The sequence below is a fragment of the Carassius gibelio genome, chromosome B7 (genome assembly GCF_023724105.1).
Source record: "Carassius gibelio isolate Cgi1373 ecotype wild population from Czech Republic chromosome B7, carGib1.2-hapl.c, whole genome shotgun sequence".
Taxonomy (NCBI): domain Eukaryota; kingdom Metazoa; phylum Chordata; class Actinopteri; order Cypriniformes; family Cyprinidae; genus Carassius; species Carassius gibelio.
In genome coordinates, this window is record NC_068402.1 from 36205740 (window position 1) to 36277828 (window position 72089).

Genomic DNA, 72089 nt, shown 5'->3' on the forward strand with positions numbered 1-72089 from the left:
GGTCATGGAGAATCAGCCAGTCTTGAAATAATACCAGAGACTGACCCAGCGGTGAACAGGTGAAGACTGACCAGCAGAACAATGACGGAGCAGGCTGTTAATGTCATGAACACACGGGGCTTCTAGGATTTATCCGTCATACTGCTAAAATCCATGTTAGAAAATACATGATACAAGAGATCTGAAGGTTATTTAAGGATTATTTATTTCTTTGAATTTTTTTTTTTATAATAATAATTGATAAAAAATAAAATACAAACTAATTTAGAAGACGTGTTAACATATTTACTTACTGTATTATATTATATTAATGACATGAGATTTTTGAGATGGTTAAAAAAATTGTATAAATACCTATTATTACAAAATAATACAAAATAAAAATCTCAAAACATCTCATGTCATAATAATCTACAATAATAAATAAATAATAATAAATAATATCTATCTATCTATCTATCTATCTATCTATCTATCTATCTATCTATCTATCTAGCTATCTAGCTATCTATCTAGCTTTAGCTGTTTTGAATACAGACAGAAAATAAAAGTACAAAATAATATAGTGCATGGCTGTTGTGTTTGATTCAATATTGATAATAGTTTATTTTTATGAAAGAGAAGATATCTATTCATCTTCAGAGCTCAGAAGTGGAGGCTTTTATGTGACTTTCACTTTTAATACAATATGAGTATTTATTTATTTTTCAGAGCACAAAGGCGAAAGTGGCCAAGAAAGCTGCACTCAGTGTAACAGCAGCGGTGTGTGAATCCCAGAGTTGTTGGTCTGCTCTCTCTCGTACGGTGAGTGTGTTCTCTGGTGTGATGTCCAGAGACTCCACTTCATGCACAGTTAATGTCTCTGCTGTCTGGATGATTAACGTGGGCCGTTTCACTCTCCCGTATGGGCCCCAAAAACGTGGTCCCACCTCACCTCACCTGCTCTGCCGCTGCACTCGTGGCCTCGGTAAAAATAGACCCGTCCGATATGAGCTGCCTTTTATTCTGCCCTGAACATTCGGCCTGTTCTTATAGACTGCTGGATATACAGTCATGATGGACCTGACCATATGTGACCCTGGACCATAAAACCAGTCAGAAGTAGAACAGCTATGTTTGTAGCAATAGCTAAAAATACATTGTATGGGTGAAAATTATAAAAATTTATTTTATGCCAAAAATCAAAAGGATATTAAGTAAAGATCATGTTCCATGAAGATATTTTGTAAATGTCCTACTCTAAATATATTTAAACGTAACTTTTGATCAGTAATGTGCATTGTTATGAACTTAATCCTTGTGCATTGTTCAGATTCACTACCCTTTTGTTATTTTCGGGAAGAAAACATCCACTCAATTAAACTGCTTTAAAAATGTATCAGACTCATACGTGTATATATATATATATATATATATATATATATATATATATATATATATATATATATATATATATATATATATATATATATATATATTTTTTTTTTTTTTTCAACTTCAACTTCAGTCCTGATCAAAACTACCAAATGTTAAATGTTGTCACACACACACACACATACACACACACACACACACACACACACACACACACACACACACACACACACACACACACACACACACACACACACACTATAATTTGCTGTTATACTCCATATAACTCCATATACAAGCCAGAAACTAAGCCTTTTTTTGCACAGGCCTATCTAAAGGGTTAATGGTCCCACCTAGTGATCAAATGTAAAAAAAAAAAAAAATTTTTACCTCTTCCCTAAAGGTAAAACCACAAACAATCAAGAATGCATGATTATATGGTGTCATGGCTTTGCAATAAAAAAAAAAATGTCGTTATAATGGAAGTCAATGGGGCAAAAACTGCCACCAACAACAAATGAGGGAGAAAAATGTAAAATCTAATGCTGCAGAAAAACTAAAAATGCATCAAAGCCAATGTTGCTACTAATCTTTGACATGCCCAAGACTGTGATAAAAGGTAAACAAAAAAAATGTCAAGTATGTAATTTTGTGTGTTTTTTTTCTATCTATCTATCTATCTATCTATCTATCTATCTATCTATCTATCTATCTATCTATCTATCTATCTATCTATCTATCTATCTATCTATCTATCTATCTATCTATCTATCATGTGACACTGAATCACTGAACTGAACTGGAACTGAACTGGAATAAATTTCATACAGAAAACTGTTCACACAATTTTTACTGTATTTTTGCAGTAAAATAAATGCAGCCTTGGTGAGCATAAGAGACTTAAAAACATCACAAATTCTTAATAATCCAGGATTTTTGACAGGCATCGTGTGATAAACAATTTTGGCTCTTTTTAGTCACAACACTGATGCCCAATATAATGGTTTTATAATATCCTGTCATATAATCATATCTACAGACGAACTGCTCAGAAAAGTCTCAAAAAGACACTCCTGTATTCTTGTCTGTCAATACTGATTAGTAACACACTCACTTTTGCAGTCCACGGTGTCGATCTGACATGTCAATAGCAAGTCCCAAGCTGTAGCATTAATAAAACTCTTTACTGAATCGAGCCACAGACCTGTGGGTGTGATAAAAGTGGTTTGAGGACAATTAATTTCCCTGATAGCGCAGAAACAGCGAGGCCTGAGCCTGCTGCGGCTCCGTCCTTCACACTGTCTGATCTGCTCGCCAACCGCATTCAAGTCTGATGCTAATTTGAATGACACCGATGGAAATCTTGGCTTGCTTTCAGGGGACTAGATTTGGGCTGGTCCAACGACCTTCTCCACAAGAACATGGAAAACGTCTTTGCTCAATATGTCACAGCGGCGGTAATAGAGGAAGACAAGAACGACGCCGGGATCATTTTAAAACTGCAGCAGGACAGTTTGGAAAAGCTACAGAAAGTGTGAGATGATACAGCGTACACGTGACAGATGTAAGATGAGATATAAAAGTATGGGTTACACATCAGTGTACGGTGTCTTTGTACATTTGTGTATTTGTCCACTTGAGTACTGAGAAATATTAATTAACTGCATGTACTTATAGAGTTCGTTTTTGGTTTAGGGTTACTCTAATAATAATTAAGCCATATTTGTTTTATAAGCAAAAAAATCTGGCCAAATTTTTCATCCCTACAAACAAGCAATGCAAGCCTAAAAAAAAAAAAAAAAAAAAAAAAAATCACAATTTCTATTAGGGAAAAAAAACATATATATATATATATATATATATATATATATATATATATATATATATATATATATATATATATATATAAACTGCAGAAAAAATGTTTTTAAAACTGTAAAATATAGCAGATACTTTATGATATACAGGGAACAATGTAAATTGTTTAACATTGCATTGTTTGTAATTTTACTGTAAAACACTATCAAATTTATGTTTTGCATGTCAAATCGTTTTTTTTTTTTTACTTCCTGTAAAAAATAAAAAAGGGGAAAAGGGAAAAGAAAATAATTATTTATACAGAAGTGCCTTCGTCGCATACACTATATTTTATTTAAAAACTTTTCTTTCTTCTCATTTTTCACTAATCAATACATTTTAAAGGTAAAAAGCAGATTTCGTAGATTTGTAACTGTAAATTTAACACAATGTCATCACATTGAAGTATTAGCATAAAGCATAAAGCATAAAGCATTTTCCTTTGTTTATGTATAGTTTTGATTAATTCACGATCCATTATGATGATTTGGAGGTTTTCATTTTGGTTTTAATTAAGGTTTTAATTTGGTATATAATACAAAGTCATCCTGTAATATACACATTTTACCATCCGGTATATAAGAAAACAAAGCAAATCAGTCTGCTAAAGACATAAACATCCTATGCTTGTGTACTTAGAGACCAAATTATTTTCAAATCTTAATTACATTTAGCATGAGTTAAATCTGAAGCAAATTAGCTTTCTAAACACAGTTGAAACAAAAGTCTTAAAACGGGGTTAATTGAATTTCAAGCCTTGTCACAGAAGATTACGAAGTCCATGAAACACCACTTTAATTATGCCATTAGCATGTGGATTAAGGTCAACAATATTTTAAACAAGGAATTATTATGCATTCACAGCAGTTTATCTATGGCTTTCTGGCTGCTGTTTTTCCATGCTAAACATTTAACATAATGTAAAAAAAAAAAGATCTGATATCTTTCCAAAACTAATATGAAATAACACCTCATTGATGAGATGCATTTACAAGTGTCCAGTGAAGCGGCTGAAACCTCATGTGCAGGCAGCGAGGGTGATATTTTCTCTCGTCTTTGCATGTCAAATTATATTGACAGAAAGCTAAGGACATTACCATGTCAAAGAATTATTCATGTCAAACTGTACAAGTTATGACAGCCTGGAAATATTCACAGTTTTTGAAAGATCTGCAGCATGTTGTTGTGTTTGTGGATGGATGGATCCTCTTGGTCTGAAGCCAACTTTGAAGTCATTTGGCCTGTCATTGCAAGCAGCGCGACACTCAGCTATTACATTAATGAGTATTGATGATGCTCGATAATTACAAAATTAAACCAAATTACTGATGATATGGAAAATAATTGTACATCATTACATTTGCATGTTTTATTCAACAGGAGTGGATCTGGCACAAGCATAAAGTGTTACGTTCTCCTAGAGCTGCACGATTAATCAAAATAAAACAATAATAATCATATGGTTTATTGCGATTATAAAATTGCAAAGGTTATGATTTCATCAAATAAATATGTGCATTGTGTGTTTCAGGGTGAAGTGCAGCACTGTGTTCTTTTTACACATGAGCAGCTCATAATCTGACTGTTTTTAGCAGCACGATTCACAGCTAATAATAGCAAATGATGAGGATGATAATAATAATAATGAGGTTTTTTTGTTGTTGTTTTCAGATTTACAGAGAATGTTTCCTAGTATTGCTGATGGTTTAATGTTTTAAAATGAAGAAATAAATATTTGTTTTGTAAATTCACTGTTGTAATGTCAAACAAAAATTGTTTTTTTCTTAAATTATATATATATATATATATATATATATATATATATATATATATATATATATATATGACAATACGACAGCCATACATATTAGAATTGTTATTTAGAGTTGTAAAGTATTGTTGTTGTTGTTGTTGTTGTTATTGATGGTTTACTTGGTGTTGTTGATGGTTAAATGTTTGAAAATAAAGAAATAACAAAAGACAATGTTTTTTTATTTTGAGTTTTCCATCAAAATAAAAGTTTAAAAATCAAGGAATTAAGACAGTTATATATATATAGTATTAAATGTCAATAATTATAACATTTTATAATATTATTATTATTTTTTTATTTATTTTATGTTTTGTTTTTTTTTTTTTTTTTTTTTTTGTAGAACAAAGCCAGCATACGTATATGGTGTTACAATAACTATATACAAGGTAGGGTTTGCATTAAAGGAGAGAGAGAAAGAAAAAAACAAAACTCTAGGGTTGACAAGCCACATTTACACAGCTGGAATACATACTACTTATCTTTCACTATGTTTAATCTTTTATTATATTATGTCATCTTGATTTCCATGGTTATTCTTTGTTGTACGTGATGCCATTTTTGTCGTGATGTTCTTAACTAAAGCAATAAGCCCCAATATATTACAAAATGGTCTTTCCATATACATAGTAAGGTTTCACAGAATAAAACAGAGCAAAAAAAAGTGTAATGATATAAATAAAAAGCGTATTCTTCCACCAAACAATGTAGTTCCTCAGAAACAGTTGTGGTTCCATTGCGTTGTGTTTTTTAAAGTGATTTATCTGTATTTGTTCAGTTTAAAGCTGAGAAACTGCCAAATGCTTTAGGAGCATGAATAGACATGTCCCATTAACACGCCACCATGTTGGATCCCTCTTATTTCATAGCCATAATGATATATAATCATGCATTTCGAGTCAAAATATGCATTTTGAAGTAAAAAGGTCCCAAAAAACAAACACGGCAAACCTGGATTGTTTTAAATCACAACCACAATGCAATTCGATTTTTTTCCCAAATCGTGCAGCACTAGACAGCTCTGTTCTGAGTTCCTTGTCTTTCCCCTCCACCATTGTGTCAATCTATCCCCCCATCCCATCCGTCCCATCGCCCCCCAAGGTACAGCACTGACAGGAGAACAGCCCATCCACCTCTCGCTGTGCTAACCCGCTCTGTCAGCGCCGCTCCCCTCGGTCCGTGACTTTCTGCTGATGTCCCGGAGAATCTGAAAGGCCTACGTTTGCCTCAGGGCATGATGGGACCTCCCTCAGAAGAGCCCTCAAACCCCACCAGAGTCCCGCATGCCAACGCATTGCTAAAACCCTTTTATTTTCACTTTTAATTAATAAAGGCATCTTAAGCGCACTCGAGGTAATTAGCGATGTGTTGTGTCTGCGCTGCAGACCAGATGCTGATTGACAAAAAAAGGCAAGTTGCTCAATCAGCCGCCATTTGTCTGCTGTCATTAATTATCAAGCCAAGTTTACGTTTGGTCCCCAAAGTTGATAGTTGGGAGAAGAGGAATACGTCCCTTCTGTCGCTCATTACTCTTTAAAGCGTGCGGTGGCAGCGTGTGGATGGAGATGGAGGACGGCTGGTGTTGAGCAGCTGGCAGAAAGAGACAGAAATCTCACACTCAGCTTTTTGCTCATTACTTGCCTAATTGTTTGGTTTTGCATATCACTTTATCAGCTTATTTAACACACTTAGTAAAATATTTGATGGAGATTTAAACTAAACACGGCAGTTTTTATTTTCATTTTAGTTAGTTTTAGTCAAGCGTTGTCATTTTCTTATTTTTTATTTTTTTCCAGTTTAATAAATTTAACTACTATTATAGTATATACTATTGTATACTATATTGTTTTTGGTAATACTTTAGAATAGGGAACATTTATTCACTATTAACTACGACTTTTCCCTCATTAAATTCCTAATTTGCAGTTAATTAATAGTTAGTAAGGTAGTTGTTAAAATTAGGTATTAGGTAGGATTAGGGATGTAGAATATTGTCGCGTAGAATAAGGCATTAATATATGCAAAAATTACTACTAAAAAATAAATAATAATAATAATATTCTAGTAATAGCATGCTAATAAGCAACTAGTAAAGAGACCCTAAAATAACATTTTATTATATTTTTTTATGTTTTAGTAAAGGTTTTCTCATTTTCACAATTAAAGTAATAATAATAATAATAATAATAATAATAATAATAATAATAATATTTCTATTAAGCTTTTTTTTATTTCAGTTTTAGTAATTTCGATACGTTTGTCATGTACTGCTATATTTTTCCATATGTTGAACTTTATGGTATTTATATCTAATTTACATTTACATTCTAGTCAAGCTTTTATATTTCTATGTAGTTTAAATGCATTTTATTTTATTTTAGACATTTTAGTACTTTTATGGTATTTATTGTATGTTTGTCATTTCTTATAAAAAAAAATAGCTGTAATATATTTCAGTGTTCATTTTAGTAATTTTATTACTTCAACTTACCTTCTTTATTTATTTCCTATTTTTATTTAATTTCTAATTTCAGTGTAAGTTTTCAACAAATTTTTCTGTTTTTAGCTTCATTTAGCTTTATTTAGCTTACATTTATTTTTAGTTTGAATAATTTTTGTACTTCAACTTACCAATTTAATGTATTTTTTTTAATTATTATTTTACATAATTTTTATTTTACTTTTTACGTTTTTTTTTTATCCAGTTTTTATTTCATTTATTTCAATTTCATTTACGTCAATGAAAATAATTTTTAAGAGTTATATTTTTTTGTTGTTGTAATTTTTAGTTAACAACTCTATGTCAAAGAACATTTCTTTACAAATTAATTGTACTGTCTGTGTTGAGCACCTAGTTAACTAAATGAATTATGCAAATCAGGTGGAAGTTCTAGAACACTGACCTTTAATCTCACAAGTTTGCCGTCTACAGACACAACCACTTTTTATTACTTTAAAACTTTGCAAGCTTTAGCTTCAAACATAGTAAACAACTATTTTACTGTTTTTCCGCTCCATATCAAACCCTTATAAAAACACTGACCTTAATCTGTCCTTTTACTGTGGCGTATACGGTATCCTATGCATTAGACCAAATAACATCATATTTGCTGCCCTCGGTGACATTTCAAAGTTTTCAAAGTTAATATTGTGTAAACATCTGACATGTTCCTCATATACTCATTTCTACAGGTGGTGATTGGCTGAATGTCTGGGGACTTTGGCAGCTGTTGTCCTACATGAGAAAGTAAATCTGATAGACCTCCAGACAATGGAATTGTGTGGCGCTCATAAAGCTCTCTAAAAATAACCGGAGAGAAGAAGATGGAGCATGAGGCTGACGCCTCACATACCACACCGGTGAGCTCAGTGATCCTCAGTATCAGCTCACTGCTCCTTTGATGTTATTTCATCATCACCAATAACAGCTTCTGAACTCCATTCTAATAAATCTCACGGTGAGTTCAGCTTCACTCCTGCTGCCGTCATCTGTTTTCAGTGCAGCTGAAACTAGAATATGTATTTTCAAGAGAACAATTAAATAAATAAAATAGCTGGAAAACATGAAATAAACTTGAACTAAAACAACCTGAAGTACTAAAATGACTAAATCATATATATATATATATATATATATATATATATATATATATATATATATATATATATATATATGTGTGTGTGTGTGTGTGTGTGTGTGTGTGTGTGCGCATGCGTGTGTGTGTGTGCGTGTTGTGTGTGTGTGTGTGTTTTGTCAAACCATTAATTGAGATTAATCGCATCCAAAAAAAACGTTTTTAGTTTGCATAATATATGTGTGTGTTCTGTATATATATATATATATATATATATATATATATATATATATATATATATATATATATATATATATATATATATATATATATATATATATATATATATATATAAATGTATTTACATGTCTATATAGATTGTGATGGAAAAATATAACTGAGATTCTAAACATCGAAGAATCTACAAAACAGCATTGATCATAGTAAGAAATATTTTTTTAAACAGCAAATAAAAAAATGACAAAAGTATATATAAAATTAGTAAAACTAAAAGAATAAGAAAACCAAATATTCATAAAAAATAGCTATAAAATAAATAATAAAATAAATAATACTAAAATAAACTGACTTTTTAGTTATCAAAGAATCTATATAAATAATAAATGTTTAGTGAATATAGTTGTATATATAGTTGTGAAAACACTATCATTACTGATTTTTTTTCATACTGCAATACAAGACTGGTGCAATTTCAGTTTCGACTGAATTTGAATTGGTCAGTGACTACGATTCAGATATTTGACTGTTACTGTATAAATACACCATATTTCAAGTAGAGTCACATATTTAAGGATAGCAGGCAGAAATAGACGCTGAAAAACTGCAGACACGGGCATTTTCAGCTCTGGCTGTGTGAAATGAAAGATAAGGACGGATTGCAGGAGTAAGTACCTGCATCACACAAAACAACAGAGGTGAAGTGAAGCTCTTGAGCTCCCAGCTTCATTGTGTGGAGAAGGGCAGACGCCGAGAGACCTCCTACCTGCGCGATTGTGACCGCAAAATGAAAGCTCTGAGGCTAAACCCAAGCATTCATGAAAAACATAAATAAATAAATAAAATCCACAATTGGATCCTCGTTTTTAAAAAATTAATGTCCACTCCAGCCACATCTCTCACAGATGAGAAGAGGTTATTCACCTCCTCTTCCACTTCACAAGCTGAATAACAATGATACAGTATTACATTTCAGCTGGACAGATGTGTCATCAAACCTTCTCGGCCACTTTACAGGCACGGATGCGCTTGCAAAAGCCGTCAGAAGAGTTTATGGGAATTAAGAAACAAGCTCCAGTGGATTATCATCACTCATTTTCCAGGTTCGTGCGGAGCAGGCGAAAACACAAAAATAACTGAGTCTGCAAGTGAGTCATCCAAAACAATGTGCTGTGATGATCCTCACAAAACAGCAGGGCTCGCGTGATGTTCACATGCAAGCTTTAACCTCACAACGCAGTGCTGCTCAAAAACATTATCATTTTTTAAATGTTTAATGCAGTTTCTTCTGCTCACCAAGGCTGCATTTATTTGATCACAAATACGGTAGAAACTAGCTGTTTTCTATTTGAATATATTTTAAAATACGATTTCTGAAGAATCATGTGGCACTGAAGACTGGAGTAATGATGCCGAAAATTCAGCTTGGAATCATAGGAATAAATTATATTTTAAAATATATTACAACAAAACCCAGTTATCTTAAATTACAATAATATTGTGCAATTTTACTGATTTTACTGAATTTTTAAATGCATAAATGCAGCCTGGTTGAGCATAATCACACAGTAAAATCATACTGTAGCTGCACCACTCATTTGAGTGACTACTGCTAATTGTATTCGATTTTTAGATGCGCAAGAAAATAGAGGGAAAGAATAAATTAGACACAAATTCCTTTATTGGCATGGTGAGGCTGATGAAAACTACACATAAAAAAAAGAAAATTCACAACAAAGATTGTACAATACGTACAACTACAAAGGCATTGGTTAGGACTCAGCAGAAGGCAACATGGATAGGAGACAAATAGCAGATAACAGCCAAACACAGTCCCCTTGACCCCCAGAACACACACACTCTATCAAATCCACACACAAAACCACACACAGCCTCATTTAGATAGATCTGCTTCTTCATGGAAACACCCAAAAAAATGAAATAAAATAAAAATAAAATACTTCCAAAGCGGTGGCAAATCCTTCGGTAGTTTTTACTATGGTAAAAAGTCCGCCACTCCAAAAGATACACCCCATCAGGTGTTGTAACATATTGCTACAGCAATTTACAAAGCAGATTTGCAACAGACATGTTGCAATGATTAAAGCCACACATATCGAACGAGACATGACGTCATACCCAAGCTCTGTGCAGAAAATAATGCTCTTTCAATGCCTCTTTCAGTGCAGTAACACTGTCATTCTTTCAATGTGGGCTTCTCATTCAAACAACAAAACCTGTCCTTAATTGACAAAGAAAGGTTACTTTGAGTGTCAGTGACAAGGGACTGATGTGTTTGGGCCATTTTAAATTATTTACAGTTCCTCTGAGGTACCTTCAAACCACAGCATCGACAAAAATAGCTCTCACTTTGGAAAGAGACTCGATTTCACAGATGCAATTTTGGGCTTTTTAACCATTTAAGTCATTGCTTGTATTAAATTCTTCTCTCACTCTCACACACACATGAGCTGCATTCACAATCTATTTCTCTTTCCAGCGGCGGCGATCTTACCATCTGTATCGAGGCACTGGGATGAACAGAGTCTGGGTAATATGTCATGTCTAAAACCATACAACAACACGAGCTAAAATACAGCTTTGAAAAATAATTTATTGCTTTTTTATTTTATTTTATTTTTTAATTCACATTTTCATATGCATTATTACTTTTCATTATTTAGAGTTATTGTGAGTAATGACAATAATATATATATATATTATTTTTTACATCAAATACATCTTTTTTTTTTTCTTCTTTTTAAAAAATTAAGGAAAGAAAAAATTGTAAACTTTAGTTTGTCATTTACATAATCAAAAGTGTGGAGTAAAGATATTTTTCTGTGGTACAACAAAATTCCTGCAAAATCATTTTATTGCTTCATGTAATAAAAAAACAGATGAAAAAGAGGGATGAAAGTGGTTCAGAGTTAGAAAAACGAATGAGTTTGGAGCAGCAAAGTTCATCATGAGCCTAAAATGTGATTATACAATATGTTTTTGTTCTTTCGCTGAAGGCATATATAAAAACAGTATTTCTGAGAACTTTTAAATTTACATCCTTTCCAGTGATTGCTGAATAACAAATAATATAAATAGCAAAATTTGTAAGGCGCATCATGTGAGATGGCTGCCATAAATATTTTGATTAAAATACTGAGATAAATACATAAATAAGCATGATAATTCTGTGTTAGAAGAGTAATCATCTCTGTGAAAGTTTATAATCAAACAGGAACAATAACAATGATTTGTGTGCACAGGGAAATCAAATAAAAGCTTTCGATTCTTTCAAGACATAAAGGATAAAAAAATATCTCAGGGCTTTTCTTTCAATTTTTGTTTTTTTTACAATAGTGAACATAGACGCTATCTTACACACTGCATGTATATACGGAAAACACCGAGTTGTTAAACTTCAAAATTGGATGAAACTGGAGTTTTAAAATAAAATGAACCAAAAGAAGAAAAACCAAAAGAAAACTGAAAAATAAACTGTTGCATGCTCCCCCAAAACAAGAGCGATAAATCTCCCTCCATATTTTTACAATCAAATCACGTCATCTAAACGCCATGTAGGTTATACATCACCGTAATGACTACAGATAAACATTCTCGATTAAGAAAATTTCATCTTAAAAAGGCTGCATTTTACAGTGCATAGCTGTAACAAACAAAGAAATCTGATATGCACATCAAATAAAAATATTCATTTTGTAAATAGGCGATTACAACACCCCCCCCACCTCTCGATAAATGTAGACAATGTTACCTTAAACATCCGAGAGATTTTCCCCAAACCCTTGTCAACAGTGTAACACCACGTCCAAACACCAGATTAAATAAAAAAGGAACAGAAAAAGCCCACAAAAATAAACTCCAAACAATAAAAACAGACTGAACGAGCTGCACTCTTCACCTCTCGAAAGTGCCGAGGTTGATGCGGCGTGTGGAGCGAACTCTGATGAAGATTCGTGTCTCTTCCAAAGTCTCTCGCAGCACACGGATCTGTGTAGTCCACTAAAGTAGTGTCCGCTACTTCACTGGCTATTCCCACAGGTAAAGTCTCTCCCCAGCGTTGCAGCAGCTAGGTTCGTGTAAACTTTGCTTGCAGATATACATATATATATATATCCCTTTATATACCTGGAGCTTTTTCATCCACATATACTCTTTCCACTTTGATAAAGTGTAAAACGTCTTGTAGTCTTGTATTCAAAGAACAGAAACAACAGTGAGGTATTGCGAATCCCTCTCTTTGCAGCCAGCCGGTGCAGCGGTGCAGCTCATTACCTTCTCAGGCTATACTGGGCCTCCTGCAACAAGCTGTCGAAATCCATGGAGTCGTACTTGCTTTTAGTGGAGGCTGGATCAAAGTCCTCAGAATGGGAATCTGGAGGAAGAGAATGGCAAATTTGAACATCTGTGGAAATCAGAGACGCTGGCCTCATTTTAAAAGGTGCTTCTGTGTGTTACTCGCTTTGCAAGAGCTGCTTCATCTGGAACCCTTGTTTCTGCCACGTGCGTGAAAAACATGCTTTGGTAAATCAATTATGTAACAAAATGTCAGAATTATGAGATAATGTCTTAATGTCACAGTTACGCATTATCTCATAATTTAGCTTTTTATAAATCTTGACTTTTTATCTCATTTAATTAATGTCAATCAACAATATTTGTCATAATTGTCATCTCAGAATTTTGACTTTTAATTGCAATTTATCTTTCGGTATGTCATAATCTTGATTTATAGCATAACTGACATTTTGTCAATTTAGACTTTTGGTCTCATAATTTACTTGTCAGATTCAATTGATTTTTATCTCATAATTTACACCTTTTTATGCCAGAATTAAATTAATTAATTATTTTTTACTTTGTAATGTTTATTTTTTTCTTAATATTTTGACTGCCATCATTTAAACTTTTCATCTCATAATTATTATTTTGTATTTCATAATCTCAAATCATCTCATAATTATGAGATTTTATCAATTTAGACATTACATTTTGAATTTATCAATTTAGACTGTCATAACTTTTTATCTCATATTTATGATTTAGTATCTCATAATCTTGATTTATCTCATAATCATGAAATTTTGTCAATTTAGTCTATCTAATGATTTTTTTTTTAAATATTGACTTTCTATCTCATAATTTGTCAGAATCTTGAATTTTTTATCTCATGATTGACAATGTCAGTTTCAACATTTTCTTTAAGAATTTTGACCTAGTATCTCATAGTTTTTCTATCATGATTTACCAAAGCAGATTTTATTTATATAAAAAAGTGAATTTGATGATGATGTGTACACTCACATGAATCGCAAGACTTAAACATTTCTAGAAAACGGTATACAACTTGTTCAAAACCAACAAGAACACAAAGAGCACATCTCTAAAAAATTTGGCACGTGTTTCAAACCAGATTTTCATCACTGTGGGTCAGTATTATACAATATTATATTTTATACACTGAAATGCAGAGGTTGTTTAAAACTCAACAAATCAGTCTTCTAGGCCTCCGTCTCAACCTCTGCTGTAATATACTTCTTCACTGTCTTGAACCACCTACTTTAATAATTAAACAGTCAGGAGCAAGTTCCCGATGATGAGAACCCAACGACCATACACATACAGTTTGATTCACATCCAGGATAACAAATACGTCTGTCTTATCTCTAGTGGCAGACAGCTTCACAAATGGTGGCCCACATGCACAGTGGCACAGTCGGAGCACGTGAGAAATGGGGATGACTGTGGCGTGCAGGAGATGCCAGTCGTGATCTAATACTATGGCTAAGGGGAGAGCGGTGTCATGCTGTGCACCTTGAAAGATGACAAATGCCCCTGCGCTCTACTCAGAACTAATGGACAGTATCCCGGAAAACAAGGAGGAAGAGGAAGAGAAAGGCAGAAGATTGAGAGGAAGGTTCTGAGGCCGCATTATTCTAGTCACATGCCTCTTTTCCCTGCCATCCCATCTTCATCTGAACCTGTCGCTGTGCTTCAGTCTACACTCACCGCAAAACCCAGCGTCTAGTTAAAAGCCTCAAGAAAATGAAGGTCAAGCCATCCATCTGCCTCGAGGCGGGGATAGATTCCCAAAGACAATGACTCTGTTATATGGCCCTTAACCAAAGCTTCCGCGCTCACCTTTGGAGAGCGTATTATGTCCACAACCTGAATACCTTTGGCCTTAGTCTGAGGCTTTGAAATAAATGCTAATGTCCTCATTATTTGAGTGAAAGTGCTCTTGTTCCTTTCCATTGGTCTGCAGCACCATCAATGCCACTGAGACGGATCATCCCGGCGTTCCGAGCATTACACGTCCCTGACCTCACATTTTGCAGAAGCAGAGCACTGACTAAATATTGAAGTGCACGCCATTCCCCAGCATCTGTTATAACAGGGAAATGGGATCCCCGTTTTTCTGCATCTCCCCCTTCACCAACATGTAAAGGCGCCGCCCTCAGGCTTCAATTCCCTCGCCTCTTATCTCGTCCCTTCCCCCAAAACACACTTTTACCCTTTAGGTTGGGAAGATGATTGCCTATTACTGCCACAATGCTATCACAGGCATCTTGGGCAGAAAAAAGCCCCATAACATTTTACAGAGGAATTTGTCACTCAAAGATACATCAATCTGATCCAGATTTTCACCTTGTTAATCCTGGACAGAGGGCTTGGTGCATATGAAATGAAAGCATGGGGGTCTAAAAGCCTATGGGGAAGAGGGTAATCTATCTATCTATCTATCTATCTATCTATCTATCTATCTATCTATCTATCTATCTATCTATCTATCTATCTATCTATCTATCTATCTATCTATCTATCTATCTATCTATCTATCTATCTATCTATCTATCTATCTTCTCCAAGAATATCTATGTTGGTCCAAAACTGCTGATCAAGTGGCATGGCTTAGAACTGGACTGAATATGGACTTGACCGAAAGGATGAAGATGAATCTGTTTATGAATCAGTCAATTGATGCTCTTCAGCATCCCAGAGCAAGCAAAAGGAAGCCCGTTTTAGAAGAGGAACGTGCTCTCCTACCTATCCTAATTGTTTTTTACAACTCATATAAACCATCCAGAGCACCAATGCATGTACATGGATTAAGCAGAAGTACTATATAGAGAATTCCCACAATGCATCAACAATGCAACTTGATCTACGATACTAGCAGTTTTTCATTCTGTATTGAGGTGTTGGTTTTTATCTGTTGTGTCTCTAGTCAGTGTAGAAATGCAGCCCGGACTGTGTACTTACCTAAGTCTGTATAATTCGATTTACTGTACTGCTTTTGTCCACCAAGGCAGAGCTCAAAGTGAGGCTCGTTTGACCTGCACAAGGTGTGTCCATTCTCAAGGGCAGCGAGCGCATCACAAGTGTAGCGGTAGGTGATGAAGCCAAAGTTATCCCTGGGTTGACAAATAGAAAATGAAGAGAGTATAGGAACAATGTGTGATTCTATCAGCTGCCATTTCAATATATAAATGCAAAATTGGAATCAATCAGGGCCAGATTTACTAAACAGGACAAATTAGTGTTATATTGTAGTCACATAAAAACATTGATGGGATTGGAAAGTCTTCCAGGTGATCTACTCATCTACTGACAATCTGCATATTATCTTACGCTTCTCATGTGGTCGTCAAAAAGTCTTTTTTTTTTTTTTTTCAAATGAAATGAATGTACTATATTTGAGACTATTTCTTTCTTTTTCATTTTGTATATTTAAACATGTATTTTGTAAATGTAATTATATTTATAGAATAGTTATACATTTTTCATCTTCCAGCTTAAACTGTCATAAATATTGAATTCTTTGGAGTTTGGTCTCTTTTCAATAAAGAAGGCACTTCTGTCGGCAGATTACTGCTGAAGTGAAAAAAAAATAAGAAAAGAAAAGTATAGTTTATTACTGAAGTTTATTATTATGAAAAATGGATAAAAAATGCACACATTTAAAGTTATGTTCCAAATTTGAGATTGAAAGAAGATATTTCATAAAATAAAAATGTCATCATTTTCGACCACAAAGAGTACAAGGACAATTTAATCCTTTCTAATCATGTCCATGATTATTATTAATAGTTTTATACATAGAATGTGCCAAAACCCTTACCAAGTTTCATAACATTCTGATCAAAGGGTTTTGCACTGGCGCAGACTGTTAGTAAATTTGGCCCTAAATATGTGACTTCTCGCTTTCTCTTATAACATAATTCTATTTGTATTCCAACACGCACTTGCACGTCCAATGAGAAGCAGTGAAGTCTGCTTTACTAATCACCATCCAATAGCCACAAGTACATCATTAACTAGATTTAGACGATTCCTTTTATGCTGAAGGAAAATACTGACTCCCTTTAACCATTTGACACAGGAACACACACACACACACACACACACACACACACACACACAATACACTCAGATTCAGGCTCACGGTCTTACCCGTCATGTCTCAAGTCGACTGTGCACTCCTCAATCTCGCCGAAGACTTCAAAGCGGCGTTTGAGCTCTGTGCGTGTGCTGTCGGTACGAAGACGTCCCACATACACCACTCGCATCTCCTCCTGGTCATAAAGAGAACGAGAGAGAAGAGATTAGTCTTACACAGTGCTTCTGCTTTCTTTTTTCCCACTTCCCCCTCTCCTTGACTTCTCTCAACCTCACCCCATGACTGTAATTAACATCCAGCACTGTGGGAAAGCCAAGAACAGTCTGGAGGAAATGGCAGGAGGACTCTCCTTTATCTTTTGCACTCTGTTTTGAATGTGTGTGTGTGTGGGGGGGCATGTTTTTGTGACATATCAGGACACAATTCACAACATAACCCATGTCCCCATTTTTCAAAATGCTTATAAATCATACAGAATGAGTTTTTGAGAAAGTAAAAATGCACAAAGTTTCATGTGAGGGTTAGGGTTAGGGGTAGGGTTGGTGTAGGGCCATAGAATATACAGTTTGTACAGAATAAAAACCATTACACATATGGGATGTACCCACTTTTCACAAAAACAAACATGGGAACAACATTTCATCTAATTATTTCATTTTAAATATAAATACATATTTTTTTATTATTTAAAATATCTAAAACTAATTAATAGTGACCATTTGTCCTTACAATAAATAAAAAAAAAATATATATAGTAAAAATAATAATCAGTTTTTTTTTTTTTTTACTAAATAATATTGTTCATACTTCTAAATGGAGAGCGTTTACGCAAAGCATTAAAACAGAAATTAATTGACATGCAGTCACAGGTGTGCGTTGATCATCCATTTTAGCCACAGGCTATCATCACTTTGTTCCATTATTCAACGAAACACAAGACAGAACACATAGATTGAGAAAACGTAAAGACCCCACCAGGCTGAATACATAAAATGGAGGTATTTAATTTAGTTTGCTAATCTTGAGACAAAACACAAGCCTCAGGCCTTATAACATGGCATTATTTATTCATATGCTCATGTACCTGCCATTATGTGTGACAAAATATACTTATGATCCTCAACAATAACCAGAGGTCTCTTGTAAGTCATACATTAAATTATGATACAAATCTGTTGGCCCTCAACAGAGTCATAATTCACCCGTGTACATGTCACCGTGTCACAACAACAACAAAAACAAAAACCTACAAATTAGCCAAAACACCTGGGAGGGCTGTTTCTTTTTTGCATTTCCTCTGAAGCTCCCCTCGCGCTTCCATCATGTACAATAGGAGACAAAAGTGTTTGCTGAATTGGTGGTTTTGTTGCTGACAGCTGATAAATGCGGTGAGGTTTTAAAGATGACACCCTGAGACTAGCGCTTCATATGAAGCTCTCACATCCTTTGCCCCCCCGAAACCTCTTCTGACAGCTCAGCCGCCGCTGCTGGTAATTGTCTCGCTGCCGCAGAACACGGAGAAAAGAGAAAAAAATGGAGGAAAAAACGTACGCTGGGGCCGAGTCATGCGTGCATTATTTGACGTGTGCATTTATCAGTGAACTGAGTTGGAAAGCCGTCTCATTTCACAGTCTGGTCAGGCACAGCGAGAGAGAACAAAACTGATATTTCATCTCAGAGAACTGCATTTCAAATATGTAAGTGTTTGAAATGAAACTGCTCATTTTGAGTCCAAGTATTAACATACCTTTGAATTTGGGGGGGTTCTTATTTCAACTTTTCCCTTGTCTGTTCAAAAGTATTTAGCCCATGGTGTGATTAATGTTATCCGGAAAATGCCACGGAGATGTTAAAAATACACAATTGGGAGATAAAGAGGAAACGCGTGTAGCCTGAAAGATTCAGAGCGCTGTCTTTGCATGAGTTCACTTTTTGAGCGAGAGAGAGAGAGAGAGAGAGAGAGAGAAAGAGAGCACTGGGATGGCTGTGTGCTTCAAGCTTTCTGTAGGCAAACACAGTGATGGAGGCAGAGAAAGCCTGAGAGAAGGATAACGTCTGTGCTAATCTACGATTCCTGCCAGCAGGAGAGAGACCACAACTGAAAAACACCTCCAAGCGTAATAGGGCTTTCTTTAAGCATGGGCATGTTTGGTCCTGTGGACTTTTAGAAAATCAACAGCTTTAAAACACACTCTCATTAGTTTGCTAAATTTTCTACTAATAATGTTCAAAAGTGGGCAGACTTCTGTAAAAATGTAAAATAAATAATAATAATAATAATAATAATAATAATAATAATAATAATATTTAAAATATTTTAATATTTTATCTTGAAAATGCACAAAATAATTATTTTTATTAGTTATTTAACTGCTGTTCAGATTACCTTGTTTTAATTTAAAAAATAAATACATATTATCAATGTTTTTAAATATATATTTGACAATACTTTAGATTAGGGAGCACTTTTCTTGATTAATTAGTTGCTTATTAGCATGTATTTTTACTAGCATATTTATTAGTACTTAATCTTTATTAGTACTTAATGCCTTATTCTGCAAAACAATATTCGGCAGCACTTTATTTTACAGTCCTGTTCCCCATGTACATACTATGTACTACTTATAGTAATTACAATAACTATGTAATAACTAGGTTGCCCTGAACCTACCCCTAAACCTAACCCATGTAGTTACCTTGTATTACCAAAACTTAACCCTACACTGAAAGTAAACTATAAGTACATGTAAGTACACGTACTGTAAAATAAAGTGCAACCCAATATTCTAAGGGACAGTTTTACTAACTGCTTGCGCCCACATAAACTGTCTTTTTGTGTTAAAATTGTACTGTCAGGATTTACTAAAGACGGAGTGTAAAATTAGCACTGATAAGATGTGGACACAGTTATTTTTGCACCTGACCTTACTGAATATAAATTTCTAGGCGTTTCCCTTTCAGACTAAAATGTTTTAGAATGAGAATATTCAAATGAATCATGCAATGTGTTTTATTAATGTTTGCGCTCATCAGATTACTTGCATTTGCACCATTATTTAATGCCCAAAAAGGCTGAAATTATTGTTGCTAGGAAGAGGCACTACAGACAACAGTGAACTAGTGGTAGAAGGGAGAGGAATTTTTCCACATGCATTAATTTATTTGGAATGACAGAAGAACACATTATCTGAACATATAATTTGCTAAGTTATTTTTAATTTGCTTCAGGAAATAAAAGATGATTTGGAACCTTCAACTAGGAGTCATGCAATACCAGGTATATCAAAACTTCTAGCAAACCTTAATTTTTTTGGCTGCCAGTATTGATTTGGTTGGTCGATATGCAAATGAGACGTTGCGTCTGTGTTCTTTAATTTGTGCATTGTTATTAAATCACCTGCAGAAATTTCCCCTCCCATCTGCGCTGTTCTAGAATTGCGATATTGCGCTAATTTGACCTGTTTAGAAAACTGGCCTATTAGCCCTAAAGGGATAGTTCACCCAAAATGAACATTCTGTCATCATTGACTTTCCCTCAACTTGTTCCAAATCTGTATAAATGTTCTACTGAACACAAATAAAGATATTTCAAAGAATGCTGTCAATGTAACAAATTAGGACTATTTGTTACCACCATTCTTTTAAATAGAAACTCAAAATGTCCATTTATGCATGAACTATTCATTTGTCCCTACCCTATACCTAAATGTAACAACTATTTTATTATCAATACACAGCCAATTCAGAGTTTATTGAGGGACAACTCTTAGCTGATAGTAAATATGTGTTCCCTTATCTAAAGTGTTACCAAACATTTTTTTTAGATAGAAAATCTGAGTTTTATATGCCCTTTATATAACAAACCAGTGGCTCTTTTCATAGTTTAAGCCTGCAAGCTTTAATAAAAAAAACAGCCCCAGGGATAAAAATGTGTCCATTGTTGAAGAAACATTCAATAACTAAACCAAGTATAGGTGAGTGAACTTACTATTGCTTTTTGGCGTTGTCTCTCCCTCTGTTCAGCCCTCTCACATTCCCGTTTCTCATAGTCACGTCGGTACTCTTCCCGTTTCAGACGCTCGTGCTGGTATTCCTCATAGCTGTCATACCTGCAGTTGAAAAGAAAAAAAAATCATGTCAAGTAATTTCTAAACACAGAACTACTAGAAAAAAGAAAAGAAAAAAAAAAAAAAACACTGATTATCTGTAGTATCTAAATTGTTTCTCCAAGATGAGATTAGAGAGCAGATGGAGATACTTGTTTAGGTCTCCTGCTTCTCAGATATTTTTTTTTCTGAGGAAAAAGTCCCAATTAATATTAAGTGTCTCCTATAGAGTTTCTGAAAATATCTTAAAAATGTCACAGACACCAATTCTGCTAATAAAAGTGATTCAGTGGGAAATCTTTCACAACCTAAATAATCTCAGCTACGAGTTCCAAAAAGGTCTTCGGTTTTTATTTTTTCCAAAGGAACTGTAAAAGAAACGTAATTGAAACATAACTGAGAACTCCATTAAGTCTTCTGAGCTGTGAAAGAGCAACCACTGAGCAATAAAACTTTTCACACATAGATGTATTGTTTGCTGTTTTGCTCAATTGGCCTTGGGAATCAGCTCGCTCAGAGCAGACTGCTTTCCATTCTTCTTAGCGTGGAAGACAAACAAACACATTAATAAGATGTCTCATTACATCGCAAAAGGTTACAGCTCCCAATGGCGGGACTCTTAAGGGAATATGGCAGAAATTTGGCAGCTGTGTCTGTCAGCACAACTTCACATGCCATTACTTTTTGCTTAGTTTGAACTTAACATCCAAAAAGTGCAACTTTTTCTAAAGCCATTTGCAAAAGAGGCAACATGGTGTAAAAGCACAATATGAGCGGACTAAAGCACAATCAGGGAAAAGGTGTAGGTGGGAGGTAGCGGGTCCCTAATGCAAGCTGCTCTTGCCAACGAAAGCTTCATTATAAAAGTTTGAAAACTTAAAGCGTTGAAATGATGTATCATCATAACTCATCATATCAATTAGACAGAGTCAGCAAGTGACTTGCCTCCTATGCATAAGGACAGAAGTATTGCAGACACAGTATATAATCTTGCAGCACTTCTTTAAGTCTGTCTCATGGACAGGTCTATAATATCAACATATATGAATTTTTCTAGCGCAAGTGTCACATAATACATGCACAGTATATTAAAGAAGAGTAACAAATGGAAAACTATTTGCCATGTGCAAACACTCACCTGGGTCTCCGGGCAAAAATACAATGAGCCTGGGACTGAGGGCTTCTATAAATCCTGGGAATAAAAGTGCTATCGCCCAAATTGTGAGGAGACCTACGTACAAGCAGAAAGACAACAACATTCTTAGAAAAATGCAAAGCCAAGCCTGAACACTGAACATAGTCTTTAATTCTAAAGAATCACAGGCAATTAAAATGCATGTAATATTTAAAAATACAGACATAAGCTAAAAAATGGAAATGAAGAATAAAACATGGAATAAAAAGGGGGAAAATTATGCTGATGTGGATATCAAACAGGGGTATAAAATTTGAGAAATAATCTATATTTTGTTTTTAGAGTCTCCTTCATCAGTACAATCGTTATGTATCTCAAAAGGAGGCACAGTAAAGGTTGTCTTTCTGGCATGCTGTCTGGATGTAACCCACTTTAAATTGTCCACGACTTTACTCACTGGGCATTTCTTTCATCTCGCGGGGATGGAGCGGGCAATGCTGTCGAGCAAAACAACAGCTGCTACTAAAAACAACAGAGCCCCATCAAAGAGCACTGGTGAGATATTAATCTAAAATTCAAGCTAAAAGAATGAAGGTCCGTTGAGGAAACAATGTGAGACTTCCATAAGTCTCTCAAGTTTCTCAAGTGGCAAAAGCTTGTTTGCCCAAGAAATTACTCTGCTGGCCTCTATTTGTCATCCGCGCTGTTTGCAAATGATGAGAGATGAAAAACTTCAAAATTAAACTAAAAAATTTATCTGAATATGTTTCTGCGTTTTATAAAAAGTACCACTATAATAGAGGGTGAATGTCTGAAGTTTGGAATGGCTCATTTGGTGTAACAGCAAGTATGTAGATGAGCAATTTTACATCTAAGATATTGTTTATCTTTCAAGCTCATTTTATCTTATGTCTCTCAAAACCAATGCTTACTGTCTGTTGAATGTAATTTTTCTCTGGTTGTGCAAAATAAGCCATAACAACTTCAGTGGACATGCTGTGAGACCCAGACTTGTGTTTCATCGCAATGGCAGCCACAGAAAGATGTTTACCTTTTATACAGCCCCTCCTGCTGAGACACGTGGATTCATGTCCAAAAAGATAGCTGGATAAATGTGTTTCTGAGACAGGTGGAAGGCTCACGCCAGAACTTACCAAGAGGGAGAACGGGTGTCGGGAGACTCGGAGCGGGAGTATGGAGACCTGGAGCGGGATCTGCGTCTGTGGTGAGATGAGGAATGGGAACGGGAGATGGAGCGTGGCCAGCGGTGGTGCTGTGGGGAGAGTTGAGTGGAAGGAGGTGAGACGGAGCTCCATGAGAATGAACTGCTGGAAGGGGAGCTGGAGGGCGACCCTTCGAGGAGCAGCTCGAGTGGAGAACCTTCTCCCAAGTAGAGCAGGCGCTCCCGGCCTACCTCCAGGTCATCAAAGTCAGGCAGACCCGGGTGTATGTAGTCATCGAGAAGACCAGGGTACTCGTCCCCAGAGTCACTTTCCTCGAGAGACCGGATGCCCCTCTGCTCTCCCACTACCCCGCTATAGAAGGCTTGTTGAGGCTTTCCAAAGTGCTTGTTGAGTTCTTTGCGGATTTCCTGGTCCCTAAGTAGTTTCCTGCCAGCAGAACTGTCATCTGTTGATGTTTTGGAGCCCAAAGTGGAGTCGCGGTCCTGTCTGTGAGCATCCGTGTCCGGACAAGCCTCCTGAGATTTGGAGGAAAGGCCCTGAAGCTGCCTGGCCAGGGAGAAAGAAGAAGGGGAGGCGGAAGACAATGAAGATGTAGAAATAGAGGAGGTCGGCATGTTTGAGTCTTTACATTCCACATGCCGGCCGTCCATTGGCCCAGTTACCGCTGCAGCTATGGTGGTACTGTCTCGTTTTGTGCTTGTAGACTGGCAATAGTCGTGATCGCCAAAGACGCGGGGCATGGGCCGCTTGCCCCGACGCTCCTCCAAAACCCCTGGGCGCATTGTAGAGGAGGCCTTGCTCAACTGGGCATACAGCTCAGTCTGCTCTGGGCCCTTCCGAATAGAGCCACTGGTTGGCTGAGGGCAAGAGCCCCCATTGCTCAGCCTGGGCCTTTTGCTTGTCAGGGCCGAGGGAGAGCATGAAGACAGCTTGTTTTTGAGTGATACTTTGAAAGGGATCTCTTGACTGGCTTTGTGAGGAGGCGTGGTAGGTGGTGTCAGACCTGGAGGGAAGAAGAGACAACAGATTTACCAAACAAGATCGCTCTCGTTCCTTAACAGTGATCGGTCTGTCTCTAAGTGATTGAACGAGCACACTCTTGAGTCTGATTAACATATTCCCTTTCACTTAGACCTAATCCTTATCTGCATTTTATTGCAACCCTGACAGATTTATGCAAACTCAGATTGCACCATGATACAGACAGAGCTACTCAATTAAACTTCCTCCAGTCCTAATTCATTAGAAAGTTACCAGTCAGATCTTATAATAGTACTGGTGCTTCAGACAGATGCAGGAATGCTGTACTCTTTGGACTATGATGAAAGCACAGTGATGTGCGAGCTGTTATCATTCTCTTCATCTTTGCCACCTTTTCTCCTCATGTACCCCCAGCCATCTTGACAGATTTATGTGCCCACAGATGGCATTTATATGGGAAGTCTTGAGATGTGCTGCTTTATGGCATGGTTAATGCACTTGCACAAACAACCGGAGGTAGTTCCTCTTCATTTTCCTCTACTTCTCCCTCTCTCTTTCTATTTCGACATCTCTCAGATTTCTGCTTTCCTGATCCAGTCACACATTACGACACATTACCTGTCGATAATTATTTTTATTTTAAAATTACAGTCATTTTTGGAATATCTTTCAGGACCACTTCCTTTTACAACCATACCCTGAAACTGATATATATCCTGATATATGTATGTATATACACACTTTTTGATAGAATGCTCCCCTTAAAAAGTATCTCTCTTTTTCTTTATTAATCTGCCTCAATCACTAAATTAAATGGATACAGTACTGCAGCGGGCACACGCCTGATTCGGCATACAAAACAACTGTGGCCATGACTAAATTTATCATTATGCCAATGCAATGAGCTATGAAAAGAAAGCATGCACTGCCAAAGGAACTTCTGCTGCACCAATCAAACACCATCTGGGCATAAAATGCACACAGGGTCATAAACCAAGGACCATTATTGCCTTTACATTACATTACATAAATTACATTACATAGCATTACATAAATATGCTCTGTTTAGTCAAAGGCAGGCATGATGAATACACACGGATACAAACACAAATCATACTGAATACCGGTGGGTTCTCTCATCTGTTTCTGGCAGGGTGTGAATTACACAGGTACCTCTGAACGAATTATTATTTAAAGCTTACAGAACTGATCCCCATGGTAATCTTAAAACGCCATGCAAGGAGTGTAACACAGACTGACCTAGGTGTCATATGATACCATAATTAAAGGAACCCCCGCTCAAGTTAATCTATTAGAGGGATGGGGATTAGGGAATGGTATTAAATCTGGCACTTTCATAGTGCTGGCTATTCCGAAGGTGTCAAGGTGTTTTGCTCTGCAGTGAAATGTCTGGGCATTTTCTAATTCAACAGCACGATAAAAATGGCTTCTCGCACTACTGTCATGATGGCACAAACCCCAATGGAAATTTATTTTATGACTTCAGAGTTCCATCTGGCTTTACAGTTACCTGCAATTAGTTAATCTAGTATGATCGTCGGTAAAGACTGACGAAGAAAGGGAATCAAGAAACTGAATAGCTTGTAGAAGTCATAAAATTCCTTCAAACGTGTAGCTTCACTAAACTGCTATAATATATTCAACATTTGAGTAAAAACACCAAACATGGAGTTCCACTGTACCCTCGGGCTAGGTCAAATCTGTATACTGAGGGCCATTACCTTGTAGTAAGTGAATACCAAATGGCCCATTCACCAAGACACATTGTGAGAGGGAAAGGGCAGCCATTTTGTTTTTATTGACCTGGAATGATTAATCTCTGCAAGGGGGATTCAGAAATAATTACCTGCATGATTTATGCTGAGAGAAAGAAAGCGAGAAAGGGGAGAACTGCTGAAGAGCTGTGTTTCAGCCCCAGCTGACATCTACTTCGTCTGGATATAATTACTTTAGGCCAACACCAATGTGTTAAAATCTATCTATCTATCTATCTATCTATCTATCTATCTATCTATCTATCTATCTATCTATCTATCTATCTATCTATCTATCTATCTATCTATCTATCTATTATCTATCTATCTATCTATCTTAGTGAAAAATAAATAATAAACTTAAATAATAAATAATAAACTAAATAAACTTAATTGACTATATATATATATATATATATATATATATATATATATATATATATATATATATATATATATATATATATATATATATATATATATATATATATAATGATAAGTGTACTAAAAATAGATTGACACTCTAAACTAAAACTAAATATACACTCTAAATGTAGTTGTTTCATGCTTTCATCTAGCAGATAATTCTATACATTTTACATTGTGTTTAAATGTTTACATTTGGGGAAGAATGATATATATATATATATATATATATATATATATATATATATATATATATATATATATATATATATATATATATATATATATATATATATATATATATATATATATATATATATATATATATATATACACATACATAAAATGCTTTGGCTCAATTTCACAAATGAGCCCTTGTCATAAATAGCAGAATAAACATAGGAAATTACCTTAATGTCTCTAATCAAATTGCCAGACAGTCTGAAAAACAAGGATCCAGATAATATCGGCAAAACCAAATTGCATGGCGAAGCCAATTAAAACAATAATAATGCCACAACAATTTATCTCTGATGTATTGAAGCAGCGAGCTGCCCAGTCAAAAAGCATTAGAGTCTAAATTAGAAAGTGAGAATATCAACTCTTCAAAGGGGAAGAGAGAAACTTTGCAATAAATCAGCCAAAGAATGAAAAAAGTAATCAATGAATGATCCATGTTCCATCAGTTTACTTTGAACATTTCACTTTAAATAAACTATCAAAGTAGGTTTGTAGGAGACTTTTACCTTTGCTAAAGAACTGTTATCTCTACTAGTGAAGCATAAAAAAAATAAATAAAAAAAATAAAAAAAAAAAACACCCAGCAAGATATTTCAGACTAACAACCAGACTATTGGAGGAAAGGGGGGGCTTTTTGTATTTATTTGTATTTTTTATTCCCTATTGTGTTTTTTGTTCTGTTGATGTCATTATGCTTCTGTCACGAAAACAAATTCCTCGTATGTGTGAACATACCTGGCAATAAAGCTCATTCTGATTCTGATTCTGATTCTGATTCTTTTGCACTATTCATCTGTCTGTTTTAGGTAAAAAAATATTTTATTTTCTTGGTTATGAGCAAAAACTCTGTGTTTGTTTACCTGGGGTTCCACAGATCTCCACACTCAATGTGCGTTCAATGGTTTTGTTCTCAAACGAAGATCCCTTGTGGTCACTGTAACACAAGAGAAAAAAAAATTATAATAATAAAAAAAAATGTATATATATATTTATATATATGAGAACATGGATGGAGTGCTAGAAGAGTTTGTGTGAGCTTTCAAATGGAAATGAAATTAACAAAATGCCTCATTACTGTTGTTGTTGTTTTTTTAGTTCAGGTTTTTTTCTGCTCTACTAAAGTTGTGTAAAAACTCTCTCACTTACTTTGGAGACTCTGGGGTCAAAGGAAGTGGCAAGATGGTTGGTTTGGCTGCAGAACACAAAGGAGCATGGGTAATTAATTTACCAGTTCACACTGTACCCAAGATATTTCAGGTCCACATCTACATCTAATATCTTAGACTTAATCAGTGACAGCAATGATGTTGCAAATCCAACCCTGCGCTGAAAGGCCAGATGAGTCTCCAGCCAGCCAGAAATTTTGGCTAAAACCAATATTTGGACTAACTTGACCCCATAGTTTTTGTCTTTATCTGTCTGTACTTTGTGAGGCAGGATGGAGTGATGGCATGTGTTCAGTTTCGCAGCCCATCATACAAGGTCCACCACATTCCAACAGTCAGAATGAGTAGAAAACGTAAAAAATACAGACTATGACATGAAAAAAGAATGGCACATGTTGCATACTGCTACTAAAATTAACAAGAAGATGTTTTGCATGCAATTGAAAGCAAAGCAGAGGAAGAAAGAAGAGTCAAGGAAGCATGTGCAGTTGCCTGAGGCTGCGACCATCTCCAACTGTAGCTAGGGAGTATCTCTCAGTTAGATAGCTATATTACGGCAGCCTGAGAAATAAGCTTTTCAGCACAGATCTAAGTTTCAAATTGGCCGACGTGATAGTTTAAAGTGTTGAAGGCGTTCCCCGTTTTACATTTATAATTAATCTACAGACAAAGGTTTCAGAGGTTTACGCTTTGGAGCCGCATCAGTTTTTGCTTCATAGTGAATGTTAGGTTTGTGTTAGCGTTGTGGTTAGTGTGTGGTCAAACTGGGAAGCGGTTAAAGGAGGAGAGGCAAAGGAGAGAGGGCAGGGATGCAGCAATGATTACCTAACATTGGTGGGACTTGGTCATCGAGGTGCCTGCGGAGTGCCTGTTTTTGTGAGTCGGAGGGCGTGAGCTCTGGAACTAAAGAGTCGGGGAACAATGGGCTTGGCAAGCCCTGTGAGAATGACATGGGGCTGCCTATGACATCATCAAAAACATCCTCCCCGGCTTGGCCCACCGGATCATGCAAGCTGTCTCCTATCACCTGTTCTGGCATGTTTAACCAGCTCTCTAGGTCTAATTTAATCTCTGACGAACACTTAAGATTGCGCTGGTCTCTAAGGCGCTCACGACTAGCTCGCTCTAAGTTTTTGTGGCTCTTTTGGACTCTAGAAGCCATGTCTGGTAGGTCTCGCCTTTTATTCTGGGGCAACTGCAGGTGAGCCCGGTAACGGGCCGGCCTGGGCCTGGAGGTGAGCAGCTGACTGAGCATGGGGTGCTCTAGCTCTTGCCTCCTTTTCCTAATGGTCACCGTAACGTGCCTATTAGGACGGCCAGCCTCAGCCAAGCCGCCCGCCTCAAGGCAATGACCACAGCTGCCTGCATGACCCGTCTCTCTAGGCGGGAGAGAGTAAGAGTGCATGTACCTAATAAAGCGGGCAGCGGCCAAGCTGCCTGGGTCAACAACTGGCTGCAGGCCTGGCGGCCTTCCCTCTTCGCCGGAGCAGGCATGGCCACAGCCGCTTCCATGGGACAGCGCAACGGGAGCGGAGTGCCCCCCTTGAGTACACCGCCGCCACTTCCCCGCCCCCTCACCAGCCACACTACACGTGCCGGCTGCCTGGCTCTCACCTCGCTGGGCCTGCACTGCCAGCTGCTGCTGCTGCTGCTGTTGTGATGAAGGGGAGGCAGAGGATGTCTTCTTTTTGGAGGCGGTGGAAGAGGAGCAGGAAGACAAGGAGGAGAAAGAGGAGGTGGACGAGGACGATGGAGAGGAAGAAGATGAGCAGGAGGACGTGCAAGCCCCTCCCCTGTCCTTGCCGCAACCTGTCCAGGCGCTCTTGGCTTCCCTGGCTTTGGTCTGGAAGGCCTCGTCGCTAGAGGTGAGGTACTTGAGCAGCTCAGTGCACGGACGTCTCATGGACCGGTTGGGACAGGACCCTCGTGGTTTGCTGTTCCAGGGGTTTTCTGTCTAAAGAACAGAAATCAGAGAGAGAGAGAGAGAGCAGAATGAACATGGATTGTAACAGGGTAACGTAGGGGGATCGAGAACGGAGGGTTAGCGCAGAGGTGGTTTAACCTCCCAAAAGACAACGTAAGTGTACTTTGCCCATCATCTTAATTACAAGGTCTTGGGATGGCTCCAGGAAGATCTGAACGGAGGCAGCAGGAGGAGACAGCAGTGTCCTCTGGGACCCTGCCATGTGCAGAGATCCAGAAACAGACTAGTCAAAGTTATTATGGAAAATTAGCTTGTGCATGTGCGCGTGTTTGTGTGGAGGGGAGAGAATTATGTGTGATGTTCACGTCAAATAACTACTAATTTTTCTTCTAGTTTGCAAACATGAATGGGCCTGGGGTAATAAATCATTGTTTTTGTGACAAGACCGACAGTGTTAATTCTACGAAGACATCTCAGCGTTTTCTTTTTCATGGAAATTAGATGGTGCCATTCAGAAGTCCTGAACGTCATCAAGGGTAATGTAACTTCAGATGAGACACCTCCATCACACACACAACTCAATCAAGCTTTAGCTCCCTGGACGGAGCAGACTATTTGTATAATTTTACAGATAGGAAAAATTACATGGAACTAGCAAATGAGCTCACACACCAGGCCTTTGATGCAAGAAGTGCAGTGAGCAGCTACCTTGGCAACAGCAGGTGTTGGTCTGATCCGTTGGTTGCTGGCTGCATGGTTCTGTGCCTTGCCACCTGGGTATTGATTATAGCTGAGCTGGGAGTTAGCAGGCGCCAGGAGGAGCTTCTTCAGCTACAAACAGAGCAGAGAAAAAGATCACAATATACTGCAATACTTTTGCATTTACATTGCACTTATGCATTTGGCAGATGCTTTATTCAGAGCAACTTACTTTGTAACCAAGGTATACAGCTTATCAGTGTATGCATTTCCTGGGAATCAAACCCATGACCTTGCCGTTATTAGCATACTCTGTTGTTTCTGTACACGGTCTCTTGCAAGCTCAATTTTGCATGCAAAAAATTCTCTCTCTAAGCATCTTCAACGTTGACAAACTCATTTATTGATGACAGCAGAATCATGTGCATGTTTTGAAAAACATTTATGCAATATATGACTGAATATGTGAGCTGCAACATTAAACTTTAATTATTTAATTTTGCAGGCTATGAATCAGATAAATCAGAGTAATGCTGTGGCAGCATGTCAAACAGAGCAGGTGCAATGATTTTTCTGAGCTGCTAAGACTGTAATTGATGATGGAAATTAAATTTTCGCTGTTTATACTATTGAGAAAATGCAGATTGAAATAGTCACTTTCAAATTCAGTTCTTTTGGCATGTCTGTCGTTGCTTCGGCTTGACAGTGTTGTGCATTTGCCTTTTTGCAGTAATGAACAATGCAATTAGCAGCTCAGGAACACTTTGTCTACTTTGTTTTGCTGTTTCAACAGCACCGTGAATATGTTCTCTGTGCAGACATCAATAGGAGACTGCTGTCTGGTGAGTCTGTACCCATTTTTGGTGACAGGCCTGCAGCATCTCCTTATCTGGTGCTAGTGAAGACCAGACAGAGGGAGCACAGTGAAACACATTGGGACCGAAAAAAAGAGCGAGGGAAGGAAACAAAATGAGAGGGCCATGCTTCATGGCAAAATAGGATTTGCCACAGGGGAAGCACGGGTGGGGCGATTCTCTTACCAAGGAAGGCTCCTCTGGCTCTGGGGTGCGTGGCGAGCCGTCTGGGGTGGAAGGACAGCTCTGATCACTGGCATTGGTCACGTCCCCATCTGCCAGGGCCTCGAACGAAGGCAACCCGTCTTCATCCACTGGGATACTGTCCAGTGTTTCTGTGAGCACTGCCAGCAAGTTGGCCTCATTTTCCTCATCTATCTTCTTAAGGGGACAAAAAGAAAAAGGGAAAGAACAGTGAAAGAAAATAAGACATTTTAGTTTAGGGTAGTTGCAGATTTTGTCTGTTTTCAAGCTGGGTGGAGCCACACTCAATAATCGCTAATAGAGGATGGTATTTTTTTTTTTTTTTGCTGCATCCATTTTTATTTATTTCTTTACTACAAAATGTCTTTCAACTGCAAATTGCCTAAGCCACGTGAGACGGCACTGTCAGTCATACATTAAACATGCAGCTTACTGGACCAAAATAATATCTCCTCTAAGAAAGCCATTAACTGAGCTGACACACATCAACTTCTCAGGGAAGTAGAGAGAAAGAGGTGAGAAACAATTCGAGGGAAGTTAAGTTCCTCCAATCCCCAACTCAGACATCTCAACTTGGCTTATCAACCAAATTCAAGCTGGCAATCCATAGATATGAAGCCTTGTTGTGACTTGAAATAGATGCAATTTTTTTTGAGCATATGAAGTGTGATTATAGAATCAAATGCTAAATGCTAAACTCTTTGAAGTTCCCGTCTCTGTCTCTTACGCAGATGGTAACACAGGAGGGGCAGTATCCATGGAGCGGAGGCTGTGGAAAAGTCACAGGCACTGGAAGTTCCATCACCAAAACCCACGGGACTTAGCAATTGCAGAAGATAAACACCAAAATTGCTGGGGGACGTGGCGTATGCAGGCCAACAAGAACAAATCCTTTTATGCACACCACAGGATTAGTATCGCTTGCTGATAGCATTCGGGCATGATGGTGGTGGCTGCAGGGGGACTGTCCTCTTTAGATAGAAGTTTTGCGTTGCTTAGCCTCCAGTCCCATGTGCAACGATCACCCAGTTTGATCCCTTTTCTATTAATAGTTTCCCACGATTACACACCAACATGTTCATATGCTCATGGGAGCTGCTTTTGAGACATCAAAACAAGGCCATTTTACTTATCTCACTCCATTTAAGAGATTTCGGTACTGATAGCGCTAACGTTTGATTAGCCACTGACAGGGAGGAAAATGAGTTCACAACGCTCTCCTTGGGACATATTTTCTAAATCTGAGTTTGAATTGATAACAGATAAAAGATTTGCAGGGGCACCTGAGTGAAGAAATCACAGGCTGTGACTTAGCCTGCTGTTTAATGGTTGGCTAACAATGTCCTTTCAATGAGCTTTGCCTTTGCTGTCTCCCCGCAATTTGTCTTCTGCAACTTCATAAAAACCCAGGCAGCCACTAAAACAGAGGGCAATAACAATAAGCATTTCCTTCAAGCTAATAATAATCCTGGTTATTTAGAATGACTTCCCATAGATGCTCATCGTTTGATTTACAGAAGAAAGCTTTTATTCATTTGGGGATTCTACTTTCTGAAACAACTTCCATACAATCCGCATGCACCCAAATAAGGACTTGAAGCTAGTGAAACTAAAGTGGGAATTGGTAAGACTTTATCTAGCATGACAGAAGGTACTCAAAAACCGTTCTCATCTTACAGCATTGGTTATCTCTCATTATGCTATGTAACAGGCCAATAACCTTTGTCCTCCATTCAGGCACATAATTCAAAGTGTAACCAACACTAGCAAAGTACATTCAACCTTGTGCCAGAGTGGCCAGATTTTCCAGGCAACCTCGGGAGCCGTTTCAGCAGCCATCGATTGCCTCTAAAGAGAAACAGTCTGAGTAAGAAGGGAAGAAAAATAGATAGGACCTTTCCCATTCCGCTTAATGGACCCCACTGAATTAAACAGATCTTAACAATCGTGGGCTAATTGTGGGATCACAATATATTAACCTGCTCTAATTCTAAAGGGTGCCATTCATGGCTGTTTTACCACAAATGCTTCAATTAGCCATAAAACACTCTGGCAAGCGCTCGGCAGTCACACTCCATCTAGCTCCCTTCCCTCCCCCAGTACTTCAGAGGCGCGCCAGTGCTCAACAGTCATTCATTATCAGGTACGTTCTTTTGTTATCAGACAGGCTGTCTTTGAAATTGTCCTTGCTTTAACTCTTTTATTGAGTTCCACCTAAGCCATTGTATTCCTGAGATATAACTTATGCCACTGATAACATGTAGCATGGTCCTTTTCTTTTGCTCCAACTTCACGGCTGGAATCAAATTGATCCGATATCATTTGAGCATCTGAGCGAATACCCAAAGGTAAAAAAAATGTATATAAAAAAAAAAAAAATGTGAGGTTCATATTTTGATCGCGTCTGCGGCCTTGCATCTCCACCGTAACAGAGGGGGAAAACTCTGCAGGTAATAAAACCTAGAAAGTCAATTACTCACAGTGCATTTTACAACCAAAGGTGTGCACCATCACAAGGAAGACATTACATGACCTAGAATGTGTGGAAAAAGGTTAAAGTGAAAATAGATGTAATTTTCTTTCTCTTTTTGTTCTCTCTGAAACCAAAATAGAGTTTGTTTCCATTTGAAAGAGTATCGTTCAAAGCTCTAAGATAGATTTGCATTATTCAATATTTGTCTATAATTTTACCTTTTCTAGCTGTGGCCCAAACACAGTTTGTACACCGTTCTGAACTGAACAGAGAATGTCTTTGAAATTTCAATACATCTTCTGAATTTGAAATGATTTTGGATAGCAGTATTGGAATTATATGGAATTGGAATTACTACACTTGGAATTAAGAAAATACATACAGAGAATACATGTCAACAAAGATAGTTTCCAGAACTCCAATAAAAAACAATAAAACACCTCAAACTTATTATAAGTCACACATAATATCGTCCCTCACATTATCAAAAACATTCCAATTTAAGCCTCTCTCAATAAGCCTAACCAGATCAAGTCACAGTATATGTACATGGCACATCATTCATGTCATACTCAAAAATAGGATTCTGCCAGTGGAATCACCAGCACTATTTCAAACCTCATTTCCCCCGCAAATGATCCTGCACACTGGGCACTGAGGCATGCCTGCTCCAGAGGCAATGATCACAGAGAGACAGAGTATGGCAAAGATTAACTTTTCATAACCCAAACCAACATTACCACCCCCCTAGTCTCAGCCTCAGACGTCATTCCCACGCACCGTTGGCTATACATCTGATGCATACGGCACACAAAAGTGGAAAACCTTCAGGAGTTTCGAAGTCATGGTCGGATTGGTTGAATAATACAGTATTTCTGGTATACGTGTTTGTCGCGTTCTTTCAACTTCAGCCTGAAAACAAAGATGCCGTGACGCCAAACCCCCTCACGAAAGAACAAAGCGTCGTGTTTACAGCTGTGACGACGAGCGCTTATCAGTATCCACTAAACACTGGAGTTTCAAAAGTATGTGAAATATTTAAAGTTCGCGACATATAATCTTTCAAATACGTCCGAAAGTTTTGCACACCAGTCTGTTATTGTGGCGACATTTCCATGCCCTGAAACATGAAGAAGAATGAAACAAACTGTTATTGTTTGTTTGGCATGTTGGTCAAATGGCCTCATGGGTGGGCCTTGGCCAATGAAAGCTGCCATGCATTTCAGACCTTCAGCCAATTGTCGAGACTAACACCCCCTGACTCTGTCTGGACCAGGAGCTCGAACAGGTAGCAATCAAACTCACCAGCAACAAGTTATTTTAGCGTGCACACAATCAGAATAATGCATAAGTGAAGAGGGAAATCAAAATATAATATTGCTAAATTAAAATGTGCTTGCAAGTGCCCACAAACAGAGCCGCAAACAAACAATTTTACCTAGAAATAATTGCTCTCTTGCACAAAGTGAAAGAGTTGAAAGTAAAAAATAAAAGGCTTGCAACAAACTGACATGATCGAAATGGATGCACTGATGATAAAGAAAGAAAGAGGAGTTTGCATACTGTTTTTTTTTTTTTTTTAGCTGTGGTGCAACAGATGGCACACAGCTCTGTTTCTAATGCAATTAGAATAAACATAGTTTTCGGTGCTCAGACATATTGATGCACTGCTTATTTTAGAAACTCACCAGATAATGCTGACACTAGGGTGCTCGGATTCCTAAAGAGCTGGAGTCTAAATATGTTAATGCAGCGGTGAAAAGAAAAACACACATCTTTCCTTTCTGAAATGTGCATGCAAAGAGAACTTTGCTTAAGTCTGAGGTGGCAAACCTGCATAGGTAAGCAATCTTTTGTGAGAATAAACATATACAGGATGGTGATCATGCTAAGATGTGCTAGAAAAGTAAGCAGGAAGGGTAGGATGAAAGGAAACTGAGTTCTGTTTCGTTCCAATGCAGCAGGTACTCCTATACGTGTCAAAACAAGAAAATGTGGACATATAAAGCCAGTATTTAAGCGTGTAAAGTCACCCTTTTCTCTTGTTAAAAGTGCTTTGTTATCCTCCAGATCCCCCTCTGACCTTTCGGCTGCTGGCAGACTTATGAGCAGCACACCGGTGGAGCGGCCCGTCATTTGTCACCCTGATATCAGCCACGGGGCACATCATCACCGGCATTGCACCAAACATGCAGAGGAGCGAAAACAATGGAGAAAGATGAAACTACAGAACTCGTTCTATAATAAAGCATGTTTTAACTCCACAAGGGTCAATTGGTGGTTTACATTTGTACTGTATGAAAGCAGAGGGCAAAAAATATAAATAAAAAATGCTTACAGACTGCATGTCTGTGTGTTTCCTCACTAACACCTGCTCTCAGACGAGTATCGGTGAGGAACGAGTGAGGTTACAGACTCCAGTATCAAAAAATGTATGGTAATTGAAACCATCAAATGTGTGTGGAAATGCAGTCAATTTAATTCGGCTGCAAAAGGTCATGCTATTCAATTTACACTCAATTCTGAGTACAGTTGCCAGCAAAACACCTGAAAGCAAATGATCCTATCAGACCCCACTGCAATGCTGTCACCCCACTGGATAAAAGCTATTTGCTGATTACTAAGTAAATGCATTATCTTTTACCTTGACTTCCATCTCCAGTAGGTGAGGGAAGATCTACCAGACCTTGACTTTCTGAAGCGATTATTCCCATTATGTTTCAAATGCACATTAAGCTTTTTTCTTCTCCTTTTTCAGTCTTTTTTTATCTATGCATGTTAAGTCTGGAAACATGCAGACATTGTTTTTTTTAAAAAAATAGCAAGATGGTTTATGACTGCAACACATACTCTATTTATTTATAAATAATTTCAAAACCTCTCTGCTGGCTCTGTTAGTTATAAATTAAATTATATCATTGAACTATGTTTTGCAAGAAAGCTCTGATTTAGTATTGCTAATTTAGGCTTTTAGCTAATTTCAGTTTTTATTCAAAGTGTTACTTGTGAAATTCAATAGCTATTAGTCTCTATACACAGACAGACACACACACACACACACACACACACTCAGTATGAGATTAATTAATCAGTAAAGATATAAGGAGTGATGACCCAATAATAAAAAAAAAAAAAAAAAAAAAAAAAAATCACTGTTGCCAAAGGGGCTTGCCTGATAGTTATGTGTATATTGCCATAATTATGTAATCAAAAAACACAAAAGTAAATATTAATAATAATAAAATATATTGATGGTTTTGTAAAGTAATTGCAAATTACTGTGATGCATAAACACCAAAGAAATGATAATGATTTATGCACACACTGGAGGCACTGTGTTTATGCACGCATGTAGGCCTAAATCTTTACAAGGTCTGGCTTGGTCTGGGCCACAAATTAAAACACCAACCAAAACTAAAACTAAATTTGCTTTTGCAACAAACTGGCGCTCTTGAAGTAGATTTTTTACAGCACTTAACTACATCTTTTTCCCACTGAAACACAAAGAGTGACAAGGATATATCACACTCAACATATGTTCACACTTTTTTATTCATGATAAATACCATTGAAATATTGTGGGATGAACTACAGATGGAAGGAGAAATGAGACTGTCTGCAACTGAAAAACTGATCCTCAATCAAAACTTTGGGAATATATGTGTTACATCCTTTCATTTCACCTGGCAGACAGAACTATTAAAAGTGCTCATGCAAATCTGAGCATGTATCAAATGTATCTTCTGCAATGAAACCAATCGACTCATTCCCCATTGCAAAAATGTAGCATTTTGTTTGTTAATTTACCCCCCTCTGTAAAATCGTGCAGTGTGACGCCACTAAGCTACGTCCGAAACACTCTGTACCCTGCAGTGCATAAGCCCTAAAACAACCAGCGTTCCTGGAATTCAGAGATCCAAACTCCCCCTCCCTGCCATGATGAAGTATTAAATAATCCAGGAATCGCCTGTACCGGGACTCACTTTCTCTCTCGGCCTAGAGTTGAGCCAGACGCCTGGGGCTTATTGGCTTAGCATTTCCGGCCAGGTTAGAAAGAGACAGGTCCTGAATGGCTCTTAGAAGAGATTACGTCCCAAACTAAAAATAGCCCACAATGGTTATCCCGCACTTGGTGGTGACACGTTACAAAACGGGAATATTACTGAACTAACTGCGTGCATGTGTGTGTGTGTTTGGATGCTCGAACACATCCATGCAGTCAATAATGCAAAGCTCATGAACACTGTTATTAAATTATTATCAAAGCTCATTAAATCCTCGAGAAGTACTGGTTGTACTGTCCATGCAGGATATTTATCACGACCCAGATGAAATTTGGCACCAGATCAGTGCGACTTCCAGCACAAGCCGTCTGAGCCAGACTCATAAAACATGATTTAAGAGGATGTCCACTATGTCCAAGGAAAACCCCATGTGTAACTTGCCCTCAGACATGGAAAAACGGTCACATGTGTGACCACCTGTGGTGCTTCAGTTCTGGGTAGTGGCTGTCAGCTGACACTGAACTGGCAGAACACACTGTGTCCCAGAGCAAAGGAAGCTAAACCTTGCTGCAGCCATTTGAACAGTACCAGCATGCCACACAACCATAAACACACACACACACACACACGGGAGATATGTGTTAAGATCCAAGCTTAAGGTAATTCACACCGGTGGCTTGAAGGAATTAGATAAGATCTGTAAGCAGATATAAAGTCTTGGTAGAGAATTATCTACAACATAAAGATGACAGCCAGAATTATTGTGGCTGCAGTACAGCATCAGATAATACCAAGATATTTACATGGTACTTCAGAGAATATCATGGCATCGAGAAATGCATGTGACCACGATGTGTTTGTAGTGTAAATGCTAATTTGTCCTCATGTGCTGCAGGCAACAGTAAAAGGCCGCCTACTCAGCTGTCAATCAAGCATTGTGCTGAAACAAGGTTCATTTCATACTCGACTAAAATAACTGAGCAAGTCTGTGGCGAGATATTTTCCGAGAGGGAGTGATTGCTGAATTGTCTGTGCTTTTTTGCACGTTATCAACATACATTTGCAACATATAGGAGATGCAGAAAGTGATGTATGCAGAGAAATTTCCGGAACCAAAAGTATAGACAAAACTGCCAAACATTTGATTTTAGGTTTTGCACTAGATTTTAAGACTGTGACTGTCAGCATCTATTTTGTGGAAAACACAGACAAGCTACAAGACGTGAACATTTTAGTAGTATGTACACACTTGTCCATGAAAGTGATTTTTTTTTTTTTTTTAAAGGTCCAGCCTTAACCGAAAATTTCATTTTTGCTCAATCATTTTGGGTTGTTGAAATTTCAATGCATGCAATGCTAATATTAAGGAACCATGTATTTAATGTCAATAAATATCAATAACAGGCACACAGTGTAATAAAACAGACTTCGAATACCCTTGGTAACAGATTCCCCCCATTCTCTCTCCCCCGCAGGGGTGTGTGGGGTGTTGAATTGGTTCTGTGATGAGCATCAGGTGGCTAAGAATCAAGATCAGCTGAAGCTACGGGCCCCTGAAGAAAGACCTCGCATACAACTACCACTTTAGACAGTAAGGGATAGGAAAGCAAGCATGAAAGAATAAAACACTGCCTTTTTGCACAGAGGAAGATGACAGAAGCATGGAAATGAATACAGGACAGGAAACCAGAGCCTGAGAAAGAAGCAGAATGCAAGAGTACGCAAGCAAGCCGAGCAACAGCTTTATGTTAACTTGTGCCTCTCCAAACATGCCTCGCGGGGACTATTTTCCAGCTGCAAGTGATGTTACCCTCACTCTTCTTTCCCTCCTTCTCGCGCTCCTTTGCTTTTTTTCCCCTCCCTTCATTGCAAAGTGAATATATTTGCTCATGCCCGCTGGATTTCAGACTCTCTCTACAGTTGTTTGACAAGCTTCACTGCCAAAACTTCAGAGGCTCCTTATTGATGAGAGGGCTCTGTCACATTTCCAGACTATTGCAGCTCAGAATTCACCCTGGTATGGCTACGAAATTGCCCAACTCTTTTTGATGCACTTTATATGAGAAACATACTTCAAATGTGTGACGAAACAACCCTAACCCATTACCTGCACTGACCAATGGTGGCACCAATGCCACTACTGAAAATACCACCTAATTTCAGCCTAGGTGTCCAGTCCTGTTCCTGGAGGACATCCATCCTGCGGCGCTCAGCTCCAACCCTAACTAACACACCGTAACTAGCTAATCAAGGTCGTCAGGATTACTGTAACCCTCCAGGCAGATGTGTTGGAGGAGGTTGGAGCTAAACTCTGCAGGAAAGAGGTCCTCTGGGACCAGGATGGAGTCGTGACATACAGCTAAATATACCTGCAGCTCATGCAACATGAGAGATACAACCAAGGAAATTCACTTAAGCATTCAGATTCAATCTGAAGTAACAGGATAGCTAATTAATTTAGAAAAAAAAAAAAAAAAAAAAAACAGTGTTGTTAACTACAAAAAAGCTGCAATGAAATAAAAATATGAATAATGAAAACACCTGCACCTAAAGCTAAATGAGAGATATAACCACGGGAATCCGTTAAACCGTTCAGGTTCACTCAGAATAGCTAAATAATTTAGTTGTCAGGTGAGTAAACATAATACAACAACAATTAATAATAAAAACAGGTAATACTTTACTTAGAGCCTTTATGTATAATGCATTATAAGAGTAGTTGTAATGCATTAATTATGACTTGTAATGTACCTTATAATGCATTGTACAATCTCATGAATAACTTTAACCACATTTAATACATTATAACACTCATCAATTCATTGGTACACTATGCATTTTAAATTATTTACAGCAAGATATAATGTATTACAATGCACATTATGAATAATTATAATGCCCTCTAATAACCCATTATAATGCATTATACATAAAAGCGAAACTGAAAAACATTAATGGATGTTGTTATTCTTATTATTATGTTAACTAATTCTAAAACTATTACATCATTTTTGATAACTGAAGTAGAGCTGAAAATAAAATACAGTATTTACAGAGAAAGAACCTGCAGTTTTTAGTATTTTTTTAGTAATTTTTTTTTTTAATAAAGTAAAATGTTATATTTATAATGATTGTACCTTCAGATAATGCAAAATGAGAGATATAACAAATTAAATGCATAAATCCATTTAGATTCACTGCAAAACAACTAAATATATAAATCATTTAGATTTTAGGTGACTTAACACCATTAAAACCATAAACAAATGGCAAAACCAGTGTTGTGTGTGTGTAAATGTGTAAATATATATATATATATATATATATATATATATATATATATATATATATATATATATATATATATATATATATATATATATATATATATATATATATATATATATATATATATAACAAAAAATAAAAGGGGTTAAACTACGTTTTTTTTTTTTTTTTTTTTTTTTTTTTTGTACTTGAAAGTTAAATTAAAATAAAATAAAACTATTAAAATATAATAATGTTTAATGCACTTTGTTATTGTTCTAGTTATTCACCTAGCAGGTAATGATACAAAAATAAATTAAATAAAATGTTGCCTTGACAGCTAATGGAAATAAATAGATCTTAGTTTTAAAACTACTAAAACAGAAAAAAAAAATTAAAGTTAAAAAGAATAATAAAAAATGAAAAATGCACATGACAAAATTACAAAAATTAAAACTAAAAATATCTAAATAAAGGGTTATTCAAAGAAATTAATGAATACTATAATAGTGATAAATAACACTTGTCAAAAAAATGACAGCAGCAGCTTTAGTGATGCTTTTGACGCCTGACAACATTCAAACCGTCTGTGCTTCGAGAGGCACGGCCAGAGGATAAGTCAAAGTGTCGAGTGTGTGTGTGTGTGTGTGTGTGTGTGTGTGTGTGTGTGTGTGTGTGTGTGAGTGCGTGAGGAAATCACATTATACAGCACAAAATGATAATATGCTTGGCCCAGCTGAACTTGTGCAGCTAAACTGATGGTGTGTTTTCAAATGTCAGCATATATTTGCAAATTAAAAATGCGAAGCCATCAGCAGTCACCGTTAACACCATGTGCGCGTGTCTCAGTGTAGATGTGCTCGAGAGCATTTTTCTGTCTTCTGAGAGACGTAGGCCTACAGTAGATTTGGACGATTTGATCTGGGTTTCTGTTTGTAGATTTGGAAATTACTAGACGAGCAAGAAGCAAACAGAGCCTGTTTACATGGATGTGTTTATGAATGTGTGCGCTTGGGTGTGTGTCTGATTTATTTGAGCAATTAATCTCGCTTTCACACTCCGACATCCGAGCCTCCAAACACACACACCTACAAATACACACTCTGGCTCATCTCCAATAGCTAGGTCAGAGTCTGGTCAAAGTTTTAACCGGTCATCGGTAACTGCACTCACCTTACAAAGCACAGCCAGTGCTTTCACTCCACGAACAAGTTATAATTCCAAACACTCGCTGGCAACATAGTTTTGTTTTTGGATATAAACATCACACGAACCGACCGAACAGCCTTGGATGACCTAATACAGTGCAGTCTTTAACAGGGAGTTATTTTGACTAGGTGTCAAGTGCTCTTAAAATAAAAGGCTGCGGCAATCTCTTGGAGTCAGGGAGTGTTCCATTCCACACATTGTCCATGCAGCGATGAGAACAGCAAGAACTCTAGCCTGGATTCAGAGCTAAATGCCATCCAAAAAGACAGCATGTTACATTCCAGTCACCTGTTCATCAAATGAGAGAGCTATCGGGACTACATCTAGGACTAGACCTCTGCTTAAAACATGCCCTTTAACAGGTTTTAGTTACAGGATTGCTGGAGTTTTGGGCAGAATTAAAGTGAACAAATTGCTAAGAATTGATCAGTTCTTATGTAAACAACTACACATTTTTTACAGGCTGTCTTTATTTACCAACACCATTTTGCTTGCTAATCAAGCCAACGTATGCCTATTTGCAAATTATTGGTTTTCTCTTTAATATAGCTACTTTTGCTTATTTACTATTCTGCACTTACAAAAAACTACAATGCTTTATTACCATTTTTTTGTTCTATTTGTTTATTTGTTCTATTATCAGTAATGGAAACAGCATAGGCTTGTTCAATCAACACTAGTTAGCAGTAAAACACCAACAACTTCCTTTTTTACACAATTGATGATTACTGTTCATGTCAGATCATTGATTAAAAATATTTATTTTCCTGCAATTTCTTGCACAATATAATGATATGACCTCAAAACAATTCCAGCATGTTTGCATGAACGTGAATGCATGATATGTCAACTAATGCATTTTGAGTTTTGCATTTGGGACGTAGTAAACTTGCTCGGTTGCTCACCTGGTACAGCCTTTCACTGCATTGCACCTGTGAAACACAAGCTTAATTCAAGTCAAAGACGAGTCGCGAGTGTCACAAAACAAGCAACCTAATATCACTTTGCAGAAAAGGTGCAACAGGCACATTTTTCCAATGAGCCAGAGTTAAATAAATATAATGCATAGGAACGTTTATTTGTACATCTGTCAATCATCATTGAAATACATTGTAGTCTATATGTTTTAAAACTGCAGATCATTGATCACAAAGCTAAGCATTTAAATATCATCTCACCAAGACATATTATCAGGAGAGACAGAGTGACAACTGAGATTTATATGCATTTTATGTAAGTAGTCTGCTATGCTGTTATAAAAATCTTACAGATTCACAAGCTATCAGAATTTCATCACTTTTCAGCCATATAAATGTCAACATCTTCACTAAATTGCATATTTTTTCACTCAGTTTGGACCTCTGAATAAAATGTTGTTCTTTTTTTTCTCCTCATGTGTGAACTCTGTATTCTCTCTCTCTTTAACATAACGATCTGCTACCATCACTGTTTCACCACAGTACTTTTTTTGCAAGCACAACAGCTACAATATTTGTCACAGCAGCCTGATACCAAAGCATCTCCCAGGGATTGTCTTTTTAATAGTCTGTAAATATCCTATAAAGTGCTACCTAACTTGATATTGCTTTTAAATTTCTTGAAGAAAAAAAAAAAAAAAGACAAAACTTGTGTGCAGCACTTATCACTATGCATGAGAAGTAAATGTTCCATTTACGGAATACAAGCAGCTCAATACAAATGTAGCAGCCCTACACTTTCATCCAGTGCCTGAAAGAGCAAATCTATTTGACTCAAAGCATGGTTTTACATGTCTGAGTGCTTCTAGCCTCCCCACGGCCCTGTTCCCCAGAGAGGGGCTGCCGGTGACAGGCTGACCGTGCTGTCAGGCCCTCTCCCTGGGGCAGAGCGAGCTGCCTGTCGGCCCCCACCTCAAGAGATCCATTTTAGCCCCTGAGATGGGCTTGATAACTAGGGCTGAACTGCCACTGAAAGGCATAAGCCATCACATCACACGAAATGCGTTTCCCTGCACCGCTATCACTCTCTCATCTGCCTGCCGGCTTGCTCCACACGGCCCTGCAATAATGGAACATCATGTACAAAATGTCAGGAAAGCGTAAGACATGAAATAATGATTCATAATCAGGAAAATATATGTAAGCCTATTTGATGATGCTTTTGTATAGCTGTAATTTTCTGTTTTCTTTTTTGCATGTTACGCCTGTTTCGTATTTGATATGCAAATTTCATAAGGCATAACACTCTAAATTTTGCTGAAACCCTTTTGTATGCAATCTGTTAAATGCCTTCTGTCATCTGATTGATCGTTCATACAGTTTATAGCAACTTTGTAAAGTATAATTCTTAAAAGTCTATCTTCAGGTTGGGGCTCACAAGAGTTTGTGCTGTGAAATCTTTAATGAGTAAACATAATAATAATTTTTATAATGTTATTAATATTGTCAGATGAACACTCACTGGACTAAAGCAACTTTGATTTACTTGATTATTCATACATACATTTCTACAAAAAAACATGCTCAGATGTGAGTATCAAATATGATTATCGGGCTTTGGAGGAATGTTTGTTTGTTTATACATCTCTCAGTCATCATTGCATTGCATTGCATTATATGTTTTGGAACTAAAGACCTTTGAATATAAAACTAAGCATTAAATATCTCACTAAGACATATTAAGAGTGACAAATTACATTTACATGCATTTTATGTAAATATACACAGTATGCACACAATTTACATATATATATATATATATATATATATATATATATATATATATATATACATATATATATATATATATATGTATGTATATATATATATATATATATATATATATATATATATATATATATATATATATATATGGAATGTGATTAATCATCTGACCACTAATTTTGTCTAATGGGTCAATAAAATTTTCATTCATGTACATATATACTATATATAAACATGGGCTTTTACTGCTTTAATGATGTATAAATACAAATCAAAGAATGGCCAGATCCTAAACAGCACAGGTGGGTTGAGTCTCTGTGTCCTTGTGTGTGGCCTGCTTGTTGTGTGACATCACAGGGTTCGCCAGGCCACCCATTAACTATACTGCAGTCAGACAGGTTAAGAAAACATTGCCAGGGGTTTGAAACAGTGCATCGGGAAGAAGAAAAAGTCCTGCCAACTAGCGTTACACAAGAGCTGGCCATTCATTAACCTGTCTTCACTCACTCTTGGGCACTGTACTGACCCACATAGGCCTGTATTGGAAATACATATACAATACACACATTCATCACTATTGACACCTCATGTCCTATTTCACTGAACTAGGATCAGCTGTTTTAGCACAATATGCTTACACTGAAATTTTAAATCAGGGTCAACAAAAACATTCTGAAAGCTTCTATATCTCGAAGAGTTTCCAAGACACTTCTGCCACATGAGCAGTAATGCATGTAAATTACTTCCATGTTAATTAACATGCACCTACACACAGGATTATTTTTGCCACTCGTAATTACGGGCCATATAAAATCATTCTCCCACCACATGGTCTAGGTAAGTGTTTCACACAGTCCTTCAAGAATCCCCTATAACAACATGACACAGCCCCCTAAATTGAGCGACACTATATTTGCCAGCACTCAGAGCAATGCGGCATTATCATTTCTCTTCTCTATCTGCACAGATAAGACATAATGAACTAGCCAGAGCCAGGGCTGCTTTGTTTCAGCCGCCTCATTTCTTTTCCTCTGGACTTTGCATTCTCTGTCAGTGACGAAGAAGCGCAAGTGCAACAGGTTTAAAGTTTTACCTCTTCCCTTTTTCAACATGACAACCCCAGGCAGGAACAAGCCGGTTAAAAGTGGACCCACTAGATCAAGGTGAGGATGCAGACTAGTTGTACAATAAACTAGAACTGCACTGGTGAGTTCAATAGAGTTCAGTAGAACTGAGTTGTCGACTGGGAAACGGTACCATTACCACCACAGAGTGTAGAAGTAAACATGCCATTCCTTTTCTCTATAGTGAAATAGATTATAATGATAATTAAAAGCCATTAAAGAAAGACCTACTGTGAGTTATGAGGCTTTTAATCAATGACATGTGTTTTTTTGTTGAAGCCTCAGTCAGTATTATTTTAATATATTTTCAAACTGATAATGTTTAGCAAAAAATACCCATGCTTTATACAGAGAAATCTCCACCAATCAGAAAATTGTGCCAGTGAATGACATAGAGTCAGCTTATGCTCTCAAACTACTTTAATAGTTTTATGCAAAATATGTAGAATTTACAATAAATGTAAAATATTGTTCAATAGTTTCATATTTCTTTTTTTTTTTTTTTCTAATTGTCATTCACAATAATAGATGGGATTGTGTTTTTTTTTTTTTTTCTGGTTAAAGCCATAGAGTTAACAGTCTTGTCTTTTTGTCTGATTTTCTTCAAATCAAAAATTGTGAAGTTGTAATTCACTTCAGAGCTGGTTGGTTTGGTTTAATGCTGATAAATCTTAAATTAGTATTTTTTTTTTAATCCCTACGGAAAAAAATAAAGGGGAAAAATAGTTCCGGAACTAAGGCCACTGAAAAAGTGAACGGACACTGTTGCTCTGTGTCATTACTGACCATTACTCCCGAACATCAGGAGGAAAGTGCATACAAACAGCCATAAATTCCAGCCCAAGATTGTAGAAAAAGGTACAAACACTGATCTTCAGTATTGGACAAAGGTTGGGTGCTTATCATAATACCTCACCCCAGTTATCAGACAGCATGGATAAATGCTCATTCCCAAAGAGTAAAGCTCTGTTATTAACTAATAAACTGCACCGACTGACCATCCCAGCTTGTGAAGAATTCCACACTCGCGCAATAAACCTCGTGAGGCCAGAATCATATCTAATTTTACAATATACAAACATGCACAATCAGATAAGAAAACATTGCATGACCCTCTTTACCTCAAACAGGTTCGATGCTTCATTGCCGTACTGACTGGAAATGATTTCTGATTGGTCGCTGTACCACTTGAGTCCTCCCAGAAAACTATCTGCATCGAGGTCACTGACATCCAGCTCAGAGAGGTCAAGCTCAGGCAGGTCAGGGCAAAGGGGCTGGTCTTCACCAACCAAGGCAGCACACTGAAAGAGAGAGGAGATGGTTGAGCACATATTTGCCAAGATGTTAGACATCTACATTCAGTGTTTGTGAAGAAATGTTTGAGTTTCTCAAAAAGCTATAAATGGCATTATAACTATTCTATTAAGGGTCTGTTTGATAGTAGAATTGATCCAATGGAATTCACCATGTTTTACCATTTGTTAACATTAACTTTGCATCATCTACAGTATGCATCTCAAACACAAATGGTATCAACTGTTAATGGTGGGATCAACAGATATTAAATCATATAATATTGCTCAGGCTTCACAACACCTTGTATATGGACAGCAGACTCCATATAAACATGTAACTGGAATAAGCTTGCAAACCCATTTATTTAATGCAAACAAAGCCCTGCACATTCTAATAATGACAAAGAAAATCAAATGTGATATAAAAAGCCACTGCTTTACTGGAAATGGTAAATAAGGCAAACATCTCAAATCTATTTATTTTCCACTGCTTTTATTGACTTTCTTTTAAACTAACGTCCATATATTTTCCATTGTTTTTTTTTTTGTTGTTTTTTTTTAATCTAATCTCAAGTAAAACTTGGTAAATGATGCTTTGTCGGGTTTTACATCACTCATTATACCTAACAAAATGCTTAGTTTCTTAAAGCAATGTAGATGTTTTGATTATCTCTAATAAATCTGACATAACATAAAAAATGAAACCTTTGCACTATTGCATTTGGGCCAGTTTGGTATTCAAGATGGGGTCATGTTTAAAAATGGATATGAAGTTACTCCCAAATTCTTCCTTGGGCAGAACTATTTGAAGGCTGAAATGAACTATGAGAAATACTGAAAGCAAAACATATTTCCATAAAACAACTATGGAAATAAAACACTTTGCACTTCAAATCTCTACACCTGTCCATTAGTAAACTGTGGGTCTGATGAAACCAATAACTCTTCCACTATTTGATTCATAGGCAGTGTAACTTTGCTACATGAGACCTGTTTGACAAATTAAACAGATTAATAAACAAATAAAGTGAACTGAATGCTAACCAAATTACATACTCTTCATCTGTGTACATGGCATTTGCAGAATTTAGGAAACCACAACAGCATAACCAACCAGAAAACAAACAATTCTGTGATTGGCCGAGGCAGGGGAGGGGCGGGCCGTCGTGGGGAAGAGCGCCACAGCCACGCCCTCTGGTTGGTCAGATACTGTACTTCATATCACGGAGTATGTTGTGAGTAAAATAGAGGCGAAGCGAAGGCTAAACCAACAACAGCTCGCGGAGAGACTGTGTGCACAGGTGGATAGAGTTTTGACAAACGGCGGAGGGTGCTGTAGAGTGACGCGTTTTGTGAAAAAGCGATACAGAGAACCGTAAAATGTTTATCATCCAACGTTACCCACTGATTCCGCTTCCCAAATCCTATTACTCTGCTCTTCCCTCGGTAGGCTGCTACTGACAGAAATGTCACAACAAGTAATCAAAATAAAAAAGCGAGACTTTGCTGGAACGCAGCATGATTACAGTTTGTGCCGAAGAATCTCGCGCGTCAAACTTGATCACCGGTGTCTGATTTATTTGAGATCTATTTATGACACAAATCCCGTCGTCCCGCTGTCACAGAATTATACACACCGGCAACGCGGTTACAGCCAAATGATAAAATCACATGCATCTCACAGGCATCTTGTTGAAAGCCTTCTCTCTTTTCCTTTCGAAAGACGGACACGCTTAATCACGAGCACATACAGAGAGAGAGAGAGAGAGAGAGAGAGAGAGAGCACATGGAAATGATATGATTAGAATTTCTAACCGAGCAGCAATTTGCTGATGGTGTTTAGATGGATTTATGCTCCGACTGAGACGCTCAACTAACGCTTGAAAATTAATATTATAACAATAACGCAACGTGCATACCTTGCAACACAGACAGGTGCCTATAGTATATTTCTACAGCTAGTGAGTAAAAGTTTCAGCTAAGCATGCCGGAAACAATGCTTTATGAATATCTGAAATGATTAAACCTGCAATAAACCACGACGCGACTAGATAGATAGATAGATAGATAGATAGATAGATAGATAGATAGATAGATAGATAGATAGATAGATAGATAGATAGATAGATAGACTGCTGTGATAATAATAAAAGTGCGACGTTCGTGCCGGCGTCCATATCTTACATTTCGCCGAGTGAACATGATGTTTAAACAAACCTAAAATGTCCCGAACTGCAATGATTCGCACTAAAAACGTCAAACGTCATGCACAGATATGAAATCGTTATTGATGTATTGCAGCGGAGCAACGCTTAACCTTGCAATGAGGTTTTGATAAATATAAAGTAAAGCAGCTTTTCTTTGCCTTTCAGCACGCATATTGTCCAATAATAAATCCAGCACGCGCTCCGCGGTCCGCATGCATGCAAATAGCCTTCTTCGAGACTGTATCTGTGTTCTAGTTGGAAAGTTTCAATGTACAATACCTGACCCGAGAACATATTAGTAATTCCAGCACATCGGCAGTGGCACTGGGCTCTCGCTGAAGCAGATACCTGTCTCATCATCACCTGCGTTACAGCGAGCGAGCGCACTCCATCCACGGGCACGTCAACACTATTTCCCACGACAAGACATCCTAAGTAGACTGGCACTGTTCAACTCCGACACAGCTCGAGAGAAGCCGCACGCTATCACCAGATAAACCACTGCACATACAATTTCTGCCAACAAATTAGACTTTATCACAACCCGGTGTATCCCCGTGCATTCAGAGCCTCAGTGTCTTCCGCGCATCTTACAGGATCGGTCGCATTTCACATTTACGAGCCAAGCCAGTCTTGGACGTTTCCTGCGATCCGTCTAAAAAAAAAGTGTTCCAGCCCTGGAAAATAAGTTGCACATCAGTTCTCACCTCTAGTTCTCTCCACACCGAATCTTGGTTACACCTGTCCCACGCCATCCAGCCCCTGAATGACGGCACGAAAAAATAAAAAAGAAATCACGGGCAAAAGAGAAAATCCACTCGTTCCCGGACGCCCCTCACTGACAATGAACCGAGGGCACCTGTCTTACAACTGCTTTCCATCACATGACAAAGCTATTAAAAGTAGGCAGGGGAGTGACTCCCCTTCGCTGTTACTCGCCAGTGACGCGCTGCAAGGAAAGGCGGAGTTTGGCACGCGCATAGTAAATCTTCCCCAACTATGAAACCACTCGCTCCTCTCAACATGCCTCTAGTAGTGGCTAGGATTTGGAACCAAGAAACCGTGCTGTTTTGTATAAATATGGGTCTCGTGACTTTTAGTTGCACTGAACGTGCATTTTTTCCACCGATAGGGACGGGACTCTGTGTTAAAATTATCTGGCTGTTCAGCTGCGCCGCAACATACTGTGACCAATGTAGTTCGATTCTCGGATATCATCGGCTGCTTTAGTATAGTATAAAAACATTGTGAATGTCTTTGAGAGGCTACTGACAACGGGAATTATTTATTTCCTTAGGTTATATTATATATCAGACAATAAATAAACCAAGAACTGTTCTAAAAACGTGAAAGCTTCAGCCGGAATTGCTTATTCCAAACGTGTAAAATAAATAGCATGCCATTAAAAATCGATTAATTGGCAAATGAAGTGCTAAAAATTTTGAATCCCCGTCTTGTTTGTTGTTTTTTTTAGTAGGATATTTTATTTAGGAAATGTAAATTTTTACTCGGAATGAACTAACATGATGTAGCTAGTTAGCTCATCTGTAGTAAAAAAAAAAAAAATAATAATAATAATAATAATAATAAAAAGACATAAATGCTGTCTGTTTAAATATAACGGGGGTCAGTGCAGTCCGAGGGATAAATTACGACTCTGGCGGGACTTTTGCCCATCAGTGCATTCATCAGATATGCTATTATTATTATTTTTTTTATTATTGCGAACAGCTATCTCATTCGCCATATCAAATGTAATTATACTGGTGCGCTTAAGAAAAGCTTTTAATCCTAATTACTTTCGTTCACCGAAGTAAACAGTTGCTCCGGGCCTCTTTATTAAGCAAATCTTCGGCGGTATCATTCATCTCCGACCAGTGCTGACGGAAAATAATGTAAATCAAGACAGGATAAATGTGTTGGTTATACGAGAACACGGTCAATAAGTTGTGAGGACTGTGGTGGTTCACAGAATGCTTTGAATCTATAAAGCCTGGGGCGTTTTCTTTGCTAGAATGCTCCCAGTCCGGAGCGTGCATGCGAGGGGGTTGTTGTGAGCTCAAATATATGTTTCATGGCGTGTCTACGGCGGCTGAGTCTGACTGAGAGGGGACTGGCTTCTTCATCTCGAGCTCATTGGATGTCGTGTCACATTTAGCACCCCCACCCCTATCCCTTGCGCTCGATTTATACTCTCAAGCACTGTTTCCATACATCGAGGCATCGCAAACGAAGCAACAGCATCGGCTTGACTGCTCTGGAGAGCCACGACGACTTAAAGAGAGTGTGTAATGCGCTCACGACGGATTTCTTCCTCTCTCAGACGCCGGGGAGAAGCAGGTGACGAGGTGTACAGTGTCAACAGTTCATGTATACGCAACATAGACATAGAGAAAACCAAAACACGAGGTTTGTAGACAGTCAAAACAAAACGCAGCTCGACCACTGATGACTGCCCACTTCTGCGAGCTGCAAGCCCACTGTTTATCAAGCGCTTCTTCAATTTTCATGACCAAAACATTGAGGAAAAGAGTTACAGTGGTGGCCAAAATTGTTAGAAAACATGATTTAATTTCAAAATGTTTGTGAAACATGCAGACGGTTGCTCTGAGCACAACAAATAACAGGTGAAGTGAGTCATACTCTTTTTTTTATTAGCTTTTAAATTTAACATTTGATATGTCCACCTTTTACCACAGTTACTCATCTCTCTGGCATGGTGTCAGTATATTTCCTGATAACTTCAACACTAATTTTACCCCATGCCTTCTTTAACTCAAGACAAAGGCTTTCTTTTGAATGTAGCCTGCAGTAGATCTGTCCAGTTTATTTTCCACCTCTCCTCACATTTGCTTGATCTGGACTTTGAGGGGGCCAGTCCATCATTTTCAGTGTTCCAGCAGATTCCTTCCGTCTCAGGTAGTTCTGGCCACAGTTCGTTTTTGGGTATTGTAATGGTCAATTCAGCAATTCAACTGAAACCTCTTAAATATGCCAAGTGTTCTAACAATTTTTGCCACCCCTTGTATGTGGTTGGTGAGGTATGGACAAGTGGTTTGCAATATACCTACTTGTTTGTAATGATCAGAACCCTAGTGCAAAAATTTGACTGTATTTTGTATTTTGTGTGTGTGTTTATTTCAGGAAGCTGATCCCATGTCAGTGTAATGAAGGCATGTGCTCTATCCACAGGCGACCACTCTTATCTCAGATGGTTCTTACATGGTAGCGTAAACACAATACTAATGCAACACACAGATGACACACTGATGCCATATTGTAATCAAGGCTGGAGCTGGAGGGATGAAAATAGTTGGTTGCTCATTGTATGGTTGTAAAGGCACGTGACTCCCTCTCGGTCCCTTTGCTTTCTGCTCTCTCTCTCTCTCTCTCTCTCTCTTACTCACACAGACAAGCTGCAAGCCTTATCTGATTGTTCTCTTTATGGCAATTAAGAAATTGCGAGCTAAAAATATGGCTCTGTTGTGATTTCCTTTTAAATGGATTTTGATTTGTTTTCATTTTTCTTCCTCGTTCTGGCAGCTGAATGTTTCCGAGAGGAGAAGATGTTCAGTTCCAGAAAGAGCTAGTGTACAGCCTGTCACGAGACTGTGGTTCATGGTGGCATGAAATATGTAAATGAACAACATGTTTTGAACATAAATGAACAGCCAAACTATCAATGAACAAATGCCAAACAGACACATTCAGTTAAACCGAATGTATTCTGGAGTGTTATACTTTCAATTTTAAAAGTATATTTTAAAAATATATACTGTATATACTCACAGGCCATTTAAGTGTACGGTACTTTAAAACTACACTTTCACCATGCTTTTAAAAAGTGCACTGTGTGATAACATCAAATTAAAAGTTTTACTTCAGAACACACTTTAAATCACTGTTTTATTATTCTTTTAATATACGGTATTGGAATGTGCGTTACAGCTATGTTGGATAGGGCTTAGACACACCAGCTCTGTAAAACATTTATTAACGTGGACTCGGAGGCAGATTTGGGGCAAAGCCCTGGGAGCTTACCTTGCAGTTTGAAGGCATCTGTGCTTATATTTGCAAAGCTATTTTGTCTATATATACTTTCCCAGTGTTTCAAATTCAATTTAAACATGGAGAAACAAAACAAATGTGCGCATCCAACTATTTTCTTCATATATAATATTATTTTGTTTTATAATTATACTTTGGAATTATAATATACTGTAGTGTTCATATATGCTGGTATACACAAAGATAGAAACACAATGCATATCTAGTAGACAAGTATATCTTGAAGCAACAAATAAGTATATGACATGTTCACTCCAGCTTTTTATAGTTCTTATCATTATATCTCCTCTGCAAAATCAGAAAAGCAGATGAAAGCAAACTGAGAGATAATATGAGGGCCTCTGAAATACACTTAACACTTAAGATGCATCACCTCACCGCACAACGTACCAAAGATACAATAAAACCCCAAATAATAGCAGCAAATGGAAGACAGTTCATCTGAAAGGAAGTCATCTTGAGAGAGGAATCAAAGAAAGCTATTCAGCCTAGTCTATCAGAACAAAAGGCTTTCTATTGACGAATTCAGCCATTTCACAGGAGGTTTGGAGTGTGGCCGATTGCTACCTTGGAGGGCCCGGTGTGTATTATTGCTGTAAATGGCATGGCAAGGCTGGGGCGTGCTAGCCAGGACTCGACTATGAAATTGGAAATAACAATGGCGGGGCACAACAGCATATCCACACCAAGGACATAACTCAAGAGAGAAGTATGGGCTCAGTGGGAAAGCCCTGTGATATTTTTTTTCGAAGAGAAAGCTTGATGCACCAAAGCCTCCCATGCACAAAAATACCACGGTCAAGCAGGGGAAAAAAATGGGCTCTGTTTGCTTGTCAGAGCAGCATATCTGGAAAAAGCTCCCCGTCAGAGGCTGTTATTACGGCACGTTAGAATCACTATGCAGTCATGAAAGATGCATGGAGAAAAACATGAGTCTTGCAAGAAGACGAGCACTAGCAGGGATGTGTTTACAAGCTCCGTATGACATGTGTTTGCATACGGGAGAGATATTTTTATGACTTTCTCGTGACAGAATGTGAAGGACTGTTCTCGAATGAGTGGAATTAAACTGATTGAAGCCACAACATCAAAACGGTCATACTTGTTATCGGCATTAAAACGGAGGAGTTGAAATGCATTAGCGGGCATTCTTATGTAGTCCTGGTTTGATTAGAACTCCAACTCCCTTTGTGAGAGAAGATGAGTTTGCCTCTCTTGCTCTCTCAGCAGTGTCGGCATGCTTGGGAAGAATTAGGTCACTATTTGAGTGGTGCGCCTGCATGAAACTCCATGTTAAAATCTTACCATGAAATGGTGAAAAATGGGGGAGGGGAGGCGCACAGGTAGTACATTTTATAAAAGTTATCGAAATTCGGCACGCTGCTCATGACCGGCCTAATTGGTCCTAGAACACATGAGGAGAGAGGGAAAATTATATGTGAGTTGTTGGCTTGCATACAGGCGAAAGCCCTTACGGCATCATAAAAAAGAGTGTATCATCATCTTTTTTTTTTCCCCTTACAGAGGGAATTTCTCCTACATGCCACCCCTTCCCCCAAATAACTGTAGCGTCCCTGGGCTGCGAGTGAAGACATGCAGATTTAGTGCTTCTTAATATGCATAGATGAGATCATGGAGACAGAAAATTACATGAATTCATAGAGGGCCACGAGAGAGATAAATGGATGGTAAGATGTCTTGGAACGGGTGGCATCACAGCCAAACGTTGGATTGATAGAGCTAAAGAAGATTCTAGACAAAAACTTTAATGTCGCTTTTGGATTGAAATTAACTTGCATGGTTGCTGGATTGTTGATTCTCAAACTGTTCTATGTGCGTCCATCACAGAAAAGACTGCTGGGCTGGAAAAACTGGTTCTGCACCAGCGTGCCAGTGTCATGAACAATTTGGTCCACTTATCTGACTGATTAGAAATGAGATTAATTAGATGAGCAATTGTTGAGCTTTCAAGTAATGGTGTTAAAAACACTAACCATTCTAGTTTGTAGAATGCATGTATGAATTACTACGAGCCCGTGGTTAATGTTAAATCTTCCCCCAAGTGGTTGACCACAAGAACCATTTGCATGGTGAGATGGAGTTTCTTTGACTTCAGTTTTGTTCTACACAGCACTTCCCATGCCCTGTTTAACGAATATCTCTTAGGCATGCCACTAATTTTGTGACACATGAATTCTTTGGAGGATAGTTTGGTACATTAAAGAAGTGGAGGAAAGAGTGGTGGCCCAGTTGGCCTCAAAAGCAGTCATGCAGTAAAGTGCCAGCTCTACAATTCCTGTGTAATTAAGGTAGAGATGGTTGGGTGATTCAATGGTTTTCAGTGAACTTTTTGAGCTGAAAAAACGAAGGGAGCTTAAATGAATGGATAAACCCAGGAAATGTTCTTAATATAGCACTTTTGTGATCCAATAACTGACATTTGATACCCAAATGTGTAATCTTCCTCAACGTGTCTGAAAGTAGTGAGACTTCTTTAGGATTTAGATTGGCTATATACTGATTCTGGTCAGAAAATGATCACGGCTCTAAAATGAAGATCTCTCACACTTCTAACCACATGAAACAATGCTTTGAACACCAAGGCATTATTTGAACAGTCTTCTTCAGAGGCGATTCAAGGATTTTATTCTTAATGTGGATTCAGACTGCTACCTGAGCATGAGCTGACGTGGTTTAAAAAAAAAAAAAAATCTTGACTTAAGTGCAAATGATTGTCTGGAAATGCATATCAGCGACAATGCTGTATTTGGTTACATTTTATAAAGTTTACACTCTTTAGCACACATCCTTTATTGGCATTTAAGGTTCACTGAAGAACTTTTAACATGTATGGAACCTAAACATTCACCAAAGGCTCTTTAGTCTTAAAAATAAAGGTTCTTATTTGGCATTGTCGTTTTTTTGGATTATTAAAATGTTCTGCACACTAAGAAGAAAAGTATGGTTCTCTGATCCACCAATGGCAATAGAGAACCTTTATTTTTAACAGTGTTGTGAAAAGTTACTTTTAAAAGTAATGCATTACAATATTGGGTTAATCCATAAAAAGTAACTAACTGAGACTTTTTTGTAATCTGGGCTGGGTTTGCTTGTTTGTTTTTAATAACCAAAAACAAATAAACAAAAGTTACATTCTTGGTAACTGTAAGGGCCCTTTCACACTAAAAGTGAAATTAATAAGCTTGCGTTCATTTACTTGTGTTACTTATTTGGAAAAGTAATTTAGATGTTTTGTTGTAACTTACATTATTTTATTAGCTACTTGGAGAAAGTTTTCTGATTACGTAACTTGAATTATTTGTAATGCGTTACCCCAACAATTATTTTTTTTTTTTAAGACTGGAGAGCCTTTTTTGGAATGGAAAGGTTCCATCGATGTTCAAGGATCTTCATGGAACCACAGATGTCAACAGTTGCCAAAAAAAATAAAAAAAAAATAAATACATTTTCACTAAAATGCTATTTTTGGAATCCAAAATGCTGTTTCTATGGCATCACTTTTGGGTCCTTTATTTTTAAGAGTGTACTGAAATAGAGAAATGTGAAAGAGCTACAGTAGGCTTATGTGCATGCCCACCTTATGCCATCTTTGACCAAAACCAACTGGCTAAAGAGAGGATAATACTCAAATGTAAATATGGGTAAGAAAGGATTTAGACCGAAATGCTATATTTTAAATAGTGAATGACATTAATGGCCTATTTTGGTCAAAGAGATCAAAAAGAAGATGTCTATTATCCATGTTTAGGCTTTTCAGGTAAAACCGCATGCCAGTGAACTGTGAATATTGTTTACAGAGCCCTTAATACAATATCAAACTCTGTTAGTAATCATTCAGATGCAGTCATTGGAGCTAAATTCAGAAACAGCCCCTGCTTGATCTCCAATTCTCGCCATCCTCTTTGTGGAGGTCCATCACTTCATCCCTCTCTCCAGAGACTGCGGCGACCACCGGGAGGCTTGTCAGTACGGTAAACAGGATTTATCAGCCAGATGACGCATGTAATTAGAGCGTAATTGGCACATCATCTGGACACGGGGAAAGATGATATACATTCAGCAGAGATATGCAAAAACAGTTATAATGACTAGTCAACACAGAAATCAATGGTAGCGCTTTTTTTACGAGAAGTCTGATTTGTTAACATCAATGCAGTTTGTTAATGTCAGTTCATTGACTGAGTACATTATATATAACACAGTAAGCTACTTAGAAAGTGTTACTTTTAAAGTGCAAAAATGTTCCAGGTGGAGATGTTTTCAGGACAGTTAATTAACTGCTTAAAACCTCTCAAAACACTTCAGCAATCGTATAGTATCGTAGCGGTGTGTTTTGCATGGGCGAGCACTTATATCTTCTTCCACAAATGTGAAATCTAGTTTGTTTTGCTTGATGCAGTTCAAAGCTGATGGGTGTAGAACGAATCGGTAAGCTCTCACTCCTTTGAAATGCAATAAGTAGTTCATCTTATAACTCATTCACTCTCTCATTACTCATTCATTCGCTCGCTCCCCGGCTCTGTCCCATTCCTTTAAGTTGTACATTTATTCATTTATTTACATACTAAGCTATTTATTTACTCCCCCCTCCACACTTGTGCACCCATTTACATACAAACCCACTTACATAACATTTTCATTCATTTATCTCTTCATCTATTTCCATTCTAATTCACTTACGTTCCCGCTCACATACTTATGCTCTAATTTGCGTACTAAATGACACTTTCCCTTGCAGTAATTCGTTGGTTATTTTTAATTTCCAGCTTAGTTATTTATCCACTTATTTAGCCATGTCCCCCCTGTGCCTCGTGGCTCATACAGCTCTTAAAACAATAGTTCATTAGAGCAAACCTCAGATGGCCTCCAGCTGAGGGCAAGGGGTGCAACAGTGAATTAGCATACAAGAGTAGAGCAGTTCAATCAGACTGTGAACATGGAAAAAAACTGACCATAGGACACCAGCTATACAGCCCTGGACATATATAGTCACATTTTATTGTACATGAAATACAATGAAGGAAAAGAATAAATAAAAATAAATGGTGAAGAAACAAAAAATGTAAATTTAAAAAAATATAATTTTTTTGAACATATTTCAATAATCAACTTTGAAAAATCATGTTTACAGTTTAGCTCTGTGTTACTAATTTATTTAATTTAATTTAAAGCATCTGTGTAAATAACAAATTTAAAAAAAGCAATACCATATTGCTTAGTGTACATATTTTTACACTATTTATTTATTTATTTTATTTTTTATAAGGTTTTAAATTAAAATTTTAATATATATATATATATATATATATATATATATATATATATATATATATATATATATATATATATATATATATATATATAGCCTCTAAATGCCATCTGAAATTTTCATCTAAAATTAGGATATTTATGCTTAGCTTGATAAAAATGTATTTATTATTATTATTTTTTTTACATATTATAACATTTTGAAGTTATTTATAAAAAATCATGAATACCATTCAAAAACATTTTTAAGTATTATTTATTAAAAAAGAGGAAGAAGAAAAAATATGTATATATTGCACAATTTGCACACATGATATTGTTTCCTGTTAATCTCTCTCTCTCGCTCTCTCTCTCGCTCTCTCTCTCTCTCATTCAAATTATGGTATAATATCATATACATAATATATATAAAAATGTAGTGCTTTTCACAACATGCATCAAAGCAGCTTTACAGTAAATATTAGTTAAACTACAATAAGTTAATAATATCTACATATCTAAAGTTTAAAGTAGCCATTATTTTCAAGCTTTGTTGTTGAATTTAACAAATTAGATTTGATAATATAGTTCACTATTTGCAATGCTACAAGCAACCAAACTTTGCAATATAATATGTTTCACCCTACTGTCCAAGTGATATAGCATTACAAGGACAGTGTTTTAACTCTGAACTACCAGATCCTCTTATATTCCCTCGCGGGAGTCAAAAGGTGAGCCCTGGATCAAACAGAACGGAGGGAAGAAAGTAAAAAGTGTTCCTTCTTCACTGAAGCCAAAGCAGCAAAGCCTGGACAACAGAACTCTGGAGGATCAGGGCTGGTTTTTCAGGAAGGGGGTCATCGTTGTGAGGTGCTGATAACCTATGATAGCGACGGGGTAATTTGCACCGGTTCCCCATAACAACGGAGGTCCGAGGACGTGTTGGGGTGCAGGCCACGGAGAGATAGGCCGGGTGGTTTTTTTTTCCATCACATCAGTCAAGAGAAGGATGGAAAGCAGGGAGTTTGGGGATTGGGAGCTAAATAATACTTGGTTTCCGGGCCGCTTTCTTAACCTCGCAGTCTGAAGCGGCAGAAGACGACGGAGGCGAGGGGGAAGGGGAAAGAAGGAATAATTCTTTAGTCAGAGCCCATCAGTGGTTGGGTTTATGCGCGTGAGGGGGAAAGAGATAGCGGTGCGTGAGTCAGTGCTAGAGAGACCTAGAAAAAAATGTGTGTACGCATACGTGCTGGTGAGGGACAAACTAGGTCAGGGCTTCTTGATATTTACTGGAAGCATTGCGACACAAAACATTCCATTTCACTTGTCCTTTCTGTTTCTGCATATTTATTTTGCATTAGTATGTTAAACTGGAACGATAAACGAATTCCACCCGATTCCAGGTGAGGAACCCTAATTTGAAGGTGACGTGAAAAGAAGCACGTGAATCCCCTCGAGGGACATTATATCTTTTTGTCTGTGCATATGGAAACAGTGTCATCATTCCTTGACAGCGTGGAAAAATAAATACCTTACGCGAGGGCATTTTTCCGGACTATTTTTAGCAGCTTCATATCTTTGGGAGAATCTGTCATGCCATGTTCCTCTACAGTGGCATCACAGATTCTCGTGATCCCTTCATCTCAGTCCAAAGTTTTCCCTTTCACCGACTGTCTGTGAATCACTTGATACCATCGGGTCTGTTAAAGGTCTTGCAAGTTCAGTGGATCCTGTATGATAGCGAAGTACACTTTATCAGTATTTATTATAGAAATCATATACTGTAAAGCAGTATACTTAAGGGCAAACTGAATGTAAGGTTTCAGAAAGTAATATTGATTATAATTAACATTTAACAGTACTAGTAACAGTATAAAGCACAACAAGATTACAAAACAACAAAACTTTAAAGTAAGTTAAAGGTCATTGTTGTTGTTTTTTACATTTAACAATGTTACTTTGACTTTTTTGGCAATTTTTATTTTATTTTATGTTATCACCAATTGTATATATCATATATTTATATATATGTGATTTTAAGTTATTACAAAGTCCACTTTTTAAACGTTTACTTCAGTGTGTTAAAAGAGAGTACACTTGCATGAGTATGCTTCCTAAGACACACTTAAGTGGCCTTTTATTTCATTAATATTATATTATCTGTAAGTGCATATAAAAACAATATATAAAGCACACTATAGTACACTAAAATATATATAGTACACACTCAATACAATCAAGCACACTTCTGTTTCACAATGCATGTGTGCATGCTATCTGCATTGAAAAAAGTGCTTTTAAACCCTTCTTCAAAAATAGCCTCAGGAAATTTGTTTTCACAGTTCACAGTTGTTTCTCTTCATCAAATTGCAGCAACTACCATTTCCAGGCAAAGAAAGTGGAAAAGCCCATTTTCCAGCTTCATGTATGATAGTGATGGAGATGTGTTGGTTAGAAGAAAAGGCTGTTAATAATATGTCATAAACAAGTCCAGACAGAAGATTAATATTTGTTTCTGAATGTAGAATAATTATTGCAATGGATTTAAATATGTAAACTGTGTTTAGCTTATATCTCTCATATTAGTATCAATGCATAATCGAATGAGTCAGTCATTTTAACAGAATTTTATGTGTGCTCAGTTAAAAACTATATTCCAAAAGCATACGTATACCATTTTCTTTTCTTCCACAAAAGACCCCTATGAACTGCTTTCAAAATTGGTGTCCTACAAAAATAATGATGGCACATTTTTAATAAGCCCATGTGGAAGGCACTACTGCGTTTGTTTATCAATTCCTGCTGATTCCTATATGAACATTGTTAGGTTAATGACCAGAGGTGGGTAGTAACGAGTTACATTTACTTCGTTACATTTACTTGAGTAATTTTTCGGGGTAACGAATACTTTTCGGAGTATATTTAAAGATGGGTACTTTATACTCTTACTTGAGTACATTTTTTGGGAAAAATCTGTACTTTTACTTCGTTACTGTGGGCGACGCCCCTCTCGTTACTTTATCTTAATGCAATAAATGCTTCAGTTTATTCCAAACGCGCCGTCTACTTTTCTCTGGGCAATGAGCGATGCCCATTCGCGAATGATTCATTCTTTTGAGTCAACTCTGTTCAAAGGCTTGATCAAACCAATTGGCAAACGAGTGAATTGGTTCATGAATCAGTTTGATTGAGTCGTTCAGTTCCATGCTGCACGCGCTGAGCTCTGAAGCGGTTCACTCAGAGTTGTAACGTTTAAGAATATTAGCAGCGTTGAAAACGGGGCTATGGAACTGCACTGAATTGAAAGCAAATCTACAAAGGCTATTATTTGCTTGCGATGGAGATCCTTATTAGATGAACGCGTGTGCTGTCTACTGTTTAACAGGTAATAACTTGGGCTACATTCGATTACAGTACACGATACCACTGTGATATTAGTTTGTTGTACGTGTGTGGCTTATAACAGGTTGAATGCAGCTTCCAAAAGACAAAGAATAGCCGATTAAGATTTTATTAATTTTAATACAATCACACCAGTGCGAGTACGTTCAGCAAGTCATATCATCAGCTGCTAAATTCAGATCTGTGATCGCTTGCTGGCGCTGAGCCAGAGACAGACGCGTTTTTACAGCGCTGCGCATTAACCAATCACACAAGATTCTGTTGAGCTTTTGAATGCAATGGCCAATCAGAGGTGTTCCGATGAGTCATCGCTGAAATGCCGGTGCTTCCTTCACTCGCTCACTTACTGAATACCTCTTTCTGCCGAATTCTCTCGTCAGAAACAACAAAGTGCAGATGTGTGTACGAATCTATAATTAAGATATTGATTTCACAGTGTTAACAGTTTCAGTGATTTTAATGGTAGTTTCTGAGAGTGAATGATATCTAGACTGTCAGTGAAAATTATGTTTAATAATGTAAATGTTATTTGCTCTCTTTCTGAACAATGAAAGATTAGTAGCAATATTTATATCACATTAACTTTCAATGTTAAATTCACATTTAAAATAAAGTCAGTCGTATTAAAAATATGTTATGGCATGACACCTATATTTGTTACTTAAATAAACAGACAGGGTTTTATAATAAATTACATAAATTGGATTAAAGGCTGATGAAATATATACATTTATACACACACACATACATTACATACATTTTTTGTCTATATATCTATATAAAAAAAGGCTCCGTATATATGACCCAAAGTAACTAGTAACTAACTACTTGAGTAGATTTTTTATCCGATACTCTTTTACTCTTACTCAAGTAACTATTCAAGACTAGTACTTTTACTTTTACTTGAGTAAATATTTCTAGAATTACTTTTACTTTTACTTGAGTAAAGTTTTTGGGTACTCTACCCACCTCTGTTAATGACACAGGTATTTTACGTAATTGGATTTTTATTACACACCTTAAGCATTAAGAAATTAGTTAGCAAAAAAAAAAAAAAAATGAAGCTCCCCATCCACCATCACAGGACATCATCAATTAGTCCTTAAATAATTCATAATATAAGGATATTTAAGTTTTTTTTTTTTTTTTTTAGCTATACAGGATAGTGTTATAATTCAGTGGATGTAGCACTCACACGTACACTGCTTTTGAAGTCGAAAGATCAAATAACTTAATTTCTCATGGAAAGTTCAAGCAGAAAATGTAAACTTTTTAAAGTGCTTTAACTGGTCACAATTAAATAAATAAAGATAAAGTGAGAGAGAGAGTTGATAGGAAGCCATCCTTATTCAAGAAATAGTATCAAATAATAGTGGAAAGATTTGAAGGGCTGTCATGTTGAAGGCTGAATCTAAAGTTAATCTCCTATTCAGGATACAGTCATTTTGAAATGAATAGTAAATGCAAAGCCAGCGAAAATATCTCTAGACTATACAGGGGTTCTGATTCAGAGGATGGTGACAAGACAAAAAAGGTGACTATAAGAGCAATATGCAGATTTCGGCCATCACGGGGCCACTTTCTTTACTAAACTCTTTTATGCTAACGCTGTCTAATTCATCCGGACGTCAGCAGGGTCCATATATATTCTGAGCCAGTGGATGTGTTGGGTCTTTTTGACTTCTACTGCTGACCGTCAGCTGATTTTTCAGTATATATTAACTATATTAACTTTAGATGTAAAAAATTAAGAGATAATTACAGCTTTATATCTCATAATTCTACATTTATATCTCAATTCAGATTATTATTATTTTTTTCACAATTGTGAGAATAAAAGTCAGAATTGCAAGTCTCACAATTTCAATTCAATTCTTATATTAACTGCGAGGTATAAACTTGCGATTCTGAGAAGAAAAGTCTTGCAAATCATTTTATATTATTATTTTTTTCTCTTTCTCAGAATTTAAAGTTTTACATCTTGCAATGCTGTTTTTCATTTCTGCCAGGGAATAAAAAAAAAATACCTTAATTGTGACTTTTTTCTCGCAATTATCACTTTTTCTGATTTTGCTTATTATATCTTGCAATTTAAAGTATATATCTTGCAATGCTGACTTTATGTCTCCCAATTCAGATTTTTTTTTCAGAAGAAAAATTCTGAATTGTAATATATCAACTCAGAATTGTGAGAAAAAAGTCAGAATAAAAAATTGCAATTATTTATAATTTTTTTTAATCCCATAACAGAAACAAGCCACCATTAATATTCTATAACAGATTACAGTTCAAATTATAAAAAAAAGTGCTTTATATGTGCTTTAGTATGTTAGTCAACATATTTCAAAATTGTACAAAAAGTATACCTCTTTAAAGTATGACCAGATTATTAAAACACGATTACTCAAAATGTACTTTAAAGTTAAACTTTTACATTATTACAAAGTACACTTTTCTAAAGTGATAAGAAACATATTCATGACTCTGTACAATCATTAAGTACACTTAAGTGGCCTTTTATTAAATGAATAGTATTCTATATTATAAGTGTGCATGCAGCTGACGGTCAGCAGTAGAAGTACAATTATATTCTCTTAAGATTCAAAGTACACTACAAGTGCACATTCAATACAATTAAGTCTGTACTTTGTATCTATATTTGCTTTTGAAAACTTCAAAGGAAATGCAGGAAATGTATTTTCTGTTCATCAAACAGCAGCGGAAAATCCAAGCGCTCAGCCTGTACCAGTTTTACTACAAAATACATGCCATGAATGTCCATGAGGGCTGTCATGTCATCCATATCGTAATGATTACATGAAGTGTTGTCCTTAGGAAAATGAAGGAATAGCATGTGTGTGCAGTGACATATTGCAAATCGAGACGGACAGATTCTTTCCATTGAAACGTTGCAGTGCATATGAAGAGGCATTGCATGGCCAGCAGAGCTTTACTGGGCATGTCAGTATAGTTGGCATCACGTGGGAGCCAGCTGGCATCTCATTCTGTGCCAGTCTCTAAAAACCGGTGGGGAACAGAACCTTAACCTATATGGGAGTAACCTGGCAGCTTCAAACCCCATTATAAAAATACCAGTGCCTTGAGTGACTTTTCTATTTAGTGATCTTTGCCTTGTACAGTGTCTATAAACCCAGGCAATGAAAACAGCCACATTAAGTCCTTCTGGGCTGGACCGTTGTTGTGTGTATCAAGCGATTGGTAATTAAAAGGACTGGGTAATGTGAGATAGTGACAGAATAGATTGTCAGTCTAATATTTTGGATGCCTGAAAGTTCATTTAGCCTGTCATTAGATATCGCTGTTGTAAAGTTCAGCTATTGCGCCTTCTGGAACTACACTTTTCCATCTTCCTTTTCTGTGCGAGACATTGATAATACAATTGGACTGGGCTCAAAACTGAACTCTCTGTTTCATATCTGAGCTTATTCAAACAGTCAGGACAAGGAAATAATCAACAAACCAAGCATCACTGCCATGCGCCATGCTTGCCTTCCAATGTATCAGTCAGATCATCATGTAGAAAAGGCAAGGAGTTTAGCCAAGATAGCTTCAGCTTACTCTCACATTGTTGCTATTTATTTTGGGGTTCTCTTGCAAAAACAAGTGTATTGAATGTGCAGTTGCAGTGTACTTCAGATATTTACTCCCAAATAATATAATATTAATCAATTAGCTTTTAGGGATGGACCAATGTATCTGCAAATAATCGGTATCAGCCGATTCGACCTTTGTCCAATGTTCAAGAACATGTGAAGAGTGTGAATCTCATGGTCAATTTAGGGCTGTTGAAGTTAAAGCAACAATAACACAATAACAGTTTGACCTTAAAAATCATCCGTAGTTTAAGACTGGGTTGCCAGATCCATGTTTTTTTCCTCTACACCAAACATAATTTGTAGCGCGCCTCGCATCCAATAATCTCAACGAGCTTTACGCTTTGTTACTTCTGATAAGAAACTCTGTCCATTCCATCACAAAAAGTAAACAATAAAAGTCATGTTGATGCTTTTAAATGTAAGGTAACATATCACTGTAGCACCTTAGTTCAAGCTGCAGTTTAATAAAAGATATAGCATGGAAAACATAAATGAACATCAGAAGGTATGCTGACAGATACTGTACAGTTCAACAATGCATTTACCTCAGGTAAGTTATCTAGTGTTCACAGCTGGTTAGTTAGCCATGATGTAAACACAGAAGAAGAGCATATTCACTTTTCATAAATATTTCAGCTTTTATTTTAGGGTGACTATTATATCTGAAAATAATGTACCAGTTGAGAGGGCTCTTGGTATAGTTTACAGCATTAGTTAGGAAAAATATTTGTTTTCCTTAGGAAAATCGTACTCGGTATCGGCAGTTATCATTCTGAATAATCGGTTATCAGTATCGGTAGAGAAACTGACAAAAACACACACAAACTTTTCTTTTTACTAAAACTTTAACAAAAATTCAATAGAAAATATAACAATTAAAACCAAATGCAAATTGTTCATAAAAGCTCCACAATCTTAAATTTACACTGACTTTCCCAAAATGTAAAAATGCATCACAAAGCAAATACATCAACTAGAACTACTCTTCCATTTGCAAATTTGCTCCAATCATTCAGCTTCACTCCCTCCTCAGACTCTTAAATGTCTTTCTCCTTTTCCCTGGTTGATACCCTAATTACCTCTTTCAGGCCCTCATCTCATTAAAACCTCTAGGCTGTCATTATTACATATTCATCTTGCCAACACTATTATTCAATGTGATTCTCAATGGCCATAAAACAACAACTGCTTGTGGGCTCATTGTGACATTCTCACCAGTGCGCTAAACGCGAGGGCCGGTCTGAAAGCAGCCTCTCCTGACACCCACTTATGGCTCCAACAGGTGGGCTCAGCAAAAGGGCAAAGGATGGAATGTTGCCTTTCAACTAAGGCAACCTTGTGACGGCACGTAGCCTTGAAAACTGTCAGATATACCAGCCAACTATTGTCCGCCTCTCACACCGTGCTATAAATAGGTCAATGTAAATGGAAGTTTTTAGGGTAGCAACTTCTCTTTTAGGAGCTAGAAGAAAGGGAGGGTGCAGGATGTCGTCTTTTGTCATACGGGAAAAAGGAATAATTCATAATCACCCGGCGACAAGCTGCTACTATTCTTCGCCTTGCCGATCTTCTCGAAACCTTCGCTTGCTAATTATGTTTGCATTCCCCATTGAAAATGACTGTAAAAACAGCACACCAGTGTGATACCACAGTAATACACTAATATCCTCCGCCAGCCTCAGAAATTAGTATGATTCATCGTTTCACGGTTTAGTGACTGGGGGAAAAAAAGAGATGTTCATTGGCTTATGAGTCATATGCAGCCACTGTACTCTTCCCCCAACCAGAAATAGCAAAACTGCCTAAACACAGTCACAGAAAAGAGGACACGGTTTGTGTGATGTCAAAATTGTTGTCGCACTGGATGTTCTTGGCACTTAAACATTACAGAGTAACGTGAATGTTGTTGTTAAGTACTACAACTCTAAGCATTAACACAAGTGTGAGACAAGGTTTTTATTTTTATTTCATTTTTTTAATAAAAGCAGAAACAAGTTAACATTATGCTATTTCTTCGGCGGGACCAATGCCACCCTTACATTACATCCATAGGCTGAAATGTTTAATGTATGCTGATAATACAATTTGAAATAACTTGCAAACAAATTCCCTTTATCACACATTTATGGAATTAAATTAATTTAATTTAAAAGAATATACTAAAATGCTGAAAAGTGAATTTAATGTTTTTGGACACTTTTTGACGTTAATGTATAGTAAATATACATTAAACTATTTTAAACATACTGAAGTATTTTTATATGTTTATACTTTTGGTTTAGTTTTTGTTATTTTAGTATATCAAATTAAATCAGTATGTGAATTGTTTATATTAATGTATTTTTGTATCCCCCATTTTTTTATTTTTTTTTATTTTTATATCCAGTAATATATCTAGTAATACATTAAGTTAAACTAAATCAAAAATAGATGTTTCCTAGGTTTCCTAGCTTTTTGTATTTTATTTATTAATTTATTTATTTATTTCAGTTAGCATTTATTTAATTTTAGGCAACAATTTTGTAGTCCCCCCCCCCCCCATGCTTTTAGTTTTACGTAACTCTAGTAACCCTTAGTATGAAAGGTTTGTACGGTTTGACCACTGAATGTGCTTGGTTTAAATGGCAGTGGTGAGCCAACACTCGATGATGCCACATCAGGAGACCGTGAGGCATGCTGGCCATTAAAAATAACCCTTGCTGTACGAAGAGTACAACATTAGATTCCACATAGTGGCCAGCTGCCCACTGTGAGATCAGTCCGCCGTCAGGTCACTGTCTAACTCTCACAGAACTCCTTCTGAACCCGTTTACATCTAAAAACTCTCAGGATGATGATTCTGGGAAAATCTGAGCAGCGGTTTACATATCACTTTTGTAGCATATGAATCTGTCTTGTTCAGAAAGAAATAAGTGGGACTAGGATTCTAGGAACATGTTCACTCTTACAAATGTAAGCTTACTGTCATAACATTCAGTAGCATCATTCACTTGATTATTTATTAAAGTAAAGTTGAATACACTTATGCAATATTGATATGGCACGCAATGCCTTCTTAGAAAGACATATTGCTATGATTTGCAACAATTAACCAGAAAGGCTGCTAGTTTTGTATGTGGCTTTTTCTTTGGTTTGGTGAAAACATACATATTCATACATATTCAAATCAATATTGACTCCTAATTGAGCTTGATTGCGAAGAAAACCCTTCAAGGTGTGTTTTTTTTTTTTTTTTTTTTTTTTTTCGTGTGGTAAAAATAATAAGTACAGTTTCGGTCTACTTTTCATGTACTTTTTAGAGATAATATAAATATACTTAAGTGTACTTGGTTTAAACTGACATGTTTACAGAAAAGTCCACTTGTGCAAGTATGGCCTATTAAAAATTAAAATGAATGGCTTCTTTTAGGTCGTACTACTGGATATGTTTCATTTACTATCTCATATACTTACATGTTCAAGTTTATAGCAACAGGTCAGCTTTGAGCATTAATCTTGGAGTAAATAGTACACAGAAATGAACCTGATCTTTTTGTACACAGTGTTATCAACCCACACAGAAACAGATAAACATTCGGCTGTTTTTATTGACAATTTGTCCATGTTATGAGTAAACTAGAAGTATAATTCGAAGTTCTCTGAAAGAAAACTATAGTGTTATAACATGCTCATGTTAAAGTCTACCAAAATTTACTCAGTCAAGTTTTTGTGTGGTGAAATCGTTCCAAATCGGTCACTTCTAAGTTCTGTGCCAGTTAGGATGCTTCCTTTGTTAGGAATTCAGCAGCTCACTGGGTTTTGGAACAGATCTCTAGTCTGGCACCGAGCAAAAGGAGGCAATTTGGCACAGGTGGACACATTCTTCTCATTTTGCCTGCACAATGAGCTTCAAAATTCAGATCTTCTCTCTTTTGCCCCTCAATAGTCTTTGTCTCCATTGTTAAGCCTTTGCAAAACAAGTCGGACCACTTGCAGTCAATTATCTGCCGAGGTGTTTGACCGCTGTCATTATAAGCGATCCCAGCAGCTCGAAGAAGGCTTAGAATGAGCTGGAAGTGAATTAACGCTGAACAAAACCCCCAATTCAGCAAAAGAAAAAGAAAGAAGTTTTAAATAAAAATCGGAGCAAAAAAGAGCTGACATTCACAGATAAAGCCAAATCCAGGGCCCTTTTCACTTGCTTTCTCTCCGTCTCATTCCTCCCTATCATATGGCCTCTTCTTTACTCTGCTATAGCTGGAATTGCGAGTGTGGTGCTTCCAATACCTTTTTTGAAGCGAGGTTAATTACTGGCGAGGCTTGAGAAAATTACATTCTCAAAATAAAGTATTATGATTGGCTCTCCACTGGCTATTTTAAGTTGTGCATGCTTTTTCATGCAAGATTGCTAGGAAACCGGATTTGCGGACTTGTCCAATATCAAGTAACCTCATTTACAGTCCCTATTAAACGCATCATTCTGACATGCAAATTGCCTTACTTCCTATCCCCAAAACACCATTTCATGCCACCAAGATTAAGTTACTCCAGCAAATGCGGCGCTCAACATGCTTATTTTATGAAAACAGTCAAGGCTTTTTTTGTTCTCACAGTGACTCACGGTGTGTTGCTTTCACACAAATTAATCTAGAAACCTGACATTTCAAGGTGGAGTGGGACTTCTTTTATTAGCCTTAAGCAGCAACACTAATTGTTAATGTCACATTATGGCTTCCTTGAACTTGCATCTGTAAGGCGAGCTTCAGTATGTCTTGGCAACGTCCAAGAGAAGAAAGATTGTGGAAAACAGCGATATGAGTTTATGTCAAAACAGTTTATGCAATGTCCTTTTCGCTTCCTTTCTTTCTGGCTGAAATATTCCACATGAGCAGCACACGTCTGCTGTATGTTGCACTTGCAGTCAAATGCAATGAAAACATTCACACTGACATCATGATTCAGAGCTTTGTAGGCATCAACTCAGTCTTTCACAAAACACGTTTTATATACACAACAGATTTAATATGCTTGAAGTGAAAGCCCTTTTACACGTAATGCAATTGATGGACCACGTGCAGCATATATGCATGGCTTCCCCTCCCCCATCAAGGAAGAAAATGTCACATGCACATATTTTACATGAGTAATGATCCAGTGCAGGCGAGAGCAGTTTGTTTGTACAGTTTAGCCTGAGCACTGACCTGAAACTCTGGCCTATACCACACTATCTGATTTGGATTCGCAAGCATTGCACTTGGAACATCTTTCATATATTTCTGAGAGCTGGGTTTGCACATAGAGAACTTCAATGGTTTCACTGGTTTAGAGGTTTGTCTGAATAACTTGTTTAGAGCCGTCATGTGAAGCATGTACATGAGTGGTTTTAGAAGTGCAAGAGGACATATGTTAATACATAAAGAATAATGAATCTCTTATAACATTCAATGTGACTTATGGCTCCTTTCCTACAATGCACTGTGGCAAACCTTTAGCATACCTTTAAAAAGA

General features: G+C 37.1%; 1 protein-coding gene across 4 annotated transcripts; it reads right to left on the reverse strand.

Moving 5' to 3' along the window:
* Positions 1-10516: 10516 nt before the first annotated feature.
* ppargc1a (peroxisome proliferator-activated receptor gamma, coactivator 1 alpha) lies at positions 10517-51143 on the reverse strand. Of its 4 annotated transcripts, none has more exons than XM_052561675.1 (13): positions 50955-51143; positions 47867-48046; positions 31949-32143; positions 30918-31040; positions 29111-30239; positions 28266-28311; positions 27980-28053; positions 23668-24700; positions 22517-22609; positions 21261-21381; positions 17326-17447; positions 16135-16286; positions 10517-13246 (listed from the first exon to the last, which is right to left on the reverse strand). In XM_052561675.1, exons 1-13 carry the CDS (start codon positions 51000-51002, stop codon positions 13143-13145), a joined length of 3420 nt encoding a protein of 1139 aa, XP_052417635.1. In that variant the 5' UTR covers positions 51003-51143; the 3' UTR covers positions 10517-13142. The 4 variants fall into 4 exon arrangements, with proteins under 4 accessions (XP_052417635.1, XP_052417638.1, XP_052417637.1 ...); XM_052561678.1 differs by having other exon boundaries at positions 29900-30239; positions 31949-32140; positions 50955-51141; XM_052561677.1 differs by having other exon boundaries at positions 29900-30239; positions 50955-51140.
* Positions 51144-72089: the final 20946 nt, after the last annotated feature.

What these genes read in the sequence shown, in the direction of transcription:
- ppargc1a (XM_052561675.1), bottom strand. Translation starts at nt 51,002, where the DNA reads ATGGCGTGGGACAGGTGTAACCAAGATTCGGTGTGGAGAGAACTAGAG. An exon ending in TTGACCCCAGAGTCTCCAAA is followed by an intron (nt 28,054 to 28,265) that starts GTAAGTGAGAGA and finishes CTTGTGTTACAG; the next exon opens with TGACCACAAGGGATCTTCGT. An exon ending in GTCGACTTGAGACATGACGG is followed by an intron (nt 16,287 to 17,325) that starts GTAAGACCGTGA and finishes TTGTCAACCCAG; the next exon opens with GGATAACTTTGGCTTCATCA.